We start from the raw sequence: 72,089 nt of genomic DNA on the forward strand, positions 1-72,089 counted from the left end.
GGGAGTTATATTATATATAAACGTTCTCCATGCCGTGGACTTCCTAATAATTTATTTACGAACAATTTGAATTTGTGCTAAACATATCACATGAAACCGGTTTAAAAAGATTGTCTTGACAACTGTGTTCTTTCCTTTCAAAATTAATGCTTTACACGTGGATTACCTAATAATTCAAAATTAACTTAGTTTTACTTTATTCAATTTATAAGTATAGTCTTACTAAATATGATTTACTATAAATGTAATGTTAAGTAAATATCCATATTCTACTTTGCTTACACAAATCCATAACCTCCAATCATGAGTTACCAAATTTGAATTACATCTTGTAATCTAAACTCTTTCAAAGTACTATAAATATATCGTATGATGCATTTGTAATACACGCCACAAAAGAGATAACATTGGTTATGTCTAATTTTCTTTTTAACACTTTCAATTGCTAGAGGTCGACTAATTTTATTTTTGTTTTTGTTTTTGTGTTTTGAGTTATGAACGTTGCATACATATGATGTCTATGTATCAAATCTTCTCTCTCCTTTCACCTTTCTCTTACCAAACCCTCTCTTCTCCTTAGCTTGGCCGTGCGAAGCACTTCTGATCGTCGTCATCACCGGCGTTGCTTGGATCTCTATCGTCGTGGGCATTCTTCCGATGGTTCGTCATCGTTGTGGGCGTTCTTTCGGTGGTTTTTCGTCGTCGTGGGCGTTTTTCCGGTGGTTTTTGGTGTGGTTCAAGTGGTATTTCATTAATTTTATATTTTGTTCCAATGATTAAACTTCTTGAAATTTTGAAATGTTGGAATTAAATTAGTTGAAGAATATATATTTTGTTGGTAATCTTGTTTGGTGTGCTTTAAGTATATTCAAAATCTTTTTTTTCCAATTATATATAAACTAATTTGGTCTTTACTTGGTTGATTAACCTTGATTTAGTGTGATTCAAGTATTATTTCATTAATTTTATATTTTATTCCAATGATTAAGCTTCTTAAAACTTTGAAATGTTCGAATTAAATTAGTTGAAGAATATATACTTGGTTGGTAGTCTTGATTGGTGTGGTTTAAATGTATAATCAAAATCATTTTTTTCAATTATATATAAACTAATTTGGTCTTACTTGGTTGACTAAGCTTGATTGGTGTGGTTCAAATGTTATTTCATTAATTTTATATTTTGTTCAAATGATTAAGCTTCTTGAAATTTTGAAATGTTGGAATTAAATTAGCTGAAGAATATATACTTGGTTGGTAGTCTTGCTTGGTGTGGTTTAAGTGTATATCAAAAATCCTTTTCTTTCAATTATATATAAACTAATTTGGTCTTACTTGGTTGATTCAGCTTGATTGATGTGGTTCAAGTGTTATTTCATTAATTTTATGTTTTATAAAGTTAACGGTTCCCATTTGTCCTGAATTTTTGCTTTTGTGACTGAAAATCCACATTTTTGTCTTTCAATAGAAAAAGAAAGCAAAGTTTTGCGGTTTTTAGTTTTAGATATTGTGTGTTGTAAGATACTATCAATGGAAGAGATAGAGCCAATCCAATATCAATATTTTGGATCGTTTTGGCGGCATGGCCGAGCAGTAAGGCGGGGGACTGCAAATCCCTTTTTCCCCAGTTCAAATCTGGGTCCAAAATATGGAAGAAACTGGTGTTTTCACGACTCTATCACCCAGTCAATTCTGTTCCACTTAATCCCTATTTCATGGCCACATATTTTTCCGGCTAAGGAATGGGAAACCTTTCTCTTGTTACATGAATCCAATTTGCATTTCATCCGGGAAAAGCCATCTTTTTCTCAACAATGTCTTTGTCATTTGATCCAATAGTGTTCCGTTAGATAGGAACAGATTTGATAAATACTGATAACTCTCGGATGGAGTATTATAATGGAAAAATCCATTAGATAATGAACTATTGGTTCTAAGCCATCTCTGGCGATGAATCAACAATCCGAAGTGCTTTTCTTGCGTATTCTTGATAAACCAGCGTTTATATATAGATGTAGGAAGATCTGTTTGGGAAGTAAGCAGCCCCTTTGACATCTCTTCATCTGCAAAGAATTCTCGATGTGCAAACACAGAGACAAAAGGCTGATCTTTTTAAGCTTCTTGAAATTTGTTAATGTTGGAATGAAATTAGTTAAAAAATATGTACTTTGTTGATAGTCTTTCTTGGTGTGGTTCAACTGTATATTAGAACCAATTTATTAATGTTTTAGGTCTTATTGTTTATTATGGTTAAATTTATAAGCTTGCATTAGGTAATTTTCCCTCGTTATTGTTTGTCTATTTTGTAGATTAAGTTGTATATTTATACAATCATGGATAAGTCAGGGATGAAAATGAATAGAATGTCAGCTGAGTATGGTTTAGGGGTTGAGATGTTTATTTAAAATGGTCTACAACATTCAAATATACCGAATGTCATGAGTTGTCCATGTTTGAAGGTGTGAATGCAAAGACTCTAAATGTGAACACAATAAGAGATTACTTATTTTCTAATGATATAGATCAAAGTTATCAGATATGGATTTTTTACGATGAATCATTACTGATTAAGAGAAACAATGAAAATTTGTCTACTAGTGAAAGAGACAAAGTTGATGTTGATGACACAATTGGAAAGTTTGAGGCTGCATATAACTATTTTAATGATAAATCAGATAATTTTGAAGAATAATTAGAAGATGCGAAGAAACCATTGTACCCAAATTGTAAGACTCATAGCAAACAATCTCATCAAACCAAATCATCTGTTGGAAGTGTCGTACTTAGTGCATTTGAAGAAGAGGATATTGAGAAATGCCTAAAGAAGATTTGGAGGTAATTTATTTGTTGTGACTTTTAAATTTTAATCATATTGTGCTTAACCATAAATGACATTAGTTCTTTTAAATTCGTTAAGGGGACATCCATGTCACTTGGCTATAGGAACTCTAAATAATATTATTGCAGTAGCCACAACGTTTGATGATGATATGTAATGCTTAATGGTTAAATTACTGATTGACATTGTCATGGGAGAAGATTTTCCAATCCAATTCCTGTGAAGGGAAAAATAGAGTCTTTAAATCCAGCAATGGCCAACTTCATAACATGGCCTCGTGAACTTGTAATTATAGTTGACGAGGAAAAAAATATGCCTTTTTTTCAGTATATGAGTTTGGTTATTTATTATTATTTTTTACTTTAAATTTTTGTAACTTTGGTTATGGTAGGACCATTCAACAACTAAAAGTGTTGGCCACTCCTCCAAATATATGGACACCAATGGCACCATCAAACTCTTGAATGAACATGTCATACACAACATGAACGATGTAGACATGATCCGTATTAATTTGAACGAGCATATATTTGGAAGAGACAAATTTGTTTATTTAGGCCGCAATAATCTTATCAAATATTGCAATATGGTTGAAATTGGTTATATGTGTATATTGACATACATTATGTACGTATGACTCATCTAGATTCACAATCTTCATGTGTATTTTGTTTCATGTTTAAATAATAACTTTTACTTTGTTTAGGTATCTTTGGGATGAATGTGGCCGTGATATTACTAAGAAGTTTTTTTTTTTTTTTTTTAATTGATTAAGCAATATCGCCACATATCAAGTCTCTAGATCTTCAATCTAGAAATTTAACCAACTAACTAGAATTGGCTAATTTGGACCAATTAGTTCTTATTCCATATAACACCGGGTAAGTAAATACAAGTTCTTTAGTCATTTTTAATTTGCATTATACGCGTACTAATATTTCAAAATTGTTGCTTGTTATAGTTCTCATTGGATATTGATTGTAACCAATCTACAAGAAATTATGTTTATGTTTTGGACTCTATTCGAAGTAAGATTCAAGAGCATTTTCATGGAGTTATAAATATGTAAGTGTAACTGAACTTTCTTAGCTCTTAATTCAAGTATTTATGTTTAATTAATGTTTTCAAACTATTTAGTAGATTGAAGACATGGCAAGCTAAGCACGATATCCAATATCATCAGTCTTCTCTAAAATGGTAACTTGTAAAGGTAAATTTTGCATTCATTTTTTTAACAATTTACGTTCATTCAAACATAAGAATAATTGTTTTCAACTTCTTCATATGCAGTACCCCGTCAATTAGATTCTGTAGGATGCGGGTACTATGTGCAAAAGTATATACACGAAATAGTGCATAATTCTACTACTCCCATTACTAGCCTCGTACGTGAATTATTTATTTTTTTTTATATATACTAGATTTAATTTAATAAATGATATAAACTTATGTTGAGTTTTGAAGGAAATCTTATACAAGAGTACCTCTGAGCGGAAGCAGATCGTTCTAAATACATTGTGACAGAATTACAACATTTACATTCAAACAGAACAAATATGCATTATACTACAAATTACGGGCATGCTTTTAACAAATAAACAATAAGAGAACGAATACATACTAGTTGAAGACTCCCCTTCAGCAAAAATCATTCTCTCAAACAGGGACTACTCCACTTGCTGGATTGTCCAAGCAATCGTTCACGTAACCCAGTCGTCTACTCACGAACGACCTCCACATAAACACAAGAATGGGTATGGCACTGCCACTTGGAACCCTCGGTATTCTCGGTGTGAGAATCCAAAGTGTGAGCTCTGATGAAATTTTGTAGAAGGAAGGAGGAAAGAAGATCGTAAACAACGACCAAGCAAGTGGGGGAAGGCAGAGTCTATCGTATAGACAATGCTTGATTGTTTAGAAGAAGGTATATGATCGTATAGTAAATAGACTGTGATCGTACGATCGTTTAGAAAGATGCGTACGTGTATACAATCGTGTAGTAACTTTGAGCTATCGTATAGTCTCTCAGTTTGCTATGCCAGGCTGTATACACTTTGTGAACGAATTACTTGATCTTTTGCAAAATTAAAACGATATTTATTTTATTCTTCAGTTACGAAAACTAAATAGAACCTCCCAATAACACACGGTTATGGAGAAAACAGCGGGCACAATTATCCTATATTGTCAAATTAAAATAATAAATATAATCATATTATATTCATTAACCTATAATTTAATATCACATATAAACTATAGTGTTTTCTCCTCCACTAGATATAAATCATATCGGGGCACAATTATCCTATAATTGTCAAATTAAAATAATAAATATAATCATATTATATTCATTAACCTATAGTTTAATATCACATATAAACCATAGTGTTTTCTCCTCCACTAGATATAAATCATATTTATATCTATTTTCCTCAAAATAATGTATCTCATACATAAAGTCAATCATATCATATATAATTAACCAGTTCAATCATATCATATATAATCGAACTCCCTCTTGTCAATGTGAACATTTCAAACTGATCCAAAAACTGATTCTCAACTTGAATCCATTGAGCTACCAAGGGGACCTTATGGACCTTTGGCTCGAAGCTCCAACCGTACGTGAATAGCTGACTAAACTCTTTAGCCACGAGATCCACCATCTGTTAACTGCTAGGCATTCCACTAAAGACCGACAGCTGAACTCTTCTTACCACAGATATATTTCTGTGTCCATTGGATATAACCAATCAGCAATACGATAACCCTTCATAGATGCTCATAAGTACAACTGGGCCAATTTATTGTTTTGTTCCTGTAGTTACATCTAACTCCTTAAGTACCATTGATCCCTCTAATGAACAATACAACATAGTTCTACTATGTATAGACATCTCTCAGGCCATGAGAAGGTGTGCGGCGTCACATCGTTCAAGCCCTGGGATCAACCCTTAAAGGTGCAATTTATCTACTTACCCCTGCTTCAGGGAAGGAGTGAATTCCATCTTGTGTAGCTGAGTTCCCAGCTTCTAAATCAAACGAATCCCAAAAATGATAGTTTGAGTTGGCGATCAGGCCACTTGCACCTATGCAAATCAAAGGACCATATAATGCAAGAGTTCTCAACTCACTCAGGATTGAGGTCATGTTACCTTAAGTCATGTACCGGATACATGACACCCTTCTCCATTAAACCGTCGCGACCCTTCTTCTTCCTCCATTCGAAAGCCTTCTGCCTCCTATTTTCTTCCGTCTTCCCCGTCCAAAATTCTCCTCTATTTGTCCATCCAAACAAATTATCCGAAAATCTCCTACCTTAAGTTGTATGCCTCCATTTAACCGTCCGTCCAACCATCCATCCAACCATTCGTCCAAAAGCTTCTCCTCTCTTTGATTGTGGTAAAACAAATTTCCTACGTTGTTTTCAAATATATAATCTTTATATATATATATATATATATATATTTTATGGCACTTATATTTTTTGCATTTGGGCTGAACTTAATGTGTAGTTTATGGATCCATGATTTATTTGTTGGATTAAATCTAGAAATATATGTATATGTTAGTCTATTTGTTGGGCTGATTTTGTTGGGCTACTTTTCTGATTTTGTCTAATGTAGTTTATGAACTTAATGTGTAGTTCTAATGTAGTTTATGAACTTAGAAATTAGATTATGTTTATGAACTTAAAAATGAAGATTGGTTCATATATATATTATTTTGTTTGCATTTAGGCTAATTAAATGTATGATTCATGGATATATTATTTTGTTTTTCTTTGGGCTGATTTAAATGTATAGTTTATGGATCTTAGATTTGGGTGATTTAAATGTATAATTTATGAATCTTAAATTTTGGCTGATTTAAATGTATACTTTATGAATCTTAGATTTGGATTGATTTAAATGTATAATATTTAGATTTTATATGTTGAACTTAGAAATTGGATTGTGTTGCGTTGACATATTAGCATATATTTTTTTCATGAAAAAATAATTATAAATATGTCGATGCGTCCTGAAGATTTAATTATTCTTGAACCTGAAAATGATGGAGATAGTGACATTGACGTTGAAGTTGATGAATTATTTAGAAATGACAGTAGTGGGGAACATGATTTTGAGTTGGTACCATCGGATATGTTCACCTAAATAGATTGGGAAATTACAAATTCAACATGTGAACTAGTACTTTGGAGGAAATGAATATAGGTGTAGATAACTGTAGTTTAATACAGAAAGGAATGTTGTTTAATACTAAAACAGATTTATAGCTTGCTATAAAAAAATACATTCGTTGTCCTATACGCTCATAGTATTATACTAGATTAATTTGAGAGGTAAGCACGACCAAGACTGGCATTGAATCCACGCGGAATATATATCCTACTGGCATGGACGACATGATCGTTGTGCACAGGGAGAATTAACAAATGGACTAGCTATATGAGATGACTACTTTTCCTAGTATAATTCAATCACGAGGTGATTTATCACACCTGACGATACTTATTATTACTGCATGGTAAGAGATTTAAAATCAGACATTTTCTATATATATGATATGAATATTGTTTAATATTTATTTTTTTGATTGTATAGAATAATTTTATCGGAGATGTACAACAATATTCAGTACAGAACAACTTACCAGACTTGGGTTCAATGTGTCAGTAAACATTGGTCAACATAGAAGGTATTATTCAACAAACAAGACAACATAATGTTGCTGACACCGATCGAAAATGTATTCATCGTAGACAACAACGACAACAAGGTGAACCTAATTTAGAAGGATACAAAGACAACCTCCATGAGAGGTAAGGGCCAAGGGGTCGTTTTTAAATTTTATGTAAATTTTCATTTTCAAATTGTAAATTAAAGAACTAATTGTAAATCTTCTTTAATATCATGACATTTTTTTAAATATAAGTGCAAGATAATTATGTTTTCATTGTAGATTAAATATATAATTAAGATTAATAATGAAGGAATTTGTGGACCCGTTCCTAAAGTCTTAATATTGATGTACATCTCCGATTAAAAAATAATAATTAGTCAATCTATTTTTTTTAAAAAAAGAAAAATAAATTGTGGACCGGGTCCACGAGTCTCCATGGGATCGATCAATCAGTCAACCGATGTGGTGCTGATTGGATTAAACGGTAATCGTGTACCCCGTACACGAGTTTTCCACATGGAAATCGTGTACCCCGTACACAATTTCACTACCCTAATTTTGTCAATAGTTTCAGCAAACACCTATTTTTAAAAATACTTTCAATCCTACCTTATTTTTGTCAATATATATTAAAATAACATTATTTTAAAAAAAAAATCCTAATATGAGTATAATTATTTGTTATAGTTACCGTGTCAAACTTTATGATATTAATATATATTTTTGTTATAGATTTATCATGACAAACCTTACCCAACTAGAATTTGTAGCTCTTGATATTAATAAAAACAATCATTTGTATTGCTGCTTGATGTTGAAATTCAATTGGCTGTCATGTATTTTGGAGAAATTAATTAATAATGTAAATACAACGTCTAATCAAGAAAAGAAAAGTATCATGATTTTTCTTTGACATCATATTCATAAGGGATTAAAAATTGAATATCTTATTTTATAAATCCCTATGTCATATTGCAAAGTTTGAAAGAAAGGTACAATTATTAAAATAAAAAAAATAGTAATTCTCCTTAAATACACCCATGTTTGCTAGATTTTAAATCAGTAAGTAGTGACACATCTAACTCCTTAAGTGCGACTAATTCCTCTATTATATAACTAGTCATAGTCTAACTATAACTGAACCCCTCTTGGGCCAGGAGAGGGAGTGACGACACATTGTTCAAGACTTGGAATCAACCTTTAAGGGAGAAATTTATATACTTGCCTTAACAATCGAGAAGGAGTGAATTTCTTATTTTATAGCTGTGTTCCCAGTTCCCCAATCAAACAAAACCCCAAAATGATAGGCATATTGAGTCAACGAATCTGGCCACTCTCACCTATGCAAATCAAAGGACCATTCTTATAGGCAGGAGTTCACAAACTCACTCAAGATTAAAGTCAAGTCATCTATGGTCATCCTGGTGAAATGTAAGTCTCTTCTAGCAACGGTGTTGTAAAGAAAGACCATTACTTTTATGGTCTAATTTTATACAAATTTTTTGTATTGGATACCCTTGCTCGTATGTCTCCATATGAATGATCAGGATCAAATTATTTGTAACACTTTACAACAATTGTAAAAATTACAAAATGGGTTGTATCCGTAGTGTTACTAAGATAAAGTACTCAGCCTTATCCATATACTACAATCCATTCAGATTATTACTTAAACACGATCCACTTATTTATCTCCACATACATGATCCACTAGAATAACCTTGGATCTTAGTTTATTAGTTTGGGTTAATGCAACTAAATGTCAAATAAAATAACACTTATTTTATTTAATAAATAATATATTTGTACAAATATAATTTACAAACTACAAGACCATGAGATTTAGGACATCAACCACAACAATCTCCCACTTGTCTTAAAGCTAGTAGGGTGTACAAATATAAAGTACAAACCAGTAAAGTACACAAAACACAATAAACTAAGGCATACGTTACGTACCTAGTAAAATCTCCCACTTACCCTAGACTAGATGAGCATATCTCCTAGACCTAGACTCTCCATGTGTCCCCCAAATACTTTAGCCATGAGAGCCTTTGTAAATGGATCAGTAACATTGTGCTTCGAAGTGATCTTTATGATGATCATGTCTCCTCGATGCACAATCTTCTGGATAAGATGATACTTGCGCTCTATATGCTTTCCATGTTTATGGTTTCTAGGCTCTCTGGAATTCAACACAACACCATTATTATCACAATAGAGAGCGATGGGAATCGAAATGTCTGGAACAGCTTCCAAATCAGTCAGAAACTTCCTAACCCACAGAACCTTCTTGGTAGCTTCACAAGTTGCTACATACTCTGCCTCCATGGTAGAGTCAACTATATAACCTTGCTTTGTGCTTCTCCATTCATTAAGAGTGAACACTGGTCCTGAAATGGATTACCTAGAATCCCTATCAGTCTGAAAATAAGAATTAGTGTATCCTATAAGGATCAAATCCTTAGACCCATAAACAAACATGTAATCCTTCGTCTATGAAAATTATTGAGGATAGTTTTAACTGTTGTTCAGTAATATAATCTTTGATTAGATCAATATCTATTGACTATCCTCATTGCATAGAAAATGTCAGATCTAGTACATAACATTGCATACATTAGGCTGCCAACAGCCGATGCATAGGGGATGCTCTCATTTTCTCAACCTTTTGAGGTGTTTTAGGACACTGTTCCCTAGACAAAACAATTCTATGCCTGAAAGGTAACAAACCTCTCTTGGAATTTTGCATCGAATATTTGACAAACATCTTATCAATGTACAATGCCTGAGACAAAGCCAGCGTTTTGTTCTAACGATCGCTGAAGATCTAGATCCCTAGAACAAACTATGTCTCTCCAAAACTTTTCATTTGAAATTGGGCCGCTAACCATTGCTTAACATCAGTCAATAGATCTACATCATTCCCAATGAGCAGGATATCGTCTACATGCAATTTTAAGAAAGCTACTGAACTGTTGACGATTTTCTTGTAAACACGAGACTCATCAACATTTTGATCAAACTTATAACATTTGATTGTAGTATCAAATATTCTAAGATCAAGAAGCTTTTTTCACTCTATAAATGGACCGATTAAGCTTGCAAATCTTTTCCTCTTGACCTTGGGAAATGAATCCCTCTGGTTGTTATATATAGATGGTCTCCTTAAGATTTCCATTCAGAAAGGTAATCTTGACGTCCATTTGCCAAATCTCATAGTTATAATATGCGACGATGGATAGGAGTATCTGGATAGACTATAATGTGGTAAAGTGAGAAAGTTTCCTCATAGTCAACTCCCTCAACCTAGGTATAACCCTTTGCCATCAGTCTAGCCTTAAATGTCTGTACTTTACCATCCACACCCATTTTCCTCTTGTAGATCCAGTTGCAACCTATAGGTTTGACCCCATAATGTTTTCTACAAGATCCCAGACTGAATTGAAGTACATAGACTCAATTTCAAGATTCATAGCTTTGATTCATTCATTCTTGTCCACATCATCCATTATCTATTTATAGAACAATAGATCCTCAACCTTGCCATCAGAAATGACAATTAAGGTTTCTATTAAATCCATGTAATGAATAGGTGGGTTTGAAAACCTCACACTACGTCGAGGCTCTCTTGGCGATTGAAGTGGATGTGACCGACTAGATGAATCTACATCAACAACTCTTGTTGATATACTAGGTTCTTCATTAATTCTTGGTGAAATTTTAGTAGTTTCATTGGAAAGCTCGTTTAACACTATCTTACTATATGGTATATACTCCCTAATGTGGTCCTCTTTTAAAAATGTAGCATTTGTCGACATAAACACTTTATTATCTTTAGGATCATAGAAGCAACCACCTCTCATTCCGTTGGGGTAGTCTATAAATAGACATAGTTTTGAACGAGGTTCTTAGGATTCGCCTTAAGCATACATGTTGGGCAACCCCAAATCTGGAAATTATGTAAACTACTTTTATGATCATTCTATAATTTCAAAGATGTTTTAGAAATACTCTTGAATGGAACACAATGCAAAATATAAGCTGCAATTTCTACTACATAACCCCAAAACGAATCAAGGAAATGAACATAACTCATCATAAACCAAACAATGTCCAACAAGGTTCTATTTCTTCTTTTTGATACACCATTCTACTGAGGTGTAACAGGTGCTGAGAGTTGAGATACAATTCCATGTTCTATCAAATAGTCTTAGAATCTTAAATGTCGGGATTGGTGTCCTACATCTCCTTGTATTCTCATAGTTTGTAAACTTTTTGTAAACATGTTGTGGTTGATAAAATAAGTGTTATTTTATTAGTATATACTCAATCTAACGAACTAAGATCCAAGGTTATTTCATGTAATTTAAACAAGTATGTAGAGACATACGAGTGGATATTATTTAATAATAACCTAAATGGTCTGTAGAAGATGGATAAGACTAGGTACCTTATCTTGGTGACATTATGAATACGACCCGCTTTGTAGGTGTTACAAGTGTCGTAAAGTGTTGCAAATGATCAAATCCTGATCGTTCATGTAGAGACATGTGAGCGGGTGTATCATATATAAAGAGTTTGTATAAGACCGGACTATGAAATGACTAATCTCTGTATATAACGCCGTTAATAATAGAGACTTACATTTCACTAGGATAACCATAGGTGACATGACCTGAATCCTGAGTGAGTTGTGAACTTCTGCTCATAAAGTCGGTCCTTTGATTTGTATAGGTGAGAGTAGCCAGATTGCCAACTCAACAAACCTATCATTTTGGGAATTCGTCTGATTGGGGAGCCGGGAACACTGCTACACAAGACAGAATTTACTCATTCCCCGATGTAGGGGGAAATAGATAAATTGCTTCCTTAAGGGCTTATTCCAGGTCTTGAACATAGTGCCCACACCCTCTCCTGGCCTGAGAGGGACTTGGTCATAGTTGGATTATGAATTATTGTTCATTAGAGAGACCAGTGGTACTTAAGGAGTTAGATGTAACTACAAGGGCAAAACGGTATTTTGGCCCAACTGTACTTACGAGCAATTTGTGAAGGGTCATCGCATTGTTGATTGGTTATATCTAATGCACACAAAAATTTATTTGTAGTGCGAATAGTGCAGCTGTAGGTCTTTTGTTGAGTGACCGACAACTAACGGATGTTGGGTAATTTAATTAAAGAGTTTAATTAATTATCTAAGTACTATTAGAGTTTCAATCTACAGGTCTATAAGGTCCCCTTTGTAGTTCAACAGGGATTTAGTTGAGAATTAGTTTTGGATTAATTGGTAGTGTTCAAATTAATTGAGAGAATTAATTTTATATGATATAATTAATTAAATTGATTATATATGTGATATAATTAATATAATGTATTTGATACATTATAATTTAAGGTAATATGAGAGGAACTTGAATATGATTCAAATACTAATTATATGAATGAAATTCATGTAATTAAATTTAATATAAATATGATTTATATCGAGAGGAATTAAATATTTGGATATGATCCAAATATCAATTATATGGATGAAATGCATATAAGTGAATTTAATATAAATGTGATTTATATTAAATGTCATGTATTATTAAGAGAAAAAAAATCTATAGGTTATGTTGTATTTGATGCAATATAAAACTATAGGTTATATGTTATATTTGATATAACATATAGTGTGTATTATATAATAAAGTAGTTATTATATATATATATAAATATATATATATATATTAATTTAATTGAAATTAATTAAAGGGAAAGAGTTACAACTCCCTCCACCCATTCTCTCAGTTAATTTATGTGGGTTGTGAAAGAGAGTGGTTGGAGATTCATCTTCTTCCTCAATTATCTCTGAGAAGAGTTCTCACAGAAGAAAGCGAACACAAAGAAGAAAAATTCTACTGAAGAAAGCAAAAACAAAGAAGAAAAGTTCATCTTTTCCCTCTCCTCCTTTCCATCTCCTTCCCTCTTCCAAGGATTCAAGCAAAGCCCATAACTCTTGCTTGAATCGTTTGTCCCAAGAGAATACAAAAGGTTCTCAAGTAGTGGTATCCCTTTTTGGAGAAGAAGATCTGTTCGTGATTTGTTCGAGGGATTCTTAAAGAAAGTGTTCTTAAAAGGTAAGGGTTTCTGAAACCCTAAGTTTTCTTTTAGTATTGCATGCTATAATTTAAGTGAATGTATATCTTGTTTTTGTTTTACTGTAAAACTTATATTCAACGAAAAAGAAATTTGGGTCGATCTTACTTCCGCTCACGGTTCTCTCCAGTTAGAGTTCCTTCATTAAATCCTTCCATCTTGATCAATTCGAAATGTCTTAATTTTTTTTACCTAATGTATTCTCATCCTCATCCTTATACTAAATGAACTTTTCAAGAGCTTCAGACTTATGCTGCATTAGGTAAACATACCCATACCTAGAATAATCATCTATAAAAGAGATGAAATATTCAAACCCTCATCTTGCTTTAATATTCATAGAACTGTTGGAATTGGTGTCCTAATTCTCCCGAAGTCTCGTAGTTTGTAAACATTGTACACATTGTTAGAAATAAAATAAGAGTTATTTGATTTTGCATTTACTCATATCTAATAAACAAAGCTCCATGGTTATTGTATGTAAACTTAAGCATGTATATGAGATATTCAAGTGGATCATGCCTTAAGTGATAACCTAAAAAAGTCTGTAGTATAAGGATAAATGAGGGATACTTGATCCTGGTGACACTACGGATACGACCCGTTTTGTAGAGGTTTACAAGTGTTGTGAACTACTACAGATGGTTAATCCTAACCATTTATGTGAAGACATGCGAGTGGGGGTGTCCTATATAAAGAGTTGTATAAGACCGGACCACGAGAGGACTAGTCACTTTATATAATACCGTTGATACTTGAGACTTACGTCTCACCTAAATGACCATAGGTGACATGACCTCAATCCTGAGTGTTTTGGGAACTCCTGCCTTTGAGGGCAGTTCTTTGATTAGTATGGGTGAGAGTGGCCAGATTGCCAACTCAACAAGCCTACCTTTTTGGGGATTTGTCTGATTGGGGAACTGAGAACTCAGTTACACAATATGGATTCACTCCTTCCCCGAAGCAGGGATAAATAGATAGATTGCTCCTTTAAGGGCTGATTCTGGAGCCTGAACATAGTGGCCACAACCTCTTTTTAGAAGAAAGGACTCAGTCATAGTAGGATTATGACTTATGTTTATTAGAGGGATCAGTGGTACTTAAGGAGTTAGATGTAACTACAGAGGCATAACGGTAAATTGGCTCAACTGTACTTACGAGCGATCTGTGAAGGGTTATGGCACTGTTGATTGGTTGATATAGACACAAAATATATCTGAAGTGGGGAGAGTGCAGCTATCGGTCTTTAGTGGAGTGCCCGACAGTTAATGGATGGTGGATCTCGTGACTAAAGAGTTTAGTTAGTTATTCACATACCATTGGAGCTTCAAGCTACAGGTCCATAAAGTCCCCTTGGTAGCTCAATGGATTGAAGTTGAGAATCAATTCTTGGGGTTGATTTGAAATGTTCAAATTGAAAAGAGAAAATTCAATTATATATGATATAATTAGTGTGATATATGAGATACATCAAATGGAGGATTAATGTAAATATGATTTACATTAAGTACCATAAAATAGAAAAAGAACTATAGTTTATATGTTTCATGAGATGAAATATTAAAATTATATGGTATAAATATAATATGGTAAGTTGGTTATCATATTTATTTATAATAATATTAATTATTTGATAATTATTTTTTTTTCTCTAATAACAAATTGAGTGGGTGGTTATTAGTGGTTTTATGGTAACTGTGAGATAAAAGAAAAAATGTTTTCCTCATTTTAGAAGAGTTACTACTTTCGGGAAGAAACTCACCGCAAAGCTATCAAGTGAAATTGTTTCATAAATGATAGCTAGTAAAGAGATTAAACAATCGTGGAGTGTCACTATACGATAGTTCACTCAGCTGGTCGTAGCTAAACGATCGTAGGGCATTCGTCTATACGATAGACTGTTTCATCTCCCACTTGCTCAATCATCTACACGATTATTGTTCCTTCATTCTCTTCTTCTAACCAAGATCATACAGAGCCCATAACTTCTGGATTCTCACATCGAGAATACCAAGGTAACCGTTGTGGTGATGTCCTTACTCAACTCGATTGAGTTCGAGGTTTTGGAGGCTATTCGTTGGGTTCGTGATCATTGAGATCGTTGAGTTTGTGTTCGTTGTTAAACGTGCTGTTGCACCGGTCTTTGTGTTCGAAAGCTGAGGTGCTGTTCTTGGACACATTGGAGTGATCGAGAGTGTTTGAAGAATGAGTCTTCAAAGGTATGTATATTTTATCCCTTGACTCTCTATAAAAGCATGCTGTAATTTCGTATCGTGTATGACCTGTTAGTTTCCGTTTATTGACTGTAATTGTTAGTGTTCAATTTCTAGTGCAATTTGAACGATCCTTCTTTGGGGTTGATGCCCTAAAGTCTCGTGTCTTGTAGTTTGTAAATAGTTTGTATGAACGCTTATGTTGTTAATATATGATATTTACTTCACATATTGTATTTTGCTTAGTTACTTGTTTTATTTGCTTTACCACAAACCAATAAACATAAAATACTTGGTTATTTATATGTGACTCAAACATGTATGTAGTGACATACAAGTGGATCATGTCTTGAGTGATAACCAAAATGGTCTGTAGTATATGGATATAGGAGGGAAATCTTATCCTGGTAATGCTACGGATGCGACCCGCTTTATGGAATGGTCACAAGGGTTGTGACTTGTTACAGATGGTCTGATCTTGATTATTCGTGTTGGGGACATGCGAGCGAGAGCGTCCTATACAAAGAGTTTGTATAAGACCTGACCACGAAGTGTTAACGTCTTGTTATATAACACCTTCATGACAGAGTTTCACTTCACTAGGATGACCATAGGTAACATGACCTCAATCCTAAGTTAGTTGAAAACTCCTGCCATTGAGGGACTATGTTGTATTCTTCATAAGAGGAATCAGTGGTACTTAAAGAGTGAAATGTAACTACAGGGGAAAAATGACAATTTGGCCCAGCTGTACTTACGAGCATCTGTGAAGGGTCATCATACTCATGATTGTTATATCCGATGGACACAGAAATATATCTGTGATAAGAAGAGTTCAGCTATTGGTCTTTAGTGGGATGCCTGACAGTTAACGAATGGTGGATCTCGTAGCTAAAGAGTTTAGTCAGCTATTCACAGATCGTTGGAGCTTCGAGCAACAGGCCCATTAGGTCCCTTAAGTAGCTTGGATAAAGTCGAGAACCAGTGTTTGGGTTAATTTGAAATGTTCAAATTGACAAGAGGAAGTTCAATTATATATGATATAATTGGACTTGTTAATTATATATGATATAATTGGCTAAATGTATGAGATAAATTATTTTGGAGCAAATTAGATATAAATATGATTTATATCAAGTAGAGGAGAAAATATTATAGTAGATATGTGATATCAAACTATCGGATAAAAATATAATATGATTATATTAATTAATTAATTAATTGGTTAATTATATGATAATTAAGCCAAAATTCACATTCGGATGTGGGTTAGTGGAATCCGTCGGTTATTGTAACCAATGAATTAAAATGAAAAATGTTTTCATTTTTGAATTGTTCAATCGATGCCCGAAGAGAAAAAAAGAGTGCGCGCTGGTGAAAACCTAAATGATCGTTTAAGAGAATCAAGAACCTATACGATAGCTCTTCTTCGCCTAAACGATCGTCTACCTCACGCCTAAACGATCGCACACTATTTCCTACACGATTGTATAACTTCTCTAAACGATCGTGTAGTGTGTCGATTTTGTTAAACGATCGTTTAGTAAAACCTACATGATCGTGTAGCTTCTCCTAAACGATAAGCATTCTGCTATACGATAGTGGCTTTTTTCCTCCAACTTGCTTATCGCCTACACGATCTGGTATTCCTCCTTCCTCTACTAAATTCACCAAAGACCACACTTTGGGTTCTCACTCCAAGAATACCCGAGGCTCTTTTCTAGTGGTGTCATCCCCACGGCGTTCGTGTACGCGATTGTTCGTGCTGCTGCAGTCGATGTTTTGCTGGCCGTTGGTAGATCGCGTGGAGGTTTTCCGCTGCTGTGAGTGCTGGAGTTTGAAGAACGTCTTCAACTGGTATGACACTCTTTCCCTTGTTATTTTATTGTTCATAGCATGCCGATAATTAGTGTTTGTTTGCATAACTGTATCTTTTGAATGTATAATGTGTATTTCGGTCACGGTGAGATAGGAGCGATCCGAACGCGCTCATGTAACTCTTTGGTAAGAGATCCTTCAATTGGTATCAGAGCCAGGTTCTGATACTCTAATTTCATATATTGCAACGAAATAAGATTTACATTCATGGTGGGTGCATTTCTACACTGATTTAATTGTTAAATTTGTTGTGGTTGTGCAAATTAATGGATGTTTTTGGGATGATTAGTCTCGGTTTGATTTAGATCCTTTTACATTTGCGATTGTTTATAAAGCCTCTTTGTTTTTGGACATTAATGATCATTATCGAGTCTGTATTCAAAGTTTGTTTGAAGTTAGTCGTTCGAAGAAGCAGATCTGTGCAAGCATTGCATAAGAGTGGTACGCAATCTGTGCAAGCGTTGCATTTCTTCGAGGAAGGAGGCGATTTAGGGTTGATAGCATCGTGCAGAAGATGTGCTACATGATCGCTCTTGATCCCATCGTAAATATGAAGGAGTACGTGATCGCTGATGAACGCATTGTTTAAACGATAGGGTATCCGATAAAGAGTTGATCGTATCGGGTACGCGATCGCTGAGTATCGTTTAACGCACGTGCGCTAGACGATCATTTAGGTCAGCAAGCTTCATCGCTTAGTAACTGACTAAATGATCGCTTAGTAACGCGAGGTAAATCGTTTACTTGGTTGCACGCATCATGTAGACGATGAGATGCTTGCGGATTGCTTAATGCGTGCACGCTAGACGATCGTTTAGGTCAACAAGCTTCATCGCTTAGTAATTAACTAAACGATCGCTTAGTAATGCAAGGTAAATCGTTTAACTGACGTCGCACTACGCGATCGCATAGACGATCAGACTTCATAGCCTCGTCATCATCTACGTGATCGTTTAATAATGCTTCTATCATCTAGTACGCACTGAACGATCATCTACCTACGACGTTTACTACACGATGGAAGACCTTCTGGCGGTTCAAGACCCGGTTCGCCTCTGAACCGGTTTGCTCGATGAAAAATGTAATAGATAAGGTTTTTCATTCCGATTTTTGTAAATGCTCATCCTGGTTCATTAATCCTTTATTTATTACATGCGATGTATTTTTTTTATATGTTATATGGTATGCACATATAGTAAATCCCACTTTAGGTTATGCAATAGTCATGCATCATCTCTTTATTGTAATTGTTATAATTTAGAGAAGCACGATTTAATTATGTAAGAATATACTGATGCATCATATAATATAAGAGTTATATTTATGCATGCATAAAAAGCATTGACATGCATCATCTTTTTATTATAATTATTATAGTATAAGGGTGAATGATAACATGTTTGCTTGGTTGTTACACATTATATAAAAGTTATATATAGTAATGATCGGACATTGCATGAAGTATGACATATAGGTTATTTTATAAATGTTATAAACGCCCCGTTGTGCGCAATAGTTTTATTTGTTTCTTTTTAAAAGTTAAAGAGAAATTAGAACTAAAAGAAATAAGAAAGACATGCATGCTCACTTAGGTTTAATTCATGGTTTTAAAGTGTTTAAAATTTGGATCACATAGACCTAAGATCATGGTTCTAATATGATTAGATACCTTAAGGCTTTAATCTTTTAATTAGTTTAATAGGATTAAATTGGCTAATAAAAGGTTAAAGTGTAGCAAATCTATCTATAAGAGACCTTTTGTCTAAGGCGGGTTCTGTCTAGGCTGAGGTATTTAAGTTAACAGAAATGTAACACTCCTACCTGGGAACTTACTTGGAAAGGTAAATTTTATAGATTTGATGCATGCATGCAAGTTAAGGACAGTCTATTAAAGTGTTTAAATGTGACTACTTGAACTTGTTCATATTTCATAGACAAACGTTGTTTATGAGCAGAGTTTAAAAAGATGACTAAGACTAAAATCAATAGTCGGATTGTCTAGGTTAATGAACCCTAGGTAGAACATTCAGTGGAAGATACTTGGGGCATAAGATGCTTCATTTAAACCTTTCACGTTTCTCCTAAATAGTCCACACCATGAGATCGACCCTCGGCCTCGCCAAACCTTTGGCATGTCCCCCTAATGGATGGTGTTTGGGTAGGTCAATATCAAGGTGGATGGAGAGAGTGTTTATCGTAAGTGGGAGTGGAAAGTGCGATAGCATATCCCTCAGTCTCCCTCGTTAGGTTGAATAAAGTTACTGCGCATCGCCTCCAGGCACCCTGGGAGTGTCCCCTTAAAGGATGGAAATTTTGCCTGTTTCTTTATTTGATCTTCTGTAAAAGGATAACTTATTCTCTTGTCCTAATCTACTTTTTCCCTACGGTGGGCTCATTAAGGCGGGACTCTAGTACCAAAAGCGAGGGGTCACACTTACGCGGAATAGTTAAAGTTAACGATTTTGAACCGAAAAATGGTGGTTGTTAGGTTCAGTTCCAAGAGTTGATTCTGCCTTATGGTTGATAATGTCTCATTCTAGCGAAGGGGCAACTGATCACCCCACCGGTGACGTTTATCTTACCTCACTAGGGCATCATTGCAAAATAGAAATCTATAACTTAGGGTACTTGAAACTATTTTGCAAAATTGATTGGTTTAAAAGTGGTTTAACCAAATCTAATAAAGTTTTGTTCGTATTTATAAAATAGGAGTTTTGTGGACGGTTGTCTAAACATCTTCCTTAATGAATTTATAAGCTCGTATGCAGTGATCATGGTTTCATGCTTCTTGGCCAAAACTTTAGATAAGCTAACTAAAATGTATGCTCAGGCCTTTTCGTTTGCCTTGACCCATCTATCATATGCATCTTGAACATTTCAAGATGCTCCAGTAGTGGGCACTTGAGGACATTCCTTAACAAAGATAAACCTCAAGTCATCGATTATCAGCACAGTGTTTATGTGTTTTTCTAACTAGTATAGTTGTCGCCATTTAGTTTGTTAGCACTTAACAACTTTAATGTAGCAATCATAGTTGAAGATTGCTAAAATGATACAAATTATTTATATTAGTTATTAAAGCATTTTTCATGAAAAACCAATCAAATTTTAGCAAAAATCTAATGTACCCTATATGACAGCTATTTCGTATTGATGCTTCAGTGAGTCAGGATAAAATCCATTGTAGGGTGATCAGTTACCCGTTTATTGAATTGAGACAATCTCAACCAACCATTACACCAGAATAACTCTGATCCCTATAACGGTTAGTCATCTTTATTTGGTCCATAAATCATTAACTTACTTAACAATTTCTTATAAATATAATCCTTCATTTTAGATTTTAGAGTTCTGCCCCAATGAGTCAACCGTAGAGAAAAATTGATTGGGGCAAAAACTAAAGTAGTCTTATCTATTTTTGAAGTTTGTGTAAAAATTTTATACAAATACCATTCGTAGAGGGACACAAACAAAGGTGTCTCGAGGTCAAGCATGAAACTTTACAACAAACCAATCAATGAAATCGTGGGATGTGTCGACAGACATCCCTCTCCCACTTCTTATAAACACTCTTTTCATTCACGTTGGTATTGACCTATGTAAACACCATCCGTAGGGGGACACAAGCGAAGGTGTTTTGAGGCTGAGCATAGATCTCACGGTGTAAACTATTTAGGGAGAAACGTGAAAGGAAATTAACATATCATATACATCATTTTCCTCCCACTGAGTATTTTAAATCTAGGGTTTATTAACTAAGAAAAAACCAGCTAATAATTTAACTAAGTGATTGTCAAATTTGCCCAATATAATCTTATATTGGATAGTTTAATAATAACAATTCTTGTTCATTAAACATTTTCATAAGCCTAATAATTTATTGTATGCTTATAACATATTTGTCTAATTCACCTTCCAGGTCAATTTTCAAGTAGGAATATTCCATTTCCGCCAGCTTAAATACCCCACTCTAGACAAAATCTTTCTTAGAAAAAGGTCTCCTATAGACAATATGTTATAAATTTTATCTTTTATTTTATCCAATTTAATCCTATTAGAAGAGAATTAAAAGATTAAACCTATTTTTAATCATATTAGAAATATTATTAACATAGGTGTAGGTGAAATCAATTTTAAACATTTAATTTAACCTATGTTTGCATGCAACTCTTGATTATATATTTTAATTCTAATTTCATTAACATAACACTTATTAAGAAAATGAAACAATTTAAACCTATACCGTGCATCTAATGATATATTTAAACAATTTAAACCTATACCGTGCATCTAACATAACATTTATATTATAAAGTAATGAAAACATATATACCAATTCATCTAAACTATATATTATAACAATTATAGGGAAAAAATACCTTTTTATTCCCCAAGTTCTTTGGAGTAGGTGCGTTTGGTCCTTGAAGTTTCAAATTAGCCATTTCAGTCTTTAAGTTTTCAATAATAGGTTTAAAAGGTCTTTTTCGTTAACAGGACTGTTTAAATTAATAGATTTATCCAAGTAGATTATTTAAATACGGATGTTGCTTGCTGGCTAAGTTGATGACTTGGATTTAAATTTGTCTCATGAAGTTACCTCATGAGACGAACTTCACGAGACAAAAGACATAAATGATGTGTAGTTGAGTTCGTTGAGTTACTTCACGAGACGAACTTTACGAGACAAAAGACAGAAATGACGTGAAGTTGAGTTCATTGAGTTCATTTCTCGTGAAGTTCGTCTTTTGATGTTCATCTCATGAAGTACTTCACAAGACAAAAGACATAAATGACATGAAGTTGAGTTCATTTCTTATGAAGCTTGTAGGGTGAAGTAATTCCACGAGACAAATTTCACGAGAGAAAAGATAAAAATGACGTGAAGTTGAGTTAACTTCATGAGACAATTTAAATCCAAATCATCAACTTAGTCAACAAGAAACATTGACATTTAAATAATATACTTGGATAGATCTGTTAATTTAAATAGTTATGTTAATGAAGAGGACCTTTTAAACCTATTATTAAAAACTTAGGGACTAAAATGACTAATTTAAAACTTCAGGGATCAAACACACTTATTTTAGAACACTCGCAGACTAAAATGACATTTTTCCCACAATTATAATATAATATGATGTATAGATATATTAAATATGCATGCAATCAAACAATATAATAATTATATTAAATAAGATGCATGAGCATGCTTAATTAAATCATGGAACTATATAATATAGCACTTATATTAAAATGATGCACGAAATAATGTTTATCCTATGGTGGGATTTTTATACTATATGGCATACAATATGCTATATAATTAAATAAAACATATATCACATGTATAAAATAATAAAAGCAATATTGGACCAAAATTGACATCCTAAATAATTAATTATATTAATATAATAATTATATTAATTTTTTAATTAAATGGAGAATAAATTAATTATTACAAATTATAATTAAAAAAAACTGCCTTCAACTGCTACTGGAGGACTCGAAGCCATGATCTGAAGGTGTCTGATGCATGCGAACCTTCTTGGAGCATAACGATGCTCAACACCAGTGTCGTTACGCTGCACATAGCATCGTTACACTGACTTTTGAGTTGCTGCAACGTTGCTGAGCTCCACATCAACGTCGCAATGCTATGGGAACGTAGGTATGTTGGGCATTTTACTTTATAGCGTAACACACAACGTAATTACATTGCGCCTTATTCTCTAAGGCAGAATGTTTTGCGCTGCTTTGATCTTTCATCTGTTTTGCTCTGTTCTTGCTCCAAATTTCTCTAAATTAAAGCTTGAATCTTGGTAAACACTTCACCATGAGCGACACAAACTTACAGACTCAATTGTAAGAATTAAACACCCTAAAACATTGGGCCCTTTCAAATCAAATTGAATAAAACAGTAAATCTATGTCAATTTTTGAAACATTCAAGTGCAAAACGAATATACATTTAAATTGCGGTGCTCAAATCCCACCAAAACTCTTATTCAATTTTTTTTAAAAAAAACACAAAAATCAGAGACACGATTTGAATATGACCAATTGAAGGAATTGAATTCTCGAAGCGGAAGCATGTGAACGCATTCATGTCTCTAATTTCAATTTTATAAAACTATAAAATACAAAGTGATGGAAAAAACAGGATAAACAACATAGAACCTAAGCATGCTTCAACTGAATTAACAAAGAGAGGACAGGGAATATGTTACTAACTTTTGAAGAACATTCTTTTCGCTTCCCCTCTTGTGAAATCACGAACTATGAATAAACTCCTCTCGAACTTAAACACCGAATGCAACAACCCAAGAATAGCACAGTGAGGACACCACCACAATATCTTCCTCATTATTCTAAAGGTGTGAACCATTGAGAGTTGTGGGCTTTTGTGTGTTAAATTTGGTGAAGGGAGATTTTAGTTTTTTAGGAGAGAAAATTATAAAGAAGATGGAAGATTGAGATGAGAGGGAGAGTAATCTATCAAAACCAATTTTTTTTTTCACGTTTGAAAAAAAAAAACCACCTCCTTCATCGTCTACCCCACTATGTGTATAAAAGATGGGGAATTAACTTACCACTTAATAAAATAACTCCCTAGGAGTTAATTGATTTTGAATTTAAAGTTCAAAATTCTTTATTTGATTATATCACATTAATATAATTAGATGTAACCATATATTATATCCCATATAATATATAATCTATAGTTTATTATATTACACATAATAACCTATAGATTATTATTCTCTCATATGTTAAACTATAGTATTAATATGAATCATATTCACATTAATTTTAACCTATAGTTTTTATATAAATCATATTCATATAATTAAAATTTGAATCATATTCAAATATTTGTTTCTCTCATAAAAACTTTATATTATAATGTATCACATACATTATATTAATTGTATCATATACAATTAATTCTCTTTAATTAATTTGAACAATTCAAATTAATCCAGAATTAATTTGATCCTCATTATTCGTCATTGAGCTAACAATGAGACCTTATGAATCTATAGATTAAAGTTTCAATGATATGAGATTAATTAATTAAAATTTTTAATTAAATTAATCAACCTTCATTAACTATCGATCACTCCACTAAAAACCGAAAACTGCACTTTTCGCACTACAGATATATTTGTGTGTCATTAGATATAACCAATAAACAGTTCATTGACCCTTCATAAATTGCTCGTAAGTAAAATTGGATCAAAATTACTATTATACCCCTGTAGTTCACATTTAACTTCTTAAATACCATTAATCCCTCTAATGAATACCTAGTCATAGTCCAATATTAACCGAACCCCTCATGGGCTAGGAGACTGTGTGGTTTCACATTGTTCAAGACCTAGAATCAGCCTCCCTTAAGGGATTAATTTATCTACTCCTTCTTGTATAGTTATGTTCCTCCAACTCCCTACTAAGATGAATCCCCATTATAGTAGGTATATTAAGTCGGCGAATCTGGCCACTCTCACCCATGCAGATCAAAGGACCGCCCTCATTGGCAGGAGTTCACAACTCACTCAAGATTAAGGTCAAGTCACCTATGGTCATCCTGGTGAAATGTAAGTCTCTTTTAGCAACGGTGTTATAAAGAGAGACCATTCATCTCGTGGTCTGGTCTTATACAAACTCTTTGTATATGTACCCTCGCTCATATGTCTCCACATAAAAAATCAAGATCAGATAATTTGTAACACTTTACAAAAATTGTAAAAATTACAAAGCGGGTCGTATCTGTAGTGTTACCAGGATAAGGTACCCGACTTATCTATCTACTGCAAACTATTTAGATTATTACTTAAACATGGTCTACCTGTATATCTCCATATACATGTTTAAGTTACATCAAATAACCTTGGATCTTACTTTATTAGTTTTGAGTTAATGCAACTAAATGTCAAATAAAATATCACTTATTTTATTAAATAAATAATATTTTATACAAATACAATTTACAAACTACAAAACCACGAGATTTAAGGCATCAATCAACTCCTCCCGCAAACAAAATATTTCATTTCTTTTAGTTTTATCTAACAACTTTGGAAACTAAAATTTTCAATAACAATATATTCCCCACAAAAAAGCAAAAAGTAGAAATCCTTGTAGTTTATTCAAAACAATCTAACTACAAATTAACACCTTTCTTTTTGTGTAACAATCTTTAGCTAAAATGAGTCTATTTAGTCCTTGATTTTAACCAACAACGAAACAAGCAAGGCATAACCATCAAAACATACATGTATACAGCAAAAGTAATTTTCTCTTAGGCAAAGATAACTCAAAATCTATATAATCCATTGAAAAGATTACCAAAAAAATAAAAAATAAAAAGGTAGAAATAGATTAGATGAGCATAGAGAAACTACCTCATGTTTGTATAGACGTAAGTTGCTTAGCCTACAACCTTCACTTAATCCACTATGCTTCTTTTGTATCTTTTCCTCCTATTTTGATTTATGATTTCATCCATATGTGAACCAAGAAGAAATCAAATGCAATCTACAAAGTGCAAAGTGTTTAAATAAAAAAGTAAATAAAGTCTAGTTACCACCGTAGTTTGGTAGCTTGTAGTTCCCACCATAGCCATTTTTTTAATAACATAGTTTAGCTTGGTTGTAAACTATTTTTTCAATTCAATTATATTATTTAAAAATTGAAAAGAAAAATCAAACATTTCAAAATAGGCCAACAGTTGGAAACATAAATAAAAACCACAAACTTTAAAGGTATTTCCCCCCTCTTAAAGCAACAAACAAACTTCAGATTAGAAGCTTTCAAATGAAAGCATTGCAAACAACACCCACTTCATCCCCATATCAAAATGAGATATTCACTACAAGAATTCTGACCTTTAATGTCGATGGAAAAAAGTGAAATTGGAAACACAATATCGGTTTTTTAAAAAAAAAACACGGATCTTTAATGTCGGTTTAAAACCGACATTAAAGGTCTAATTTATTTTTTTTCTTACTTTTAATGAATAAAGCCCTAATATTTTTCATAGAACGCACCACGCCATTTTCCCCCAAACCCTCATCCAAGCTCATGCAAAACCCTCCCTCCAAAAGGCTCTCTCTTACCGTCGTCCAAGCTTGGCCGTACGAATCAGGTGGTTGCCGTCCGTTCGTGGTCGTCCGCCCGTGGTGTCGTCCATCCATGGTGTCGTCCGTCCATGGTGCCATCCGTTCGTGGTGTCGTCCGTCCGTGGTGACTCAGATTTTGGTGAACTTTCGATGTTTTGGATCTGGATTTTGGATAAATATTGTGATGTTTGCATTTTAAGTCAATGATTGCTAGTTTCACCACTGAACAGATCGGGATATTGTGATGCATATTTTATGATTTCAGATATCTTTGAACCAAAAACTTGATACAAAAATCTAGTTTTATCATTCTATGGTGGCGTATCCTTCATTGAATGGCAAATGTTCCATGTAAAATCAATTATTTGTTTTCATTGCTCGATACTTCTAGTAATTGAATTGTTTAAGCTCTTCATACTTGTATACATATGTAGCATTCAATGAACTCACTGCTTTTCTTGTTTTGCATAATTGATGCTTGACTACCATATTGGAGTAGCTAGTATAGCACGAAGCTTAGCTGGTTAAATTATCTCATTTCTTGAGATCTTTCCCCTTTTCAAAGATAATATTCCAAAGTGGCTTGGAAATGGGCAAGATTTTTTCGGAGTTTTCTCTATTAATGTACTGGCTCCAGGTTCTTCTAGCTTTATTGACCTTTATTCTTTGTTGGGGTGTTGGAGAGTCTTCTACTGTAAAGTCCATCACGACATCATTAAAGGTATTCTTCTACTCAACCTATTAATTTATTGGAATATGATAGTACGAATTCTCTTTGTTTCTCAATGTATACAATACTTGTTGTAGGAGAAAAGAGAAGGAAAATTTGAAGAAACAGAGAAATTAACTTAATTACAACTTGGTAATATTTTGGTCTTTGCAGATCTTATTGGTACTTAGCAAGGAACTCTAGTGTGGTTAGTTTTTTTGAAAGATTCCATAGATAGATCTACGAAAGCTTTTTATAGTTTTATGTTCTGTCATCATCTCAACATTTTAGATCTCACTCTAGACAATGGTAGATTTACTTGGTCGAATATGTGGATTTGTGTTGCTTCTGATAGGTTAGACAGGTTTTTCGAATCCCACAAAAAGTCCCTCATAGTTTTTTATAGTCTTTTACAAACCAAACACAGAGATCTAAAATATTGAAATTGACAACAGGATTGGATATACTTGTTCGATGAAGATTGTAGAAATACAAGGCTGGAAGAAACTTGTGGTTCTTTCTTTCACAATTTATATTCAATACTTCTTATAAGAGAAAATACAAGCAAATATTTCGGAAGAAAAGAAAGAAAATTGATTATATTTGGACAGCTCCCCTATTTTTTATTTTACATTGTTGATCATCATCTAATAGAACTTAATATTTATGGAAAAACATTTCCTGTCTAAAACTGCTTTTAATTTTTGTTTTATATTGTGCTAATCTTTAGATAGCAAATACTAGAGAAAGGTTTGATGAGGATGAAAAATATATGTAAATAAACTAATGATAAACTAGTGATTATTTCATATTTTCCTGGACTTGTAAAGCTTGTAGTTTAACTTTTGATCAGGCAGTTCTTTTCAATCTCTTGGATCATGTCTTGGCATTGCAGATTTTTCTATTTGTGATTTGATTTTATTTGATTGGTGGATTTTGTAGACGACATCACGCATCTTAAGGATTGGAAGGTGGAAAGGTTCAAGAACATTTTGAAGAGGGATTGTGCCTGAGACTACTACAAAAAAGGGAAAAGACTATTCTGTTGACCCTATTCTTCTTGGATTCTTCATTTTTTTCGCCATTGGATCATGTGAGTTTTAGATTTTGAATGCTAATTTCATCCTTTCCTCTTTCATATGCTTATGCTTATGTTTTGGCATACCTTGAATTTTTATTATGTGATTCGAGCTTCTATGTGGGGAATTCTTTCAACCCCTCTCATTCGACACTTCTATCTCTCCCATTAGTTCCAACTTTGCTTTTCGACAGTTCAGCAGCCGTAATTGTTGAAGCCTGTGCATTTCCATCCCTGAGTACCGATGTCGTGCCTTTTCATCTGCCCATTCTGTGCTCAAGTCAAAGTCGTGGTTCTTATAGCCGCAGTTATGCATCACACTGTTTGAAAATTGCACCTCAATTTTCACTTCCTAGTTTCAACCACCCTTCACTGATTCTTATAAAGCGAAATGGTGGATTTGAGAGGCTGAGAATTGGGTATGCATTTACTGAGAGTTGTTCTTTTTATTCTTTAGAAAGTGTTCATTTTACTAAAGTTGTTGACCTGCAGCTATATGAGCAGTGACTTTGATAATCACCCCTTATCACATCTTATGGGATCTGTTTTTGGCATGCACAACAGAGAACATGTTGAGTTCTGATAATTTATGTTTTGGCATCTTTGAGAAACCTCTTTCTCCTATCTATTCTTCTGACCCCTTCCTCTTTAGGTCTTTTGCTATGCTTTGAGTCCAAACGATAATACAGAGTGGAGATAACATATTCAATTTGAAGCTGAGCACTTTATAGATGTCTCTGCCGTTTTGCAGCAAGTACCTTGGTCAGTCTTAGTGAGTTTTAGGCATTATATTTATATCCTTTTCGAAATATATGTAGATGTTATGATTAGTTTATGACTCATGGGTACTATTTAGTTGTAGTTTAGATTTGATTCAAGGTGCTTGAGTTAAGGTTTAAGGTTTTTTTGGGTAAGATTACTCATTTTGAATACTTCTTGCGCCTCTGAATAAGCTTTCAAACTACTATTTATGCATTATTTGTCTAAGCATTTTGTTTGTGATCCTTTGAACAACAGTGGTCAGACAAAGATGCCTATAACCAGACACTGCTGAAGCTATGGGGTCTGTTCAAGAAGAATTATGAAGGGATCCATACTTACCAAGTAGAGAGGGGCAGTAAACTCATAATGTTTGTATTACTTGTAATTTGTATTTTCAAGACTTGAATTATTGTATGACCTATTAAATTATAATTTTATAACAGAATTTGCGGATTAAATGTAATAGATTTACAATCCATACATGAATAATATGTCATACGTACTTTGTTACAGTAGTCACAACGTTCGATGATGATGTGTCATGTTATACTTTTTGACCGACATTAAAAATGGATTGGACAATGACATTAAAAAAAAAGACAATAATCGTAAAAAATGGAAAATAGTTTTGGACTTTAATTTTGGTTTAAAACTGACATTAAAATTGGTTCAAAACTGACATTAAAGGTCAAAATTCTCGTAGGGTAGGTTCATACATCAACACAATAAAACCTTTTCTACTTCCCATGCAGGATGTAGTTGACAGAGAAAAAAAGGGCAGAAAAAGCAAAAAGTCAAAACCTCAGTAAACCTTCGGCATCAACTATACCAATAGACCATTGCCTCAAAAATAATAAAGATTAACCTAACATCAAAAACTAGTAATTACAAAGTAAAAACATACAGTGTTAAACAAAAGTTGCAAAAATTTTATATACTAAGCTTTAAAAAGGAGAAGAAGAACCTCTTCATTAAATATGTCTCCTAGACCAATAAAACTTATATATCTGGTATATAGAGTTCTCAACTAAAACTATCATGACAAAGTAAAAATGGAGGACCACAAGTAGTAATTTCAATGTAAAAAATAACCTTCTATATATCAGGAGCCTTTCCTATTCATGTAATTGATGAAGATTTCTAAAATTAAAATATTGACAATCAAAATCCATAAACTATCAAACTTCATAAATGAATATATAAAGCAAGAAAAACTAACATTCTTTTCAAATTTTGACTACAAATTGTTCCTGCAGAATCCCAATTTCAAGTGTAGCATACAAAGGCTAACATAAGGAGTCAAAGTTAACTAAGAAAACTTCACTCATGGATCATAGCAACACTCCACGAAATAATGAAAGGAAAGATACCACAGAGTATGAGCTCAAAATTTTGTAGATAAAAGAATAAATGAGATGAAAAAGTAGCCAAATAAACAAGAAAATCTTATACTAATAGAGTATCTTCAAACAAATCCTAGAAGTGCAACTATTTGGTTGAGCAAAGTAAACCTTGTTTTTCTATGACCATTCATGACTGTATAGTAGTGGAAAGCAATTATGAACAATCTACAAATATTGAATTGATAGCTTCTAGTTACTCCAAGTACATCATAAGAAACGGTTAAATAGATATGTTATAAAAAGTCATATTTGTTGCAGTAAATAGAAGAAGAAATAGAGAGAAACTAAAGAAAATGATCTACAAATTTGTTTATAAAAACCTCTCGGGAAATTTGAAATGATTATGTAAGCCATGTTTGGGGCTTCTGGTCCGATTCTTCATAAGTGGCTGCAAATTAAACAATCCACCAATGCAGAGTTTAGAGATGAATCCAAAAAGGTATGAGGTACTTAAGACTCATGAGGCTCCATACAACTACTAATTTTTTTCACATCTACTAAATTTTTTCACAAGAAATAATCAGCAAAATATACTGAGAAGTATGTTAACGTAAGACTTTTAATCCACATGTATTTAAATCATCCAAAAAACTATAGCGTTTCATAATGGAATGACTTACCAACTCACTGTTTTGAATGCTATCTCTCCCATATACCACATCTAACTGCAATCGTACCTTATAAGCACACGTAGCACCAAGTTTGTCAAGGCAATAAGAGATCTTTAAATGGTCACTTTTTCATTGGTTTAAACTTACTGTCTACATCTTTATAGTAGCCTTGCCATTGCCCCTTGTGAATTTGGAAAGAAAGCAATAACAAGACTAAATATTTTGTGGTTCGATCTTATATAAACTCTTTCGTATTGAATATCCCTGCTAGCATGTCTAATACACGAATGATTAAGATCAGACCATTTGTAGCACTTTACAACATTTGTAATATCTACAATTGCGCCATGCAATTCGTACTGCATGGCGAGATTCCTCTACCACTCTATAAATGGAGGTTCGAAAAGTGTCTTCACTTCATCAAATTCAAATCAAAAAATTGAGTACTAGCACGTATGGCTATGGATGCAGCAAACAGGCTTTCTGCAATTGCAGCCGAAATGGGGCAACTGCAAAATCAGATTCAAGATCGTCGTAGCGTAGAGTGCTAAACCACTTTTTGAGGAGTGTTAGAACACTGGATCCTGCCTGGAAAGAAGCGCGCTCACCAGGATAAGGTTTTCTTCCTTTATCCATATACTACAGACCATTTAGGTTATCACTTAACACATGATCCACTTGTATGTCTCCACATACATGCTTAAGTTACAACGATAACCAATGATCTTAGTTTATTGGTTTGTGGTTAATGCAACTAAATATCTCATATTTCATAGAATGAAGTGAATAAATATCTCATATTATATATCACAAAGTTGTTTGTTCATACAGATATTTACAAACTAATGGACCCTACGAGATTTAGGGTATTAACCTCAATAGTAAACCTGTGTGTTTCTTCTTCTTATCTTTATCTTCTTTGTACAATCGACTGTAATCTTTCTACAAATCGCGCAAAACTATCTTGCCTTCAAATCGTATCGAATTTCAGAGCATCGAGTAGAAACATATCTAGTATCAAGGATTTGACAGAGTCTTTCTCAACCATTTCTTCATCATCTTAGTGTTGATCTTGAGTAATTGGGCCTAAAAAATGTTGAATAAGCCAACAATTTGTGGTATCAGAGCATTTGAAGATCATTAAGGTTAGCATTCTTGGAGCATCAAGATACTCAAGAAAACCAGTCTCAATACTCTATCGGATCAGTGATGGCTGTTGTAAGATTTGAAATAGAGAAGTTCGATGGAAAGGGTGATATTGGTCTGTGGAAGGCCAAAATCAAAGCTATTCTTGGATAACAGAGAGCTTATAAAGCCCTTCTAGATTCGTCGACTCTGCCACCTACATTAACAACTCAAGAAAGGGAAGACATGGAACTTACAGCCTATGGAACTTTGGTTCTTAATCTCAGTGACAACATCTTCAGATAGGTGATTGATCAAGACACGGCCTACAAGATGTGGGTCAAGTTGGAAGGTCTCTTTGCAACCAAGGATCTCCCCAACAAGATGTACCTAAGGGAAAAGTTCTTCAATTTTAAGATGGATGCTGCCAAACCAGTATCAGACAATCTAGATGAGTTTAAGAGAATAGTTTTCGAGTTCAAGAGCTTGGCAAAAAAAATAGCGATGAGAATGAAGCCTTTGTCTTGTTGAACTCTCTACCCAAAGCCTATAAAAAAGTGAAGAATGCCTTGAAATATGGCAGAGAGTCAGTTACCACTGATGCCATTATTTCAGTATTGAGAACTAGAGAGTTGGAGCTTCAATCAGTCAAAAAGAAGAAGCCTTGTGCAGAAGGGTTGTTTGTCAAGGGCAAGAACAAGCAGAATCAGTCAAAAGGGACTAAAAGTCAGTCTGTGAAGAGCAGAAACCCAAAACCAAGTTGAGATGTAACTACTGCAAGAAGAAAGAGCACTTGATGAGGGATTGCTACAACTTAAAACGGAAAAATCAGGAAAAAGAGAAGGATCAGAAAAGAAAACAACCAGAAGCTTCAGTGGTTGAAGGGTCCTACTTCTATTCTGATGCCTTAGCCTCTACTAGAAACAAAACCAACCAAATAAGTCCTCTTGGGAAGCATGACTGGGTACTTGACTCCGATTGTACCTATCATATGACATCCTTCAGACCTTGGTTTAATACCTACAAGGATGTGAATGGAGAATCTATGTACATGGGGAACAATGAAGCTTGCAAAATCAAAGGGGTTGGTTCAGTATCCTTAAAGCTAAAGGTGGATCAATCAAGCTTCTCAGAAATGTGAGACATGTATCTTTACTCAAGAGAAACTTGATATCTCTGGGTATGCTTGACTCCATTGGGTGTGAGTTCAGAATCCTAAAGGTGATTAATGATTATAAGGTAGTGTTGGTTGGTGAAAAGGTCAATGACCTCTATATTGTAAGAGGAGTAGAAATGATGACTAATGTCTGCACTGTTTCAATAGCAAGCTAAATAAAAGCAAAATTGTGGCACAAAAGACTATCACATATCAGTGAGAAAGGGATGTAAGTACTGTCCACACAAGGTATATTACCCAAAGGGATTAATGAGCACATTAACTTCTGTGAGCACTGTATTCTAGGGAAAGCAACTAGACAAAGTTTCACAAAATCTCAGTATACCACCAAAGGAACATTGGATTATGTCCATTCTGACCTATGGGTGTTGCGATTCATACCTTAAATCTCGTAGGGTCCTGTAGTTTGTAAACACATATATGAACAAACTTTTTGTGATGTAATAATATGAGATATTTTATTCACTTTGTCTATGAAATATGAGTTATTTTAGTTGCATTAACCACAAACTAATAAATTAAGATCCCTGGTTATCGTTGTAACTTAAGCATGTATGTAGAGACATACAAGTGGATCGTGCTTTAAGTGATAACCTAAATGGTCTGTCGTATATGGATAAAGGAAGAAAACCTTATTCTGGTGACGCCACGAGTGTGGCCCGCTTTGTAAGTGTTATAAATGTTGTAAAGTACTACAAATGGTCTAATCCTAATCATTTGTGTATTAGACATGTGAGCAGGGATGCTCTATACAAAGGAGTTTGTATAAGACTGGACCACGAAATGTTTAGTCTCGTTATATAACATCGTTCACGACAGAGACTTTCATTTTACTAGGATGACCATAGGTAACATGACCTTAATCCTGAGTGAGTTGTAAACTCCTGCATATGAGGGCGGTCTTTTGATTTGCATGCGTGCAAGTGGCCAGATCATCGACTCAAACCTACCACTTTGGTGATTCGTCTGATTAGGGCTGATTCTGAGGCTTGAACAATATGGCACAAGTAGATAATCTGGCCAATTTCACTCATTCACCGAAAAAGGGATAAGTAGATAAATTGCTCCCTTAAGGGCTGATTCTGAGGCTTGAACAATATGGCACCACACCTTCTCTTGGCCCAAGAAGTGTTTACTCATAGTGGGACTATGATGTATTGTTCATTAGAGGAATCAGTGGTACTTAAGGAGTTAGATGTAACTATAGGGGCAAAACGGTAAATTGATCCAGCTGTATTTACGAGCGATTTGTGAAGGGTCATCATATTGTTGATTGGTTATAACCAATGGACACAGAAATATATCTGTAATGCGAAGAGTGCAGTTGTCGGTCTTTAATGGAATGTTCGATAGTTAACTGATGGTGGATATCGTGATTAAAGAGTTTAGTTAGTTATTCATATACCGTTGGAGCTTCAAGCTACAGGTCCATAAGGTCTCCTTGGTAGCTCAATGGATTCATGTTGAGAATCAGTTTTTGGGTTAGTTTGAAGTGTTCAAATTAACGAGGGGGAAATTAATTATATATGATATAACTAAATTGATTCAATTATATGTGATATAATTGATTTGATGTATTAAATATATTATTTGGAGGAATTAATATAAATATGATTTATATTAAATGCCATAAAGGAGAAAAAGAACTATGGTTTATATATTGCATGAGATGTGATATTAAAACCATAGGTTATAAATATAATATGATAAATTAGTTATTATATTTATAACAAAATAATTATGAGATAGTTGTGGTTGGTTATCTTTTTCTTTATTAACCAATTGAGTGGGAAGTTTTAATTAGTTTTGGTAACTAATGGATAAAATGAAAAAAAAAATTCATTTTTTCATAGTTGATTGCACATAAGGTAGATTGATATATGATAGCCTTGAGAGTGTAAACTATCAAGCATCGAGTTTGCTAAACGATAGTTCCTCACTACTCAATGATCGAGTATCTAAGTCTATATGATAGACGTTCTCTCTTCTCCCACTTACTTGATCATTTAGTTCCTCCTTCCCTCTACCAAATCCATATAGAGCCCACACCTCCTAGATTCTCACACCGAGAATACCAAGGTAGCCTCTTGGTAGTGTCTAGTTTATTGTTCGAGTGTCGAGGATCGAGTGTTACTCGATTGTATTCAAGGATATACCAGAGGCATTGTGTTCGTACTATTGAACGTTCATGTTGTTGGATTGAGGAAATACGAGAAGAAAAAGTTCTTCAAAGGTATGATTCGCTCGATCCCTTTATTTTTAATCCTTGAAGCATGCTGTAATTTATTTGATGCATAACTATCCTGTGTTAGATTGTAAATGTTGTTGTTATTTCACAATGGGGTTTGGAACGATCTACTTCCGCTCATTGGTTGTAAGACCCGCACTCACTTTTTCTTTGTAACGATGTTTACTATTAAGTTAAGCAAAATGTTGGGTTAAGTATCTAAGTTAACTTCGATTTGTACATTCCAAAGTAAAAGATGAGTTTGAAACTAGAGAAAATGGTTAAGTAAGGAAGCTTAGCTCTCGTTCACATCATCTTGGCTTGGCAAGGGAAATTTTGGCTAAATGTTGATAATACTGAAGGATGCTTGTGAAGGAAATTGTGCACGAGGATTTCCATGAGCAGCAGAAGATCATTCCAAATTACAATTATATATGAACTTAACATTTACAGTCATAAACAAAAACATATGGTTATGCATTTATTATAGAAATTACAGCATGACACTACAAATAATTAAGGAGAAATGCTACACACATTTGTAGACTCATCGCCAAGGTCCTTAATCACGAATGCTCGAACACAGCAACCTCGAACGCTCGTCCAACATGACCGCTACACTACACGAACATCGTACACTCGAACTCAACGAACGCCTCAGTCACGAACACCCCAATAGAACGAACAGCCTCCACAGAACCTCGACAGTATCGAGTTGAGTATGACACCACCAAAAAGACTACCTTGGTATTCTCAGTGTGAGAATCCAGAGGGTGGGCTCTGTGTGGACTTAGTTTGAAGCAGAAGGAGGAGGAAACAACAATCGTGTAAATGATTGAGCAAGTGGGAGAAAACTGAACCTATTGTATAGGTCAATGCTCAATCGTTTAGCAAAAACTAAACGATCGTTTAGCTCATCGCTTAGCTGCGTGTCTGTCACCCACAAACACTACACGATTATTTAGCTCACTCCAAATTGTCGCTTAGTAAATCCTATTTACTTGACAACTTCCGTGAGATTATTTTCCGAGAGAGAAAATCTCAAAAAATAATTTTGCAAGCTTACCAACATTACTAAAATTAGTAAAACCAATTTTTCTTTTATCTCACGATTACCATGAAACCACCAATAACCTCCCACTCAATTGGTTATTAGAGAAAAAGATAAAATTATCTAATAATTAATATTATTATAAATATAAATGATAACTAACTTACCATAATATATTTATAACCTATAGTTTTAATATTTCATCTCATGAAACATACAAACCATAGCTCTTTTTCTATTTCATGGCACTTAATATAAATCTTATTTATATTAATCCTCCACTTGATGTATCTCATACACCATACCGATCATATCATATATAAATGAAATACCTCTTGTCAATTTGAAAATTTCAAATCAACACCAAGGATTCATCCTCAACCGAATCCATTGAGCTACCAAGAGGACCTTATGGACCTGTAACTCAAAGCTCCAACGGTACGTGAATAACTAACTAAACTCTTTAGTCATGGGATACACCATCCATTAACTGCCAGGCACTCCACTCAAGACCGATAGTTGAACTCTCCTTACCACAGATATATTATGTGTTCATCTTAACCAATTAGCAGTACGACAACCCTTCACAGATCGCTCGTAAGTACAGCTCGGCTAATAACCGTTATGCCCCTGTAGTTACGTCTAACTCCTTAAGTACCACTGGTCCCTTTAATGAACATAAGTCATAGTCCTACCATGAGTGAGTTCTCTCTTCCAAAGAGAAGTTGTGGCCACTATGTTCAAGCCCCGGAATCAGCCCTTAAGTGAGCAATCTCTCTACTTATCCTTGCTTCGAGAAAGGAGTAAATTCCATCTTATGGATTGAGTTATCAGTTCCCAAATCAGACAAGTCCTCAGAAAGGTAGACATGTTGAGTTGGCAATCTGACCACTCTCACCCATACTAATCAAAGAACCGCCCTCAATGACAGGAGTTCCCAAAACATTCAGGATTTAGATCGTCTCACATGTGGTCGTTTAGGTGAGATGTAAGTCTCTAGTATCAACGATGTTATATACAGAGTCTAGTCATCTCGTGGTCTAATCTTATACAAACTCTTTATATATGACACCCCCATTCGTATGTCTTCACATGAATGGTTAGGATCTACCATCTGTAGTAGTTTACAATACTTGCAAACATCTACAAAGCGGGCCACATCCGTAGTGTCACCAGGATTAGGTATCTCATCTTAATCCTTATACTATAGACCTATTAAGATTATCACTTAAGGCATGATCCACTTATATATCACATATACATGCTTAAGTTTACATAAGATAACCATGAAGATTTGTTTATTGGATATGAGTAAATGCTAGAATGAAATAACAGTTATTTTATTCATCAACAATGTGTATCATTACAAACAACAAGACTCCGGGAGAATTAGGACACTAATCCCAACAGCTTGAACATCGAGTAAACGCCAGGTGAGCATCGAGTAGATGCCACCGAGCATTGAGTAGATGTTGTCGAGCATTGAGTATATGTGAGCAAGGAAGGAGGCGAGTGTCGAGAGAGGGCGAGGAAGGCAAGTGTGTCAAGTTCGAGCATCGTGTAAGGGCACGTATCAAGCGAGCTCCCAATGTCGAGATCCTCATCGAGTAGAGAGTCCTCCCATCGAGTTTCCCCAACGAGTAATGAATTGCTCGAAACACTCAGATTTAAACGCTCAGTTTCAGACCTCTCTTTTAGTTACCTAGACAAATGGCTTAATCTCGACACTTGATCTCCATTAATGGTTGAGGTACCCGAAGGAGATTTCAGGTGAAGGGTTGGACATTAGTATAAAAAAGAATAGGACTTCAAGGGTTCGTTTTGGACATTCTACTCGAGCAAACTAGGCAAACTTGGTACCATTGGAAAGATCTTCGAGTCTAGTTGCTGAAATCGAGCCTTTGGAAGGGAGATCTCATTGATAAAAAGTCTGAAGATGGAAGAAAGAGTTGGAGGTTCTTTTTTGAGCTTTTTCGGGCACTCAACGAAGAATCATAGATCTAGATCGAACCACTTGGATTTTCGAGCTAAAACTTTAAGGTATTCTTGTGAACATCCTTCCAAGTAAGTTTGTAGAAGGAACCTTGGCAAGAAAAAGTATGTTTCGAGTTATATATATTTTGGGAAGTAACCCTGGAATCTTTACTCAAGCAGGAAGTTGGAGTTAGGGTCGTCAGGAAGGATTCGAGGGCCTAGGTTAAACCAAAAGGAGTTTCATGTTGAAACTTTGAGGCAACATTGGTAAAAAAATTACAAACATGTTTGGAGAAGGAACTTTCATGAAATGGGTTCTAGTTTTCAAGTTATTTACGTTAGAAATTGAATCTGAAAAATGTGGATGATTAGGCAATCCATTGCCAAGTATGAGCTTAGTTAAAGAGTAGTCTCAAAAGGGAGGCCAAGTAACAACTAAACTCTTATTCTTTTATGTGCAGGAACCAAGTCCATTGGAGAGGCACACAAAGCTTAGAAAGAACCAAGCCCAAGGATTTGCGAGTGACTAAATGTTTTCGAATATGTCCACAAAAGGGACATGCGGTTCAAATGAATTTCATGTTAATGTTCATGGTTTCCAAGCAACTAAAGTTATACTTTTATTTTAAATGAGTTTATGAAGAAACTCTTATCAAAGAGTACCTCTGAATGGAAGAAAGATCGTTCCAAACTCATTGTGACAGAATTATAGCATTTAGAATCTAACAGGCTAGATATGCATTAACAACTAATTACAGGCATGCTTTGAAACTTTAAACAACAAGAGAACAAAATACATACTAGTTGAAGAATTCTTCTTCACTGAAATCTCGCTCTCGTCCAACGAACTGCTCCTCTCGCTCTCGCTGAGAATGTCCAAGCAATCGTCCACCAAATCACAGTCGTCTACCCATGAATTTACTCCACATGAACTCGGCAGCAAGGAAGACACCACCACTTGGAACCCTCGGTATTCTCGTTGTGAGAATCTAGGAGGTGTGCGCTCTGTTGGATTTGGTAGAGGGAAGACGAAAAAGGCAATCGTATACCACGACCAAGCAAGTGGGAGAAGTAGGTGTCTATCGTATAGACGATGCTTGATCATTTAGGTAGAGGCACACGATCGTTTAGTAAAGGGGTCGCGATCGTTTAGTAAACACTCGGGCACTCGATCGTTTAGGAAAAAGCTAGACGATCGTTTAGTAAAACCTATACGATCATTTAATAAATTGTGCGTGTGTATACGATCATTTAGAAACTTTGAGCTATCATGTAGGCTCTCGGTTTGCTATGCGATTGGCAGTATACACCTCTTCATCAGTTACGAAAACTGAATTCAACCTCCCACTATCATTCGGTTACGGAGAAAAAATCGGCACAATTATCCTATAATTGTCAAAATTAAATAATAAATATAATCATATTATATTCATTGACCTGTAGTTTAATATCACATCAAATGCAACATATGAACTATAGTCTTTTCTCCTCCACTAGATATAAATCATATTTATATCATTTTCCTCCAATTAATGTATCTTATACATCATGTCAACTATATCATATATAATTGACCAGTTCAATCATATCATATATAATCGAACTCCCTCTTGTTAATTTGAACACTTCAAACTGATCTAAAAACTTATTCTCAACTTGAATCCATTAAGCTACCAAGTTGACCTTATGGACCTATGGCTCGAAGCTCCAACGATACGTGAATAGCTGACTAAACTCTTTAGCCACGAGATCCACCATCCGTTAACTACCAGGCATTCCACTAAAGACCGACAGCTGCACTCTTCTCACCACAAATATATTTTTGTGTCCATTGGATATAACCAATCAATAGTACGATAACCCTTCACAGATGCTCGTAAGTACAGCTGGGCCAATTTACCGTTTTGTCCCTGTAGTTACATCTAACTCCTTAAGTACCATCGATCCCTCTAATGAACAATACAACATAGTCCTACTATGTGTGGACACCTCTCGGGCCATGAGAAAGTGTGTGACGCCACATCGTTCAAGCCCCGAAATCAGCCCTCAAGGGAGCAATCTATCTACTCACCCCTGCTTCGGGGAAAGAGTGAATTCCATTTTATGTAGCTTAGTTCCCAGCTCCCAAATTAGAAGAATCCCCAAAGTAGTAGGTTTGAGTCGGCGATCTGGCCACTCGCACCCGTGTAAATTAAAGAACCGCCCTCAAAGACAGAAGTTCTCAACTCACTCAGGATTAAGGTCATGTTACCTATGGTCATCCTAGTGAAGTGAAGTCTCTGTCATGAATGGCGTTATATAACGAGACTATAACATTTCGTGGTCTGGTCTTATACAAACTCCTTTGTATAGGATCCCCCGCTCGCATGTCTCCACATGAATGATCAGGATCAGACCATCTGTAGCAAGTCACAACACTTATAACTATTCTACAAAGCGGGCCACATTCGTAGCGTTATCAGGATAAGGTTTCCCTCATCTATCCATATATTACATACCATTTTGGTATCACTTAAGGCATGATCCGCCTGTATGTCTCCATATACCTGCTTAAGTTACAAACGAAAACCAGGGATCTTAGTTTATTGGTTTGTAGTAAAGCAAATAAAATATCCAATGTTCATAGACAAAAGTGAAAAAAATATCATATATTATTACATCACAAGCGTTTGTTCGAAACGTTTTACAAACTACAGGACCGAACGAGAGTTTAGGGCATCATCCCCAATATTTTGTGAATCCTAGCATATGTTAAGAATGCATGAAAAGAAATGCAACTACATGTTATTAATTGTGAAGCATGCATGTGACTGATAATGATGCTAGAATTTCCCATGAATGTTATGTGTCCAATGTACCGGGTACCGCAAGTGTAGAAGGTATCCGAGGAAGTGCTAAGGTGTTGATGGTACTTAGTAAACTCCACATGCACGTAGGTAGTTCTTTACGCGAGATCGAAGTATGGGTCTCCTAGCCACAGTCTTCATTAAAGGACCAAAGTATGGGTCTCACGGCCTTGAATGGACGTTGGGAGCTTGAGCTATGAATTCTCATTCTCAACTTAGGTTTACTAGCATGATTGATTATAATGCTATGATTAATGTATGATATTGTGCAAGTTTCTTGAGGTTATTTCCAACATGTTATTTATTTTACATTTAAGCATATGAAAAGTTCGAGAAGAAATGTATTTCTATGCGTCACTCAATGGGCAACCAGCTCACAGTTTTCAAATATTTTTCCATTTACCAGGTAGCGGTAAGTACTCTCATGGTTGAATCCTCTGCAACTTACCACCCAAAGTTTGGAGACCTTAGAGAGGAGCTTAGGTTAAACTTGTTTTGATGTACACACTCTTGGAAAGGAGTTAGGGACTTGTGAGACTTATTAAATTTTTGGGACACATGTTATTTCGGTCATCTTAATTTTGTCGGACAATTGTTTATTTGTTTTGGAATTATGATTAAGACTTGCACTGTTCTATTGCATGGACATGTCATTACTAAGTCGTTGCATATTCAGGTTTAAGCAGGTTCACTTAAGTTAGGTAGTAAGTGCCGGCACCTAGGTCGGTAACTACTGTCGTCATGTCCTCTTCCGATTTCAGAGGGTAAACTGGGAGGGGGTGTGACATTGGTTCTCTTTGTTAAGAGTTCTTTTATGGGGACCATCTCCCACACAAAGCCTTAATGGCTCGAGGTATTTTCTAAACTTTATAGATGACTTTTCTAGGAAGAGTTGGATATACTTTCTTAAAACTAAGGACCAAATTTTTGGGAAGTTTAAATAGTGGAAACCTATGATAGAATCCCAAACATCTAAAAGGTTAAAATACTTTAGAACCGACAATGGGTTTGAGTTTTGCTATGAATACTTTGACAAATATTGTAGTGAGAATGGTATAACTAGGCATAGAACTATGAGGTATACACCTCAACAGAATGGGGTTGCTGAGAGGTTAAATAGAACAATAATAGAAAGGGTTAGATGTTTGCTTTCTGATGCTATCCTAAGTGAAATCTATTGGGCAAAAGCTGCAGCCCACACAGTGTATACCTTGAATAGGTGCCCTCACACATCTCTAGAGTCACTTACCCCTGAGGAGAAATGGACTAATCATCCTCCTAATCTAGAGAACCTCAAGTTCCTTAGATGTGTAGGGTTTACTCACCAAAATAAGGGAAAGTTGAAAGCCAAAGCAGTTAAGTGCATGTTTGTAAGCTTCACAGAGGGTGTCAAAGGATATAAAATGTGGCATCCAGTAGAGAGGAAGTTCGTAATTAGTAGAGACACCACTTTTAGAGAAGAGAAGATATTTATGCAAAAGGAGAAAAGGCTTGAAGATGAAGGCGAGTCATCCACCACAGGAATTGAGGTGAAGTTACCTACTGAGCAATCAATAGAATCTAACCTACCTAGTGACACAGAAGAAGTTAAGGAAGATGCAGGGGAACAAGAGGAGACTGTAAATGAGCAGCCTGATTTGAGTCAATATGTCTTAGCTAGGGATAGACAAAGGAGAACCATTACCCCTCCAGCTAGATATACTGAAATGAACTATATGAATTTGGTTTTAAATGCTGCTGTGGCTCCTACTAATCAAGAACCAACAACCTTTGAGGAAGCTATAAGTTGTGTTGTTGCAAGGGATTGGATAGAAGCTATGAATGAGGAAATGCATTCACTAAAAGTGAATGACACTTGGTCTTTAATTCCTCTGCTTAAGGGTTATGAACCAGCTACCTCTAAATGGGTTTTCAAACTTAAGGAAGGTGCATCCTGTGAAAGAAAAAAAAAAAAAAAAAAAAAAAAAAAAAAAAAAAAAAAAAAAAAAACCAAGGTATAAAGCAAGGTTGGTTGTAAAAGGGTTTACTCAAAGAAAAGGAATAGACTACTCATAGATTTTCTTTTCAATTGTCAAACAAACCTCCATAAGACTTCTTTTATCCTTAGTTGCTCAAAATAACTTAGAATTGTATCAACCAGATGTGAAAAAAGCCTTCCTCCGTGGACATCTAGAAGATACTATCTATATGACGCAACCTAAAGGATTTAAAGTTAAAGGGAAAAAAATCTCTATTACTTACTCAACAAGTCAATCTATAGGTTAAAACAATCACTAGGTGCTTGTATAGAAGGTTCAATGACTATATTTCTAGCATTAGATTGAAAAGAAGTTCATTTGACATATGTGTTTATGTAAGTACAGGTATAAGAATACGGTTTACCTACTCATATATGTGGATGATATGTTACTGGCAGGTAGGTCGAAGGAAAATCTAACCCGTGTTAAAAACCTCTTAAAAAGGGAGTTTGATATGAAGGACTTAAGAGAAGCAAACAAGGTCCTAGGAATTGAAATCCTAAAGAACAAAGAGGAGTCTGTTCTAAGCATCGATCAATCTAACTATTGTGAGAAAAACCTAAAAAGGTTCAATATGAGTGATGCTAAACCTCTAAGCTTATCTATTGCTCAGCACTTTAAGCTATCCTTAGCTAACTCTCCTAAAGATTCTGACAAGGAACATAAAAAACAAATGTCTGTCATACCCTATAGTCAAGAAGTCGGAAGCCTAATGTATTTAGGGATTTCTACTAGACCTGATCTCTAATATTCAACTTGCCTTGTTAGTAGATATATGTCTAACCCTAGTAAGAGACACTGGAAGGCTACTAAATGAATCCTAAGATACTTAGTTTGGTCTAAAAACTCAAGACTAGTCTACCAAAAATTAGCTGAACCAAACTTAGAACTATGTGGATATGTGGATGCTGACTATGCTGGTGATTTGGACAAAAGAAGGTCCCTAACAGGTTACATATTCCTTTATGGTCCTAATCTAATCAGTTGAAAAGTAACATTACAACCTATAGTAGCCTTATCTACAACAGAAGCTGAATATATGGCTTTGATAGAAGCAATTAAAGAGGCATTGTGGCTTTAGGGATTACTGAAAGACTTTAGAATAGATCAAAGAGTGGTAAAACTCTAATGTGACAACCAAAGTGCTATCCATTTATCTCGAAATCCACAATACCATACTAGAACTAAACACATTGATATAAAGTATCATTTCATCAGAGATAAAGTAGAGATTGAGGAAATAGAAATCCTAAAGGTTCACACATCAGACAATGCAATTGACATGTTGACAAAGCTTGTTTCAAAGCTTAAAATGGTTAAATGTCTAGAACATGTTGGTTTCGATCTTCCAGACACAGGGTAAACAGAATGGTTAGAATTAGGAAGATCAGAAGATTGCAAGGCATTAAAGTCAAGGTGGAGAATTTGAAGAAGTCGTGACTCAAATACCTCAGCTAGTTTTTTTTTTCATAACTTTATTTTGTAACGGTCTATTGGTATATGTTATAAATACCACTAATCAGAAAACAAAATAGAGCAAGTTCATCATTTTCTATTTTTTTGTAAACAAACAAGTTGTACGCAATCTTCTAAGTCAAAAACAACTTAAATCTTCCTGTGGACGTAGGCATCTGGGCCGAACCACGTAAACCTGTGTGTTTCTTCTTCTTGTATTTATCTTCTTTGTTCGATCGACTGTAATCTTTCTGTAAATCGTGCAAAACAATCTTGCCTTCAAATCGTATCAAATTCCAGAGTATTGAATTGAATCGTGCATCGATTTCGTCTATCAAGTAGCTTCGAATCAGTCATTTCTACCTTTGAGTCATACAGAGTAAATATCAAGATTCATCGAGTAAGATCGAGTATCGTTCAACATTAATCGAGTTCCATCGAGGATTGAACAGAAACTCGTCAAGAATAGAGGAAATTCGCATCAAGCATCGAGTATCTAGCATTGAGGATTTGACAGAGTCTTTCTCAGCCATTTCTTCATCATCTCAATATTGATCTTGAGTAACTGGCCTAGAGAATATTGAATAACCCAACACATTTCATCCTGTAAAAAACCCTAAATTCTTATTTATTGTTATTATTTAATTTGAACTCTTTGTATGTTAAGGTTTATAGGTAATATCAAAGAGAGAATATGGAAGGAAAAAAAAAAGCACTCTCAAAATTGGAAAAGGATCCAACAATCTTTCTAGTCATATTCTTTTGAAGAGGAAGGGACAAGAAGTTTTTTAAACTTCTCTAACAAACTGAAATTTGATTCTCATTAATGTATCCTATAAGTCAAGCAATTGAAAATCATATCCAATGCAAACTATGGATCCATTCTCATATCTTCCACATAAGTATAAATTAACAAGTTACATAACATATTCCAAAAAATATTAAAATATAGAAACAAAAACCACATTCAACTTTTGAAAACAATTCCAGAAGATTTTATAAAACATTAAATAGACTCCCATGCACAATATGAAATCAAAACAGATTTGGAAAAAAAAAATACCGATGGAGAAAAATTGCAACATAAGGCAAAATGTGTGGGTAGATATGGAGCAAGGATTAGAGATTTGACTTGTCAATGCACAAGTGAAAGTAGTTAGGGCATTTTAAAAGGGTCATCGAAGAGTACTCTGATGGTCTTCTCAAATGATTTGGCACCGCAAAACTCCAAACAATTATCAGCCCTAAGATATTTAATTTCCTTAGTTGTCTGATTTTCTATCATTAGTTTTCATTCCTTACTTTTCAAAAAACCAAATTTTTCTCTTTAGAAAGTAAATCCAAATTTATCTTTAAAAATCATCAGTTAAGGATAAGATATACCTGGAGCCATTTAGTAGAATGTTGTGCCTTTGTGAAACTATATCTTTTGGCTTTCCTCAACACACATTGCTCACAAAAAGTCTGTTCCTTGCTTATTTTTTTTAGGTAGAATGCCCTATTTTGATAAGGCTTCAAGTCCTTTAGAACCAATATGTGACAGCATCTTATGCCATAGGTTAGCCTCAGTCAAATCTGATGAAGTTACTATATTAGCTTCATTTAGCATTTGAACTCCTCTTACAATGAACAGATCATTTACCTTTTCTCCAACCAAGACTACCTTAGAGTCCTTTAGGACCGCTAAACTTCCACCTTTTCCCCTATATTCATATTCTATAGAGTCAAGCATTCCTAGGGAAATTAGGTTCCTTTTAAAAGAGGAACATGCCTTACATTCCTTAGTAGCTTTATTATCCCATCTTTTAGTTTCAATGTAACTGATCAATACCAGCAATTTGACATGCTTTATTATTCCCCAAGTAGACTCACCACTAATTTCTATGTAAGTGTTGAAACGAGATTTGAAGGGTGTCATATGGTAGATGCATTCGGGATCAAGCACCCAATCATGTTTTACTAGAGCATCAGTGTAGATTAGGAGCTTTCAACAAGGGATCCTTAGATTGTTTGCCCTTGGCATCTTTTTCTTTTTCTTAGTTTTTTCTTTTTAAAATAAAGCAATCTTTGATCAAATGACCCTTCTTTTTACAATACTTACACCCCAGTTTTTGTTTTGACTTGCTTCTTCATTTGACTGTTGTTTTTCCATTTTTGTTTTAATTAGAAGTAGGTGTGGCCTTCACAAAAGGGCCATTTCCATTGGGTTGATCCCTCTTTATAGCTTGCAGCTCAATTTCTCTTATTTTAAGGTTTGATATTAATGAATTTTCAGTTATTGATTCTCTGTCATACTTCAATGTACTCTTCACCTCTCTTTAGGATTCAGGTAAGGAATTTAGAAATACATAAGCCTTATTTTCATCCCCTAGTTTTGCACCTAGACTTTTGAATTTAGATGCAATCTTCTGGAACTCATCTAGGTTGTCTGATAAAGATTTAGAAGGATCCATCTTATAGGTGAAGAATTTTTCCTTTAAGTACATTTTGTTTGGGAGATCTCTTGTTGCGTGCAACTCTTTTAACTTGATCTAAATCTTGCATGTTGTTTCTTCTTCGGTTATCTGCCTTAGAACACTATCACTAAGATTCAAAATTAGTGTTTCATATGTTGTGTCAAACCCCACCTCAGATTACCCTAGGACGGACTACGATGACAAAAAACCCCGAGTGTAGAGTGGAGTCTATTGTCAAACTTGCCTTGAACTTGAAACTTAACTTGAACTAAATACCTTGTTTACCTACATGTAGCAACAAATTGGTGAGTCAGGTGGTAGCTTCTGATGCATTAATTCCTAATGAAACTCAAGAGCAACTTGGTGAACAAACATTTTGGAAAGATTGAGCTAAAAATGCCCAGTGAATGGTGAAATTTTCTAGGAAAATAACTTGAGAAAACTATAATCATACTAAATATAAATTTGAGGTCTTGAAAACATATATTAATCTTGAGCATATGAAAAACTTGAGAAGTGTCGTACAAATAAAATATGAGAATTATATTGCATCATAAACACGAACTTGAAAAAAAAATACATCACCAAACTTGTACTCAAACGTAGTCATACTATATACGGAGGAACTCAATGTATATAGTAGAGAAACATGGTCATATTATACATCGAGTAAGCTCCAGATTCATAGTAGAGCAAATGTGGTCATACTATCCATGGAGTAATCTCAAGTAAATAGTAGAGCAAACGTGGTCATACGTGCACACAGAGCAGCCCCACAAGACAAAACATACTGATACACGGTCCAAAGCCTATGTGTGTGTCAAAGTGGGTCCACAATGAAAACGAATTGAGATAGTGTAATGAAAAATCATCATGGGTACAATGATTTAGTGGTTTGAAAAGCACTTCAAACTTAATACATAAAATTTGTCACTTTTGAAAATCCTATGTTCACATAATTCATAAATCATTCTAAAATCATGATTATTCTTGATGAATATTTTATAAATCTAGAATTTCATATGAAAACGCATTTTTTCTAAAATACTTTTAAAACATCAAATCATATTAAAATGTGAATTTACTTGAAAATTTCGTAAACCTATTTTGGAAATATTTCAATTCTTTTAAAACTATACATCATCATAATTTTCATAAAATGTCATAATATTTAACTAATAACATTTGCTCTCTCCATCTAAACCTTCATTCTCCTTCAAACCCAGCTGACAAAACTCCCATAACTCCTCCATTGTTTTTTTACTCATCTTCTTCATGGCTCCAATAACCATAACCTCCAGCTTGCTATGCACTCCCTCACCAAAACTCTCAAATCACCTTGAAAGGCTCACATCAATTTGTTTCCAATCGCCGCCCAATTCTCACCCATGTTCTTCCAACATCATTTCCACTCATTCCCCTTTTTTAAACCAATAACTCCTCCTCGGTCCTTTTTCTTGGCTTCATCGGACGAAAATATGTACTTAGTTTAATTTTTCTTTATATTTTTTTTTTCTTTGCCACGTGCTAGGTCATAAAATACCCCACCAATAAACCCAAACACATGCCACTATAGCACGCTTCTCAAAATATATTTCGACTGAATTATCAACACTCTCATTTGTTTAAGTCTCGTTTGATAATCATTTGATTTTTTATTTTTATTTTTGAAAATTACGCATATTCCATTCACATTTCTTACTATGATTTGCATGTACAATAGTTGAATTCTTAGCCAAATTCCAAATTCTAAAAAAAACTTTTTTTTGTTCTCAAATTTTGGTTTGGTTTTTTAAATCATTGGTGAAAAGTGGATAACAAAGGAAGAAGTTTAGAGATGGAAGTAGTGTCCATAAACTTAATTTTCAAAAACAAAAATAAAAAACAAAATTGTTACTAAATGGAGCCATATGTATTTATTTTTACTTCAAGTTCAATTTTTTTTAATAGAAAGACACACCCTTGCATTTTAATATTTTCCCCTTTTAACCCTTAGCTTACTATTCTTCTTCAATTCCTACTTCCCTTTTTAACTTCTTTAATTTAGTTTTTATTTATCTTCTTTATGTAAGTGTATAATTCAAATGGACATTACCGGTGGATTTAAATTTCTACAATTAATATGTTAATAGACCATGATAGAAGTATATATATATATATATATATATATATAGAAGTATCAATAATAGAATCATAAGTAAATATTTTTAAAAAAGGAAATATGACAGATAGAATTATTAATGATAGATTCTGATAGAAGTATATATAGATATCTAACAGTATGTTAGTAGACCATGATAGAAGTATGTAGAAGTACAATTGTTAGAATTATAAGTTAATGATTGATTTTTTATAATAGTATGTAACTGATAGACTCTGATCAAATTATATGTGCAGTATGCTTATTATTATTGGTAGACTCTGTTGAAAACAAATATCAAGGTGGTTACATATAAAGACAAAGCAATCAATTTATTACTAAACAAAAACCTCATACAAATAAAAAAATAAATAAAATAATTATATCAGTAATAGACTTCTATCACTATCCATTAATGATAGTAATAGAATCACTGATAGACTTCTATCATTATACATCACTAATCTAATAGATATGATAAAAGCCTAGAAATGAGTTTTAAGCTTAGGGTTTAGATAGTGATATTTTCAATAGATTGGAGGTAAATTTTGCTATATTTGTAATTAATTTTAAGTTTGGTTGTTTTTGCTTAAATACATAAGGAGCCCTGAATTTTTTTTATAATACTTGAAATTTTTTTCAAAAAATACATATCATCATTGAAATTTGATGTTCTAAAAATGTGAGACTTCCACAATTCCGATCGATGGTAATCCTAAAGAAATATGTCCAATCTTTTGAAAAATATTCATCGACACACATTGATATTTTATAAAATTAAAAATAATTGACATCCACATTTTATAAATTATTTTTACCAACTTTCCATAAATTCTATCTCTCACGTTTCATTGATATCAACGCCTTTAAACCCTGGATGATAGAGATTATTTTTATCAACTTTCCATAAATTCTGTCTCTCACATTTCACTCATGCCAACGTTTTAAACGTTGGATCACATAATAATCTATTAAAAGAAATTGAGTTTGTCTACTTCAAAGAAAAATACTTAGGTCCGGAAATATCTTATTAAATTATCCTATCAATAATGTGACAAATGACAAATTATTCTTATTTATTTAAAAAAATAATTATTTTTTAGTATGAGTGATTGGAGGGAAAAACATAGAAATGTGTACATCTTAAAATACATTCAAATATTATTTTTTTAAAAAAATTGTCTTATTCAAAATATGAAAATGCAAACAATTTTCAATCCAACCCATCCAGCATACAAAACTCTATCCCATCTTCCTCAAACCTCAGCAAACCAAAAATCCTAAAACAGACACAACCAATGACTTCCACCATGGATTCCCTCCCCCATGTCTTCCTCGTCAGCTTCCCTGGCCAAGGCCACATAAACCCCATGCTTCGCTTTGGCAAAAAACTCGCCGCCTCCGGCCTCCTTGTCACGTTTTCCACCACAGCCTACCTCGGCCGCGACATGAAGAAGGCTGGCAGCATCTCCGACACACCGACCCCTCTCGGTCACGGCTTTCTCCGCTTCGAATTCTTCGACGATGGCCGCACCAACGAGTCCGCCCCTTCTACCTCCCTCTCCTTCGACCAATACATGCCGCAGCTCCAGAGTCTAGGTTCGATTTCTCTACTCCACATCTTGAAAAACCAAACCAAAGAAAACCGACCAGCCGTCTCCTGTGTTATTGGAAACCCTTTTGTGCCTTGGGTGTGTGACGTGGCCGACCAACTCGGAATCGCCTCCGCTGTCTTTTGGGTCCAATCATGCGCCGTTTTTTCCATTTATTACCACCATTTTAATGGCTCAATCCCTTTCCCTTCTGAAACCCAACCAAATCTCGACGTTCAAATTCCTTCTTTGCCTCTTCTAAAGCACGACGAAATTCCAAGCTTCTTGCTTCCAAACAACTCTCTTCATGCCATTGGGAAAGCCATTTTGGGGCAGTTTTTGAGCCTCTCGAAGCCCTTTTGTATATTAATCGATACATTTGAGGAGCTCGAGAGCGAGGTGGTGGACTTTATGTCGAAAAATTTTCCGATTAAGGCGGTGGGGCCATTGTTCAAACATTGTAGTGAAATTAAAACGAGGATCTCGGGGGATTGTTTGAGAACTGATGAATGTATGGAGTGGTTAGACTCAAAGCCAAAAGGGTCGGTGGTTTATGTGTCGTTTGGGAGTGTTGTTTATCTGAAACAAGAACAGGTAGATGAGATTGCTTATGGACTTGTAAATTCTGGGTTTTCCTTCTTGTGGGTCTTGAAACCGCCTGTTTCAAGTCTTGGGGGCAAGCGCCATGTCCTTCCTAATGAGGTTTGTAGTTTTCTTTTTTTTTTCTTTTTTCTTTTTTTTGATAAATCATAAAAGCCGTCCTTCAACTTTGTCTTTGACCTATAACATGAAAATTTAGATTATTACATTGTTTTTAGGTCATTGTCAGACAAATCTAAATCTCGATTTTTGTTCAAATATCTAAACGATTTGTATTTTTTGTTAATTTTGAAATGTGTATGGAAGTTAGAGTAATATGCTAACTTTTAAAAATATAGGGATATTTTTTAAACAAATGACAAAGTTCAACAATATTTGTTATAACTTCGTCTTTTTTCTTTTTTTAAAAAAAAAATGGGCCTTTTTAAATATAAAAAATATTTAAAATATTTACACTCTATAACAAAAAAATTCCAACACAACAAAACATTTTTGAACTTTTTACTATAAAATGTAAATATTTTTAGATTTTTCTATTTATAAGAATTAGCAAAAAAAAAAATAGTTACATGCATAGGCTATACTCATCTCTTGAAACATTTTTCATGTGAGCATAGAAAATTTTTCATTCTACCCTTCACTTATTGATTGCCACTTCAACATACTTTTAAAAATAGTATAGCTTTTACTATAATAAGAAAAATACTGAAATTTTTAATATGAACAAATGAAGTATATACTCTTATTGTACTAGAAATTTTCTTACATCTCTTTGTGGATTTTATCTAGTTATCCTAGTTCTAAATTCTCCTTATTTTTGTCTTAAAATATATTTTTTTTTTTTTGTGAATTTAGAGTTGGATGCATAAAATGTAGTGATATTCCTCGAGATATAATTTCTTTCTTGACAACATTGTGAGCTAAGAGGATTACAGTTTAGGTCTCGAGTTTGATAATATATATTTAGGAATGGCAAAAAAATGTATACGTACAGGTTCTCGACCTAGTCTACTGGGTGGAAAATCTCTGATTTAACTAGGTACGGGGGGCAAAACCAGATATTTAATTTGTTTTTTAATATATATATAGTGTTATTTATTTTATTTTATATTTAATTTAATTTTAAATATAATAACTCTAATTTTTGTATTAAATTTACAATAAAAAATGTTAAAATGTTTTTTTTTTCAATTATTCATAACAATAATACTAACTTGTTACACAAAATAAATAATTATTAAAAATGTGACCTAACAGAAATTAAAATCTTAGATCACCCTAATAACAAAAAAGAAAACCAACAAAAATTAGACCAATAGATTATCATAAATTCAACTTTTTTTTCTTAACTCAGATTCCTTCTTCTCTTATAGGTTAAGGAAAAGGCCGGCGAGAGAGGGAAGGTGGTTCAATGGAGTCCACAAGAACAAGTACTCTCACACCCATCAGTCGCATGTTTCATGACACACTGCGGTTGGAACTCGTCGGTGGAGTCGATCAGCTCCGGCGTGCCAGTGGTGGCATTTCCTCAGTGGGGAGATCAGCTCACCAACGCCAAGTTTCTTGTTGATATCTTCGGCGTTGGTCTCCGCCTTTCTCGTGGTGCTGGAGAAGACAGGCTAATCAAAAGAGATGAGATCAAGAATTGCCTTAAAGAAGCCATGGAAGGACCCAAGGCGGTGGAGATAAGAAAGAAAGCCTTGGAGCGGAAAATTGCGGCGGAGAAGGCGGTGGCTGAGGGTGGGTCCTCCAACAGAAATATCAAATACTTTATTGATGAGATTAGGAAACGGTCTCTTGGTTGTTGTCGGAATCTCCAAGTTTGTCCCTCTACTACCTAGAAACTTTCTTTCTTTCATCATCATTTTTTTTTCTCTTATTGTCTTCTTGTTTTTAGTTTAAAAACATGGATTGGTGTGATAGAATTAAACTTTTGATGTTTTAGTCGAGAGTATATTCTTAAACTAAATGTACCTTTATAAAAATAATATCCTAACAAAATGTATGTATATAAGTTAAAAAGGAGTTTCTCTTTAAGTTCAAAATATATAGCGGTGACTATATCAATAGTAAAGAACAATGTATTTTTAGAGAATTAGGGTTTGGCTATTTCACTAATATATATAAATTTTTGTTTCTTTTTAACTGTTATTTATATAATCTTAAATCGTCAATTGATCCAAAAGCTTACACTCATAAGTGAGGATAAATTTCACTTGTGGATGTTGAAATATGTAGAAGAGCCAAACAAGTGGAAATAAATATTAATTGAGTAGAAAACGATATTGCAAGGCTTGAATAGAGAACCTCCCTGGACCATCTGCTCTTATCACATTTTAAATCATTAATTAACCCAAAAACTTAAGTTAATGGATGAAGATAAATTTGGATAAATTTAATTATGTCATTCAACACTAAAAGACCTAAAAGTTTAAGCGAATGTGTGAACATATAAATTTAGGTAAATTTAATTATATCATCTAACGCTCCCCTTACTTGTGGACTTGAAATATATAAGACCCAACAAGTGGAGATCAACATTAATTGAGGAAATAACACTAAACCAACATGCTCGGATACTATCTTAAATTACTGTTTGACCAAAAAACTTAAACTCGTGAGTAAAGATAATTTTAATTATATATCATCTAACATATAAAAATAACTTTATATAAGAAACTAAAATTGGAATATATTACAAGAAAATTATAAATTTGGTTTGACCTTTGGGAAAAAGAAAATAATAATAAAAGTTAGAAACTAAAATTAAAAATAAAAAATAAAAAATAAAAAAGATTATGGCAAGAAATTTGAATATATTACAAAGAAATAAAATAAAACATTCTTAAAATAAGACATCTCCATATATATCCTGTGAAACAAACACAACTATCAGAGTATTCCAGGATATTTGCAAAAATATTTCTACAAAACAAACATAGTTATCTAAAGATAACAAACCTATGTTATTTTGTACATCTATAATTTACGATATCTAAAGATTCTAATTATATACCTTCCTTAAAGGTAAATTTGTTGAGCTTTGTGATGGTGATTTAATCATGTTGTATATTGTTTTGTTCAAACTTGTTCTTTTCTTCATCCCTTCCAAATCAATGAGCTTCTATAAGATTTCTATCACACTATTTCTTGAAAAAAAAATGTTAATACACATTTAAAATAGACTACAATAAAGTTATTGGGATCGTATAATTGATTAGTCTGGCCAAAGATGGCAAATGGAAATGTTTATTATTGGCCTAAAAACGAAGCTTTGTTGGTATCGAAAAATATGGTGGGGAAACCAAAGGCATCAAAGCAAAAACGCATGAGACAAATCTAATGGAAATAAAAAACAGCAAGATGATGATATGACACATTAACAACTCCAAGGCCAAATTCCTTCCCACAAATGGTATATATAATTTATAATTACCCTTTACAATGAGTAATTTCTAAACGAAAAATTATTATTTCTATTTTTTTTAATTTGAAAGAGACATTTGGCATATACGGTTGAGTTGAGTTGATAATAATTATCTAGAAAATTAGATTAATTGTGAACTTAGATTGTCTGTGTTTAGATACTGAATTGAACTGAGTTAAGTCAGAAAGTCTGTATTTTGGTGCAGAATTGAGTTTGGTTGAATTTGGGTATCTGGTAAAGTGTTTCTAAATAAAATTAATTTTGTTTTGAATTTTTTTACTGCTCTTTTAAATTTCCAACTACACATATTTTCTAAAATTTTTAACACTAAAAAGTGATTTATTATTTTTTTTCATTTTTAAAACATAGTAAATTCTTACAAAGTAGACATATACTAAACACAAAATTTAAATTCATTTTTTGAACACTCAGTTACATAACATATATTTTTTTCTCATTCCCAAACACCAAACAAATGAAAACTTTTCTAAACTACTTAGCTCTCAATCATGAATATCGAAGAAGTTTAAAAATTGAACAACTTTTTGTTTTTTTCTTCTTGGAAAATGTGACATATTTTTACCACATAACTTGAACACTCTATTGCATAATAATTTTATCTATCCCAAAGACATGTCATATTCCAATAAATGAACATTTTCTCTAACCCCTAATCCTCAATTTTTAACCCTCAATAAATTTTCACTCAACCACAAATATTAACTAAAAAAATTCTTTTTCTTTTCTTTTTTTTTTTCCATTTGTGAAATATAAAATCCAATTTTTATGTTTTTTCTATTTTTATGCAAACGTTTGATTTTTTACATTTTACACGAATACAACGAATGATGCTTTTTTTTGTGCACATTTTTTATGGTTGATTTTTATGGCTAAGTCTAATTTGCCACTTAAAAATGAAATAATAATATCTACAAAAATGTCTATGCACATGTACAAAAAAAATACATAACAATGAATAGCACTCGATACATCACAAATTGTTCCCAACAATTAAATAAAATTTGGATGAAAGTAGACTTTGAACTTAAAACTAATGAACATGAAGCTAATTATTGGAGGAATTGTGCAATCAATTTCGGTCGTACAAGTAAGATAACAAACTATAGTTAGATTAGAATAAAGTTAAATGCAAATAAAATTAAAATCAAACATACAACATATCCTGAAAGGTTCAGAATGAATTATATCGAAATACCAAGACTAAATAGGGTAATAATAACGATATTTATATAGTATATTGAGTCAAAATTATAACTAACCATAAATAATTATATATGCTAAATATGAAACCATTCTTATTTTTTTTCAAATTTTTTAAAAAGATATTTATTGCTTTGCTATTTTTCCTTTAAATATTCTTATATCCGTGTACATCTTTAACATCTAAAAGGGTGGATGGGTGATAAACTTTTGATTTTCCCTTTTGCCCTTTTTAGTTGATGGTCAAAGGGATATTTTAGGTAATTTCATATCTGATAGGTAGATGAGCCGTCAACTTTCGAAACTATTAGTCCATGGTGGGAGCACTTTGTATATAACTTTTGGCCCTTCATCTTTCTAAATCGAGGTCCAGCTCACGTCGTTTCAACAACCGGCATGGATCCTCTGAGTCTCAATTGGGTTACCTTCCCAGGTCTCACCGTGAAAAATGGATAACGATCAATAGATATGAAGGGGAGGGCAGTGTATGAAATGAAACTAGATCGATGCTTGCATTAGCCGTCGAGGTCCCAAGGAGAAAGTCGTAGCCACAATCTAGAACATGTTAAATCAATAAACACACCTATTTTTTTGGCATCCACTTCAAAGGAATTTTTTTAAAATTATATATATTATATTTTATCTCTAATTCACGTTAATAGAAAAAAATTATAAAACCACAATTTATCTATATTCCATGAAAGAAAAATTAAAAAAATCACATTTATCTCTAATTCATCTTAAAAGATAAACAATTAAAAAATTCTCATGTTATCGAAAAGGCTACCATTCAAACTAAATGATAGTAGATTTCTATTAAAAAAAAAAAAAAAAAAAAACACGTTTTCTCTCTAATCTAGATTAAGAGGGCAAAAAAAAAAAAAAGTAAATCTCATGTTATCTAAACCTACCATTTATCTCTTAACTCACATTAAAACAAGACAAATTTTTTTTAAAAAAAATCACATTTATCTCTAATTCACATTAAAAGAAAACCTAATTTAAAAACATCACATTTGATCTCCAATTCACATTAAAAGAAAAAATTAGAAAAAAAAAATCTCATGTTATTTAAAAAACTATCATTCACATTAAGTTATAGTAGATTTTCAAAAAAAAAATATAATTACATCTTATCTCTAATTCACATTAAAGAAAAAAATCACATTTTTTCTTTAATTCACATAAAAAAAATAATAATAATAAATAATTAATGTTATCTAAAAGCTATCAACCATTCACATGAAGTTATAGTAGATTTTGAGAACAACAAATTATACTTTTTTCTCCAATTCATGTTAAAAGAAGAAGAAAAAACTAAAAGAAAAAAAATATAATCTTATCTAAACCCAACCATTTACGTTAAATGATTTATATATTTTTAAAAAAAAAAATCATATTTTATCTCCAATTCATGTTAACATTAAAAACAAATCTCAAATTATCTAAAAATCTATTGTTCAGATTAAATGATAGTAGATTTTTTAAAAAAATAATAAAAATAAAAAACAAAATCACACTTTATCACTAATTAACATTAAAAGAAAAAGAAAAAAAAAAAAAAAAAAAAAAAACTCTCACTTTGTCTATTAACCTACCATTCACGTTAAACGATAGTATATTTTCAAACAGAAAAATTACATTTTATCTTTAATTCTCGTTAAAAAAATAAAAATAAAAATATCATATTATCTAAAAACCTACCATTTACATTAAATGGTGTAATAGCTTTCTAAAGAAATCAAACTTTATCTCTATTCCACGTTCACAAAAAAAAAAAAAAAAAAAAAAAAAAAAAGACAAAAAAGGTCATGTTATCTATAAATTTACCATTCACATTAAATGATAGTAGATTTTTAAAGAAAAATAGAAAGTTAATAATAAAAATCACAACTTATAATTCGTGTTGAAAGAAAAAAGATTTTAAGTAAATCACATTCTACCTCTAATTCACATTTAAGAAAATGATGTTATCTAAAAATCTATCAGTGACATGATAGTAAATTTTCCAAAAAAAAAAAAAAAGATTTTATCCGTAACTCACATTTTAAAATGTTTTAAAAATTATATTTTATCTCTAATTTAAATTAAAAGATAAAAAATTAAAAAATCTCATGATATCTAAAAACTTATCATTCAATAGTAGATTTCAAAACTAAAATCATATTTTATCTCTAATTCAATAAAAAAAATTAAAAAATCACATTTTATCTCAAAATTTACCTTAAAAAATAATAAGAAATTTATGTTATAAAAAAATATACCATCATATTAAATGAAGGTAGATTTTAAGAAAAAATAAAGTATATTTTTATATCTAATTCACTTTAAAAGAAGAATTTTTCTAAAAAAAGGAAAGAAGATTAAAAAATAACATGTTATCTTGAAATACCTACCATTCACATCATTTAGATTTTTCCAAAAATAAAAAATAAAAATAAATAAAAACCAAAAATAAAAAATCTCTAATTCACGTTAGAAAGAAAAAGATTAAAAGTATCTTGTTATCTAAAAACCTATCATTCACATGACATGATTTGCATGTTAACTAGTGGAATATTTGCATGTTAGTCTCTAAATAATTCATTTTTAAATTTTACCATTTTAACTAGTGGAATATTTGCACGTTAGTCTTAGGTTGTTTAATTAGTCAGTTAGTTATTAGTCTAATTGATGAAACTAACCCCTAATCTTTCTCATATGTTTATTTTTAATTATTCTACTTGATTTAATTGTGTTGTTATACATCAATTATTATCTCAAAAGTTTCTTAGATTGTTATTTGTAATTTTGTGATTTATTGAAGTAAATACATTACCCAAAATGTGGATTTTAGAAGTTTTGAGGTTTTGTATTAATGAGATTTAATATTGGGTTGTTTTCATATATAGAAAAATGAACCAAAATTTTTCTATTTAGTTTATTTTATTTTAAGTAATTACAATTGATAGTGTTTTTAGAAATAATAACCAAGTGTATAATATCATTTTAAAAAATGCAAATGTAGCCAAGTCGATCAGCGATAGACTCTTCTTACCAGTAATATGGTCTCTCACTGATAGACTCCTACCAATAATATGGTCTATCACTGATAGACTATCTAAATTTAGTTATATTTGTAATACTTTTTACATTATGTTATATATGCTATATTTTAGGTCTAATATCGATATTTGCAATTTTTCCTTTTATTTTTTTAGTTTAAAAGAGAGAGTCAAACCATTAATTTTTTTTTTGATAATAATGGATGTATTTATCATTTAAATTTGGCTCATATATATATAAAGATAGGAGTGTACAAATCTAACTTTTAATCCTAAATGCCTCCAAAAAGGTGTTTCGTATAGAGACGGTCTTGGACAAATAAAATTGTCTACATTTGGACATAGGATTAACGTTTGAACATCTTCTATGTGCTTTTCTTTTTTGTTTTTGGTTTTTCGAAAGGATATCTTCTATGTGTATTACTTTGTTAACAATTTGTTTTCAATCAAAATACATGAAAACTAATTATATTACCCACTCTACTATTTAGGCACAATTTGATAATTATGTTCTTTTCAGTTTTAGTTTTTGAAAAAAGAAAATACTACTTTCACTTCATGAATTTTTTTGTTTCATTTTATTATCCATTATTTTAGGAATATTTCAAAATCAGGTCAAAAAATTTAATTTTTTTTTAATTAAAAATAGTAGTTTAAATTTTCTTTTTATTTTTGGAATTTATTTAAAAATTCAAATATTAACTTAAAAAAGATGAAAACATGATACAAAACTGTGAGAAAAGAAGCGCTTTTTAAAAACTAAATAGTTGGTCAAAATATTGTTTTCGTTTTGTTTTGAAAATTAAACTAAGAATTCAATATTTCTTTAAAAAAATTGAAAATTATAATAAAAGAAATGATGAAAAAACAAGCATCATCTCTAAAAACAAAATCGTTATATAGTTGTTTTTCACTATAAATGTTGAAATATTATCTTTAATTTATTCAACTTAAATGCTTTTTTACACAAAGCGCTTTTTAAAAACTAAATAGTTGGTCAAAATATTATTTTCGTTTTGTTTTGAAAATTAAACTAAGAATTCATATTTCTTCAAAACAATTGAAAATTGTAATAAAAGAAATGATTAAAAAAAAGCATCAGTTCAAAAACCAAAATCGTTATAGAGTTGTTTTTCACTATAAATATTGAAACATTATCTTTAATTCATTCAACTTAAATACTTTTTTACACGATTCATCTATATCCCGGGGTGATTCAAGGATAGAGTGATATAAATTTGTCAATGAGAATTGATAAATTATGTTTTTTCCAAACTATATATCTCAATTACACGTTTCTTCGTTAAATTAGTACAATATTTAGTTTACAATTGTGTTCTTGAAAACAAAATTTTCACTAAAAAATTGGGATATTATTTTTCAAAATATGAAAAGAAATGAAAAAAAAAAGAAAGAAGAGAGAACTTATTTATTTATTTATTTATTTATTTTGTGTATGCATGCCTTTGGGAGTGGGAAAGTTTGGAAAGCATCATCCCCTCCCTTTTTCTCTTTTACTTTCCCTCTTTCTTTAAAGTGAGGGTTTCATGATCATGATTACTCCACGAGGCCTTACTCAAATCTATCTACCACGATTGGATAGTTGGCAACGACGCCAAGATCGACCGCTATCCTTACCACAAGAACTGCAACTGCACCCTTCACGACTGAGATAACAAACACTATTCCCACTCTATGCCTACACATAAGTCCTCTCGTACCCGACCAGACGAACCTAGAGTGTTGATAACATAGCAGTTGAAGATCAAGAGATTTTGTTTTTGGAGAGAGCCTTTTCGATTTCCTTCTTTTCTTCTTGTATTTAATCAATGCAATAGTAGCTACAGCCCTATTATCTTTTATACACTCATTGCCCTACAATATGGTTACATAATAATACAAAAGAATAAAGGCTATTACACTTGGCTTGGTTTGATTGGTGGAGAAAAAACAAATTCTCAACTGAAAAGTAGGGACTCATTTCTTCTATTTTCTTCCACCTTTCCTTTGCCTTTTTCATCTTTATTTTCTTCTCTAACACCCCCCCTCAAACTGGAGGTACTCAAGTACTCCCAGTTTAGATCTCAATGTATAGAAGTGGGAGTTTTTTAGTGGTTTGGTTAGGCAATCAGCTAGTTGGTCTGCCAAAGGAACATATCAAATGGGGATGTTGCCTTTTAGAACATGGTCCTAGACAAAATGAAGATCAATTTCTACATGCTTAGTTCTAGAGTGAAACACCGGGTTGACAGCTAAGGCACCTGCCCCTAGATTATCGCACCATATGGTCGGTCGAGTTCTTGATCGTAATCCCATCTCACTAAGTAGTTTTTGAAGCCAGAGGACTTCGAATGTAGCATGAGCTAGTGCCCTGTATTCAGATTCTGTACTCGACCGTGCAACGACCGTTTGTTTCTTCGAGGAACATGAGACAATGTTGTTTCCTACAAAGGTGCAGTAGGCAGCCACTGATTTTCTGTCATCGAGATTGGAGGCCCAATCAGCATCAGAATAGGCAGAGACATGTAAGTTCGGGCTTGGTTGGAAGTAAATGTCATAGTGTTTTGTGCCGCTGATGTAGCGAAGGACTCTCTTAGTTGCCTACCAGTGTACATCAGTTGGAGTTTGAAGGAATTGACTTAGCTGGTTGACAGCATAGGTGATGTCCGGTCATGTGTGAGTTAAGTACTAAAGGGTGCCGATGGTGTTACGATATATGTAAAGTTCAGAGAGGGGTTGTCCATCAGTCTTCGATAGTTTCCTGCCTTGCACACTTGGTGAGGGAATTGGTTTCACATCAGTCATCTGTAGCTTGTGCAGTAGGTCATCTACATACTTGGATTGGTTGATCAGTAGGCCGGATCGACATTGGTTTCACATTAGTCATCTGTAGCTTGTGCAGTAGGTCATCCACATTTTTGGATTGGTTGATCAGTAGGCCAGATTCTAAATAGTGAAATTGTATTCCCAAGAAATACCAACCTGTCCCAAGTCCTTGAGTGCAAACTGAATATCAAGAGTTTCAATGAGTTGCTCTATTAATTGAGAATTGTTACCTGTGATAATGACGTTGTCGACATAGACAAGTAGGAATATTATGGAGCCCATCGTGCGGTAGATGAACAAGGAAATGTTCGATCGTGACTGATGAAATCCTCATTTTGTTAGGACAGAGCTGAGAGCTATATTCCATGCTCGTGGTGCTTGTTTTAGGCCATAGATAGCTTTTTCTAGTTTGTAGACATGCTTCAGGTATTGAGAGCTAACATACCCGGGTGGTTAGCACATATAGACATCCTTGGCAAATTTTCTTTTTAAGAACGCATTGTTGAAGTCAAGTTGCCTGAGAGTTCAGCCTTGTGACATAGAAACACTGATTACTACTCGAATTATGGAAGATTTCACGACAGGGTTGAATGTCTCAAAGAAGTCCACTCCATGATGTTGATGAAAGCCCTTCACAACTAGTCAGGCCTTGTATCTCTGTATTGAGCCATCCATGTTACTCTTGAGTCGAAATATCCACTTATTTCCAACTATATTGTGTGATGGAGATGGAGGAACCAGTTTCCAGGTCTTGTTCTTTATGAGAGTCGAGTATTCCTCATCCATTGCCTTCTTCCATTGAGGAGTTGCAAGCGCAGCTATGATTCTACTGGGCTCTGTTTGAGACCAATCAGTACTTTTGCTTATTATTCAGGCTTTGGGTTTAAATATGCCAGTTTTAGCTCTTGTTATCATGCGGTGAGTGGGAACAAGTGAGGGGCGGGAGGAGATGGCAGGCTTTGGTAAAATGGTAGAGGTTGGATTATTAGTATGATGTGATATATGTGGTATAATGGGGTACTGAGCTGGTTTGAGTCAGTGGCACCGGTGAGTGATGGGTAGGCTCACCATCAGGGAGAGATTTGGGTTGTGGTAGGATGCATAGTCTGGAGAGGATGTTTGGTTTGTAGTGGTGTAGGATTTATTTGTAGGAATGATTGTGACTGAAGCAGGTTATTGAGTATGGGTTGAAGGCTCGGGATTAAGGACTCGACTATGGTAGGGGCTATCGCCTAGAAGATCGTGTTGGATGATGGAATGTCAGCGATCGTGGGGTTCTTCGCTGTGGTGATCGTTCTATGAGATGAGCTTTCACCAATTTGTCTAGGTGATAGACTCTTTGCGATCGTTGTGTCTTTGGCCTGGGCAATCGTTCTACATGATGGAGACTGAGCGATCGTGTTGTCTTTCGTCTAGGCAATCGTTCTAGACGATGGATGCTGAACGATCGCATTGTCTGTCGCCTAGGCGATTATTTTAGACAATGAAAGCTGAACGATCGTGTTGTCTATCGTCTGGGCGATCGTTCTTAGTGATGATAACTCAGCGATCGTTTTTTCTTTCTTTTGGCCTGTCATCTGGGCGATCGTGCTAAACGATGGAGGTTTAGGATCGTTTTGTCTATCGTATGAGTGATTGTGGTACACGATGGGGATGCAAAGGGGAAGTCATTCTCATTGAACTTCACATGTCTGTTGGTGTATATTCGGCCCGATGGACTAAGGCATCTGTACCCTTTGTGATGTGAGCTGGGACCAATATACACACATTTCTCCGAGTTTAATTGGAATTTTTTTATTGTAGTATGGCCTTAGATAAGGGAAGCAAGCACATTTGAATGTCCTGAGATTGAAAAAATCAAGGTTAGAACCAAACAGTACAATGATGGGCGATTTACCTTGTAGCACGGTGGTAGGCATTCCATTTTTTAGATAAGCTACTGTTGAGAATGCCTCCCACCAAAAAGACAGAGGCATGGATGCTTGTGCAAGTAGCGTGAGGCCGGTTTTGACGATATGTCGATGCTTGTGCTCGGCCCTACCATTTTATGTAAAGGTATACGGCCATGATTTTCTAATTAAGATGCCTTTGGACTCACAAAGATGATGAATTCTATTATACTCTTTACCATTATCTGATTGAAGCATTTTGATCCCTGATTTGAATTGAGTTTGGATTAATTGTATAAAGTGATTGAATGCCGACAGTGTCTCACTCTTCTGTTTCATAGGGTATATCCACACATATCTACTGTGATCATTCAAGAACAGTATGTAGTATCGGTATCCATCAGTAGATTCAATAGAAGTTGGTCCCCATACATCTGTATGTATTAAGTCAAAATTGTTTGATGCTCGAGATTGAGATTGAAAATGGTAGGGCACTTGCTTTTCCTAATTGACATGGATCACAAAATTCATTTCCTTCATTAAATTTGACAGGTAAATTACATTCTCTAATGATATAATCTAGTGTCTTAATCGACGGATGTCCTAATCTCCTATGCCAAACAGCTCTTGACTCAGCCAAATTTATCCTAATTCCTGATAGAACTAGGGCAATCAGGTTGTTATTTTTTTACAGAGTATTCCCTCTTCTCTTTGTGTTGTCTTTTAGTACTTCAGTCCCTTGTAGGCGGTATAGTCCTTTGTCAAGCTCCCTTTTCAGCAGTGTTTTGCCCATAGTCTTGTCCTTAATGACACAACAGTCAGTGTGAAATTCAACAATCACAGTATTGTCATGAGCTAACTTGGATATGTTAATCAAATTCTTTGCAATATTAGGCACACATAGGACATCATTTAGTATAAACTCATTTCTTCCATCAGATAAATATGACTGACCGGTGTGAGATATATGCAGTTTTTCACCATTACCTACAATGACCAGTTCATTACCTCCATAATCGGTTGGGTTGTTGATTTTGTTATAATCAGAAGTTACATGATTTGTAGTGCCACTGTCGATGTACCAATTTAGATCAACTATTGTCTCTGGTGTGGCCATGAATGGGTTGAAGGTCTGTGAGGCTGTGGACACAGCTGAGGCATTGTTACTGGGGCTAACCGACCCATGATTTCCTCTGCCTTGTCCATTATTTTGGGAGTATTCTGTATCAAACCGATGATAGCATACTAAGGCTGAGTGATTGTACTTCCCACAAACTTGACATGTCGGTCAGTTTGAGTTGTTGTTTCGTCCTCTTCCTCGACCTCGGCCGCCACCTTCTCCATTGAATGGATTATGGTTAGAAATGCTACCTTTGGAGTTGTTGCCCTGTTATCGATTTCCATTGAATGAAGGATTGAAATGTGGCTTCCTCCATTTTTGTTTCTATTGAAATCTACATTGACAGAAGGATGCTAGGCAAAGGAGCTATGCATTTTAACAAAGTTTTAGTGTTCCAATCATTTTTCATAAGAAAGAAGTTTGGATTACATATCTAACCAAGAAATACCTGGTTTACCTTGGATGCCCACGACTACTGGTTGTATTCCTCATCAAGGCCAAGGAGAACTTGTGAGATTAGTGCTCTTGTCAACACAGGGCTGCCTGTTTGCACAAGGTTATCGGAGTGCAGCTTCATCAGCTTGAGATACTCACTCATTTTCTGACTGCCTTTCCTTGTCTATTGGAACATTTACCTTAGGTAGTCTTCTTCAGCTCGAGATTGAACATCAAACAGCTCTTGGATTGCCTCCCACAGTTCTTTTGCATTCTCGTACCCCATGAGTTGAACGGCAACATCTGAAGCCATGGAGTTGGACAGCCATCCTAGCAGGAGTTGATCAACAGCCAGTCATGCTTCATATGGAGGATTCAAACATCGTTCAACTGAGGAGCTTACTCTATCATCGTCGATCGTTTGGGAGCTCGAGGTTGCTTCAGAGGTAGTTTGGACAAACATCGGTGGGCAGAGATTTGTCCTGAGAGGTGTCCTTCGAGCTTGTAGCTTTGGAGGATGGGCAACGCGAGCGTCTTCCACAACATGAAATTGCTACGTTCTAGCTTCGTGGTGGTGAGCTGATTTAGAAATGGTGTGCTAAACTTCACTGGTTCGACGGTGGAGGAACTTCCGGTGAGTGTGGCGTCGGCCACGGTTGCTCTGATACCAAGTTAAAGATCAAAAGATTTTGTTTTTGGAGAGAGCCTTTTCGACTTCCTTCTTTTCTTCTTGTATTCAATCAATGCAATAACAGCTACAATCCTATTATCTTTTATACACTCATTGCCCTACAATATGGTTATATAATAATACAAAAGAATAAGGAATATTATACTTGGCTTGGTTTGATTGGTGGAGAGAAAACAAATTCTCAATTGAAAAGTAATGACTCATTTCTTCTATTTTCTTCCACCATTCTGTTGCCTTTTTCATCTTTATTTTCTTTTCTAACAATGGCTTATCATAATCTTCTATAGCGTCCATTATAGTTCTATAAAAATGCTATAAAAACTCTCATACTTTTAATAACATGGTTTGTCAGGGTCTTCGAAAAAGGCTATAAAAGGTTTTACTATAGCATTGTTCATTAGCTATCGTAACCATTATTTCTTGTAGTGTTTGCTTTTCTTTAAAAGAAAACATGTGTTCAATCATGCATCAATAAAAGGAGAGTGAGATGTCTTTACCTTAGGACTTGAAGGAATTGGCGGCAATGCTTGTGTTTCACTTTCTTTTTCTTTTCTTACCTCTTCTTGAGTTGTGACAGGAGATGGAATGGGGTTAGCAACTAGCGTGGAAGGGGTAGGAGAGATTTCTTTACTACTTCTCAATGTGATTGCACATACATTTGTTGGGATTGGTGTCCTAATTCTCCTGGAGTCTCGTAGTTTGTAAATTGTACACATTGTCATGAATAAAATAAGAGTTATTTTATTTTGCATTTACTCATATCCAATAAACAAAGCTCCATAGTTATTGTATGAAAACTTAAGCATGTATATGAGATATACAAGTGGATCATGCCTTAAGTGATAACCTAAAAAGGTCTGTAGCATAAGGATTAAAGGAGGGATTCCCTATCCTGGTGACACTACGGATGCAACCTGCTTTGTAGAGGTTTGCAAGTGTTGTGAGCTACTACAGATGGTTGATCCTGGCCATTCATGTGGAGACATGCGAGCAAGGGTGTCCTACACAAAGAGTTTGTATAAGATCGGACCACGAGATGACTAGTCTCTTTATATAACGCCGCTGATACTTGAGTCTTACATCTCACCTAAACGACTATAGGTAACATGACCTTAATCCTGAGTGTTTTGGAAACTTCTGCCTTTGCGGGCGGTCCTTTGATTAGTATGGGTGAGAGTGACCAAATTGCCAACTCAACAAGCCTACTTTTTTGGGGATTTATCTGATCTGGGAGCTGGGAACTCAGTTACACAAGATGGAATTCACTTCTTCACCAAAGTAGGGATAAATAGATAGATTGTTCCCTTAAAGGCTGATTTCGGGTCTTGAACATAGTGGTCACAGCCTCTCTTTGGAATAGATGACTCAGCCATAATAGAGTATGACTTATGTTCATTAGAGGGATCAGTGGTACTTAAAGAGTTAGATGTAACTACAGGGGCAAAATGGTATATTGGTCAAGCTATACTTACGAGCGATCTAAGAAAGGTTATCGCACTGTTGATTGGTTGATATGGACACAAAATATATTTGTAGTAAGAAGAGTGCAGCTGTCGCTCTTTAGTGGAATGCTCGGCAGTTAACGGATGGTGGATCCTGTGACTAAAGAGTTTAGTCAGTTATTCATATACCTGTTGAAGTTTCAAGCTACATGTCCATAAGGTCCCCTTGGTAGCTCAATGGATTCAAATTTAGAACGATTATGGGATCCAAATTGTGTGAGAATAGAAGGGAATTTAAGAAAATTTTAGAGTTTTGGTATATATAGGTTAAAGAACAAAATCTTCTTCAAAATTCACCAAATTGCATGAAGATTTTCCAAATCAACTTTTCTTTTATTTAAAGAGAATTACATGCATTCTAAATGCATATAAATTTGACACCAACACAAGGATAAAAAGTGGAATTATTAGGTGTAAATCATATTGGAGAATGTGGGATTTTCCCACAAAATTCTCCATAAATCCAATTTTTATTTTAATATTGATTTTCAAAAAATAAAATGTAAAATGAATTTAGATTTTAAAATTGAATTTCTTAAATCCAATTTTAAATTTTAAATAGTTAATTAAACAATTTAATTAATTAAATTAAATTAATATCAAATATTAAATTAAAACACCTATTCCAAACATGAATCCCTATTCATTTAATTAATATTTAAATCAAATTTACATATTCTCAATTCTTTAACTTGTTTAATACAGTAATTAAATGTTTTAATCATATCATATATAATCAATACTTTAATTCCCTAAAACTGAATTTGAACATTTTAAATTCTCTCAATATACTGTTTTAAGGTTTAATCCGATACAAACTAGCAAGGGAACCTAATGGACCTACAGATCATGAGCTCCAACAATCTGAGATTAACCAGCAAATCTCATTAACCCAATTAACCAACATTTGTTAACAATCAGGACACTCCACTAAAACCCAATAGTTGCACTCTCTCCACTTTAGATATATTTCTTGTTGGGATTGATGCCCTAAATCACATAGGGTCCTGTAGTTTGTAAACACATATATGAACAAACAGTTTTGTGATATATAATATGAGATATTTTATTCACTTCAGTCTATTAAATATGAGATATTTTAGTTGAATTAACCATAAACCAATAACCTAAGATCTCTGGTTATCATCGTAACTTAAGCATGTATATGGAGACATACAAGTGGATCGTGCTTTAAGTGATAACCTAAATGGTCTGTAGTATATGGATAAAGGAGGGAAACCTTATCGTGGTGACACTACGAGTGTAGCTAGCTTTATATGTGTTACAAATGTTGTAAAGTACTATAAATGGTCTGATCCTGATCATTCGTGTATTAGACATGCAAGCGGGGATACTCTATACAAAGGAGTTTATGTAAGACAGGACTACGGAATGTTTAGTCTCGTCATATAACGCCGTTCATGACAGAAACTTTCATTTCACTAGAATAACCATAGGTAACATGACCTTAATCCTGAGTGAGTTGTGAACTCCTACCTATGAGGGCGGTCCTTTGATTTGCATGGGTATGAGTGGCCAGATCGCCAACTCAAACCTACCACTTTGGGATTCATCTTATTGGGGAGCTGGGAACTCAGCTACACAAGACGAAATTCACTCCTTCCCTAAAACAGGGGATAAGTAGATAAATTACTCCCTTAAAGGCTGATTTCGGGGCTTGAACAATGTGGTGTCACACCTTCTCTTAGCCCTAGAGAGGTTTAGTCATAATGGGACTATGATGTGTTGTTCATTAGAGGAATAGTGGTATTTAAGAAGTTAGATGTAACTACAGGGGTAAAACGAAAAATTGGCCAAGCTGTACTTACGAGCGATTTGTGAAGATTCATCGTACTATTGATTGGTTATATCTGATGAACACAGAAATATATCTGTAGTGCGAAGAGTGCAGTTGTCGGTCTTTAGTGGAGTGCCCGGTAATTGACGGATGGTGGATATCGTGATTAAAGAGTTTAGTCAATTATTCACGTACTATTGGAGCTTCAAGCTACAGGTCCACAAGGTCCCCTTGGTAGCTCAATGGATTCATGTTGAGAATCAGGTTTTGGGTTAGTTTGAAATGTTCAAATTAACTAGAGGAAATTTTATTATATATGATATAATGAAATTGATTCATTATATGTGATATAATTGATTTGATGTATTTGATACATTATTCGATTGGAGGAATTAATATAAATATGATTTATATTAAATGCCATAAAGGAGAAAAAGAACTATGGTTTATATGTTGCATATGATGTGATATTAAAACTATTTGTTATAATTATAATATGATAAATTAGTTATTATATTTATTTATAATAAATTCATTTTGAGATAATTGATTTTAGTTTTTCTCCAATAATCAACTTAGTGGTTGGTTATGCACGGTTTATGGCTAACTGATGGATAAAGAAGAAAAAGAGTTTTTCATTATTCATTCCATACAACACACGAATCAAGTGATCGTTTTCATATTCGAGAGAGTAAACGATTGTTATTGATTTTACTATATGATAGTTACTCGTTACTAAACGATCGAGTACTCAAGTCTATACGATAGACTCATTCCTTCCGTCGCCTACTCGATCGTCTAGTTCCTCTATCCCTCTACCCAAATCCATAGAGAGCCCACAACTCTTAGGTTCTCACACCAAGAGTACCAAAGCGATCGAATGGTGGTGTCCAATTTCGTTCGAGGATCGAGTTTTACTTGATCGTGATCGAAGTTTTTCCAGTTCGTGTTGTTTGTTGGTTTGATCGTTGTATTTATGCTATTGGACACATTGGTGTTCGATTGAGGGAAATAATAGAAGAAAAGGGTTCTTCAAAGGTATTGTACTCGATCCCTTATTTGTTCATTTAAGAAGCATACTGTAATTTAGTCTTTAATGCATAACTATTTGGTTTGATTGTAAATGTTTATGTTCTTTCACAATAGGTTTTGGAAGGATTTGCTTTCGCTCACTGATTCTCCAGATTTAGAGTTCCTTCAATTGGTATCAGAGCCAAGTTTTAGCAAAATAGTTCTATTGTACCCTAAGTGACATCTATTTTGTAATGATGCCCTAGTGAGGTAGGACAAAAGTCACCGTTGGGATGATCAAGTGCCCCTTCACTGGAATGAGACAATCTCAACCATTAGACAGAAACAGCTCCTTGTAACTGACTCTAACAGTCACCATTGTTCGATCTAGAATTTGTTAACAACCTTAACAATTCCACATAAGTGTAACCCCTCATTTTAGGCCCTAAAGTCCCACCCTAATACGTCCACCGTATGGAAAAAGAAAATTATGACAAGAGACTAAAGCAATCCTATCCTTTTCAAAAGATCGGATAAAAAGTTGTGCAAATACAACCATCCTTTAGGGGGGACACTCCCAGGTTGCCTCGAGGCAATGCACGAAAACGTTATCCAACCTAATGAGAGAAACCATGGTATATGTTGTCACACATCCCGCTCCCACTTACTATGAACATTCTCTCCATTCACCTTCGTATTGTTGGATTTTATGTCCTAAAACCTCACAGTTTGTAAAATGATAAACATTTTCTATTATCAATATACTTGTTATTGATCTTATAAATTGTATGAAAATCTAAATCCAATAAACTAAGACCTATGACATTGTATGAGTACTTGAACTTTATATGGAGACACAAGAGTGGATCGGGTTCGAGTAAATAGTCAAAATGATCTATGGTACCTGAATGAGGTTGGGTACCTTATTCTGATAACACCATTGGATGTGGCCTACTTTGTAGTTATTATAAAGAGTTGTAAAGTGCTACATACGATGTGATTCTAATTCATACATGTTATGAC

General features: G+C 33.9%; 1 protein-coding gene and 1 pseudogene across 1 annotated transcript; both read left to right on the top strand.

Annotated features, from left to right (window-relative positions):
- The first annotated feature begins 3,087 nt into the window (after positions 1–3,087).
- LOC150036176 (uncharacterized) lies at positions 3,088–29,248 on the top strand (annotated as a pseudogene).
- Positions 29,249–51,127: 21,879 nt separating this feature from the next.
- On the top strand, positions 51,128–54,170 carry LOC120078254 (gallate 1-beta-glucosyltransferase 84A24-like). Its single transcript, XM_039032478.2, has 2 exons — positions 51,128–52,204; positions 53,476–54,170. The coding sequence occupies exons 1-2, from the start codon at positions 51,209–51,211 to the stop codon at positions 53,941–53,943; spliced, it is 1,464 nt and encodes a 487-aa protein (XP_038888406.2). The 5' UTR covers positions 51,128–51,208; the 3' UTR covers positions 53,944–54,170.
- The last annotated feature ends 17,919 nt before the right edge of the window (positions 54,171–72,089 follow it).

The sequence above is a fragment of the Benincasa hispida genome, chromosome 5, assembly GCF_027475165.1.
Source record: "Benincasa hispida cultivar pf3 chromosome 5, pf3_genome.v1.1, whole genome shotgun sequence".
NCBI classification, from domain to species: Eukaryota; Viridiplantae; Streptophyta; class Magnoliopsida; order Cucurbitales; family Cucurbitaceae; genus Benincasa; species Benincasa hispida.

Coding starts and splice junctions, on each gene's coding strand:
- LOC120078254 (XM_039032478.2), top strand. CDS start 51,209: ATGACTTCCACCATGGATTCCCTCCCCCATGTCTTCCTCGTCAGCTTC. Junction 52,205..53,475: donor GCCATGTCCTTCCTAATGAG/GTTTGTAGTTTT, acceptor CTTCTCTTATAG/GTTAAGGAAAAGGCCGGCGA.